The sequence below is a fragment of the Euleptes europaea genome, chromosome 4, assembly GCF_029931775.1.
Source record: "Euleptes europaea isolate rEulEur1 chromosome 4, rEulEur1.hap1, whole genome shotgun sequence".
Taxonomy (NCBI): Eukaryota; Metazoa; Chordata; class Lepidosauria; order Squamata; family Sphaerodactylidae; genus Euleptes; species Euleptes europaea.
Window position 1 is genome coordinate 121,691,008 of NC_079315.1, and position 72,089 is coordinate 121,763,096.

A 72,089-nucleotide genomic window follows, 5' to 3' on the forward strand; every position below is an offset into this window, starting at 1 on the left:
CTCTTGTTGGGTCTTCCTCTTTTCCTGCTGCCCTCAACTTTTCCTAGCATGATGGTCTTCTCCAGTGACTCTTGTCTTCTCATAATGTGACCAAAATATGATAGCCTCAGTTTAGTCATTTTAGCTTCTAATGTCAGTTCAGGCTTGATTTGATCTAGAACCCACTGATTTGTTTTTTTTGGCAGTCCATGATATCTACACTCTCCTCCAACACCACATTTCAAAGGAGTCTACTTTCTTCCTGCATTCATGGCTCATTACCAATGCTGATTTCTCCACACCCATCTCTCCCCTGGACATCACAGACTCTTCTGCATACCACACCTAATCCCATCATGCCTGCTATTCACATTTACATACTGTTAACATTTACATACTAATGCTTGTCTGAATTCACTCTCCTCTACTTAAAGACAGATGGATTCACATTCTTGCTGTATCTGAAGAGGTGAGCTGTGGCTCACGAAAGCTCATACCCTACCAGAAAATATTCTTGTTAGTCTTTAAGGTGCTACTGGACTCTTGCCCTTTTCTACTACTGCAGACAGAGTAACACGGCTACCCACTGTGAATTACTTTCTTTCTATCAGCTTTCTTCAATGTCCAGCTTTCACACTGGCCTTTGCAGATGGAAAATATGGCCTTTACAGATGGAAATTAAGAGCCTAACTATTTGGGAAAGATAATCTTGCCTCCTGAATAACAACTGAACAGACCCCTTGAAACATTTGGGGTGCTGACCAATGTGAGTGGTGTACAGTCGCTTAGGTAACATGCTGCCTTTCTTTCCAAGCCCTCAAACCACAGTTCCCAAGTAGCAGTGCAAGAAATGATTTCGTGCAGTTAAGTGATCCTTTTTAGAACCCTCAATAAAGAGTCAGCTGCCTTCTTCCACTGTTCACTGTTCCCAGTTGGTCAGCCAATTGCGAATTGAGCGGAGGAGAATTACACCATCACACAACAGCTACCTGACAAATATAATCAAGGAGGATTGACAGGGAGATATTCAAAGCAGCCATGTAATCAAAAAGCCCCTGAGAAAACAGAAAATGCAAGATAAAAATGAGTAAGAATACAAATTTGGACCAAGGCATAAAGCAAAGAGGGAAGATTCTCGGCATTCTTGCACCTGACTCTAATCATGCTGGAAAGAAGAGGGGTTTGTGTACGTAAAATGTATTTTGGGTGTGGGGTGGTGGTGGAAAAAGCAGTCAAGTCGCAGCTGACTTATGGCAACCTCGTAGGGTTTTCAAGGCAAGAGATGCTCAGAGGAGGTTGGCCTAGGTTTGCCAACCTCCAAGCGGGGCCCAGAAATCTCCTGGAATTACAACCAATCTCCACACTACAGAAATAAGTTCCCTGGAAGAAAATGGCTGCACTGGTGGGAGGTTTTGGGGGCGGAGCCTGAGGAGGGCGGGGTTTGGGGAGGGGAGGGATTTCAATGCCATGGAGTCCAATTGCAAAAGCAGCCATTTTCTCCAGGGGAACTGATCTCCGTCGCCTGGAGATCAGTCGTAATAGTGGGAGATCGCCAGCCACCACCTGGAGGTTTAGAAAAACAGTACAGGAAACTGTATATATACAAAGTGCAAATATTTATAAGCTACTGAGGTGAAACATGGACCATATACGTGACATATACACAACACAATTATATACAATATGTACAGTTCACACAAAAAGTGTAGAGAAATTTCCAAAGGTCTCAACTGAGTACCAAAAATATATAGAGGAAGTTCCAAAGGTCTCAATTGAGTACCAAATGAATGCTAATATTGTAATCCTTGTGTAAAGTTCATATAGAGCCACAATCATTGATGGATACGGCCGTTTCAGATCCACAGCAGTGGAAATCTTTCTTCAGACCTTAATACAAAAGTGCTGTTACATATTCATCATTCCTTCCCACACAGGGTAAGTATAAGCAATTACAATCAGACGTCAGTAAAGTACATCACATAGTGCAGCTCTACACTTTTTGTGTGAACTGTACATATTGTATATAATTGTGTTGTGTATATGTCACGTATATGGTCCATGTTTCACCTCAGTAGCTTATAAATATTTGCACTTTGTATATATACAGTTTCCTGTACTGTTTTTCTAAACCTTTTGGTACGAGTACAGAGGTGCCGTTTTTCTCCCCACCACCTGGAGGTTGGCAACCCTACCTGCTGACCTCTGGAACAAGATCCATAGAGAGGCAGCTCTTCTAGCATTGGCATCAGGTGTGGAGGGAGCTGCCTGGGTATCTTTGAAAACAGACTGTCCCTCCCGCCGCTCTAGGCTGCTTTACTTGTCATTTATCTTTCTTCCCTACCAAGAATAATAGCACTGGAGGACTGACATTTTGTATTAGAGAAATCAGTATGCGTGTACCTAAAGTGCCATCAAATGATGGCCGATTTATGGTAACCCCATAAGGTTTTCAAGGCAAGTGAGATGCAGAGGTGGTTTGCCATTATCTTTCTCTGAAGAGCCTTCCTTGGTGGTCTCCCTTTCAAGTACAGACTCTGCTTAGCTTCCTTATCCTTGAGAAATAACATAGCTCTTTTTAAAAACACTGAGAGATCTCAAAAATTTAGTCCTCACATAAAGATAGAGAGGGGAGAGGAGGGGCTGTGGCTCAGTTTGTAGAGCATCTGCTTGGCAAGCAGAACGAAGGTCCCAGGTTCAATCCCCAGCAGCTCCAGTTAAAGGGACTAGGAAGGTAGGTGATGTGAAAGACCCATAGCAGTAGGGTTGCCAGGTCCCTCTTCACCACCGGCAGGAGGTTTTTGGGACAGAGTCTGAGGAGGTTGGGGTTTGGGGAGGGGAGGGACTTCAATGCCATAGAGTCCAATGGCCAAAGCGGCCATTTTCTCCAGGTGCTGATCTCTATCGGCTGGAGATCAGTTGTAATAGCAGGAGATCTCCAGCTGCTACCTGGAGGTTGGCAACCCTACCTGCCAGAGACCCTGGACAGCCACTGCCAGTCTGAGTAGCCACTACTGACTCTGATGGACTAAGGGTCACATTCAGTATATGGCAGCTTCATGTGTTCAGAGGGTGGGGGGGAGGGACTCTTTTATTCTTCCTTAAGTGGATAATATACTTCTGTTGATGCAGCCCAAAATCACATTTCAGAATGCCATCCCCAAGCTAGTGGGGGAAAGGCAATCTGTAGTGGAAAGTGGGAATGCTGTGCATAGAAATGCCTGTGCTCCTCTTTGGTGGGAATACCTGCCTCTTCTTACAGTTGGAGGTTACCTCTGTCAGTTACAGTGAATTATTGTCTCTCCTTGATGCCTCTCCTATTGCTACCTTGTGTGACTGAAAAAAGCCAGCAACAAAGAACAGAAGTTACACACAATATTTCCACCAGTTTCTAGGTGTTACTGATCCTCAATTTTTTTTAGTGTTGGCTGTGGAATATTAAGTATATTAAAGTGAAGAGATCCAGTTACTATACCAGTGACATCCTTCTGAGCTTGTCAACGGGTACCTATCTTGCCATTCCAGCTTACATTTTATAAAGTCTGGCTGGGCTTTTTATCACTTTAACAGCATTAAAACCGACCTGCCTATCCTAGGAGAACTCTCCCTTTCATTCACTTAATGGCTTCTAATAGTCTCGTTCTGAATGCAACGTTTTCTTCAAATGTTATCCCTGACATCTACGCTGCCGTGCCATTTATGCTCACCGCAAGCCAAATGAAAATGGAACAAAACTCGTCGCATCGGGGGCCCGTCAGTTCTGGAAGGGTTCATTTGGTACCGTACAATATTGTTTTATAGGACTTTAAAGCAGGGAGGGATCCAAAGGCTGTCAAATCCAACCCCAGGAAGGTAACACAACTAAGGGTTGTGCCCAAGTACTTCTGCCTTCAAGTCTGGGACTGGCTTGGAGTGTCGGTCCTCTGAATTGTGATGAGAGTAGAAGAGGAGAATTGAGACCATGTGTAAGAGGGACCTGGGCTCTCTTATCACATCAGAGAAGCCGATGCCACAGCTTCTTCCCATACCACTGCTGACCAATAAAGAATACAGTGGTAGTATTACTTCCCTTGATCTAGACATAATACTCCTATTGATGCAGCCCAGAATTGCATTGGCCTTCTTAGCAGCCATATCACACTGTTGACTCATGTTCAGTTTGTGGTCCACTAAGACTCCCAGATCTCTTTCACATGTACTGTTGTCAAGCCAGCTATCTCCCATCCTGTACCTGTGCCTTATGTTGTTTCTGCCTAGGTGAAGTACCTTACACTTCTCCCTATTGAAATCTATTTTATTGCTTATGGCCCAGCTCTCCAGTCTATCGAGGTCATTCTGAACTCTGACCCTACCCTCCGGGGTATTAACTACCCCTCCTAACTTGGTGTCATCTGCAAATTTGATTTGTTTGCTCTCTATTCCATCATCCAAGTCATTTATAAAAATATTAAATAGTACCAGTCCCAGGACAGACCCTTGTGGTACCCCACTGGTCACTCCTCTCCAGGATGAAATTGTGCCATTAATGAGCACCCTTTGGGTTCGGTTGGTCAACCAATTACCAATCCACCTAACAGTAGCAGTGTCCAGCCCACATTTTACTAGCTTTGTTTCAAGAAGATCATGGGGGACTTTATCAAAGGCTTCACTGAAATCAAGGTACACTACATCTACAGCATTCCCTTCATCTACCATACTTGTCACTCTTTCAAAAAAAGATATGAGATTAGTTTGGCATGACCTGTTTTTGCGAAACCCATGTTGACTGTCAGTGATCACGGCATTTCTTTCTAAGTGCTTACAGACTGTCTGTTTAATTATCTGCACTAGTATTTTACCTGGTATTGATGTCAGGCTGACTGGGCAATAATTGTTTGGAACTTCTTTCCCCCACTTTTTAAAGATGGGGACCACATTTGCCCTCCTCCAGTCTGCTGGAAATTCTCCTGTTCTCCATGAATTCTCAAAGATTATTGCCAGTGGTTCTGAAATCACTTCAGCCAGTTCTTTTAACACCCTTGGATGCAGTTCGTCCAGCCCTGGAGACTTGAATTCATTAAGAGTAGCCAGGTATTCCTGTACTATCTCAGTGTCTATACTATGCTGTAATTCCCCTATTCCTATTGCATCCTCTGCTCCATTATTCCCAGGTTGAGCACTGTTCCCCTTTTGGGAGAAGACAGATACAAAAAAGGAGTTAAGTAATTCTGCCTTTTCTGCCTCCCCTGTTAATAACTCACCATCCTCTCCATGCAATGACCCGATCATTAACTTGATCTTCCTTTTGTTATGGACATAACCAACCAACCCCTTTTTTTTTAACTTCCCTGACTAGTAGGAGCTCATTCTGCACTTTAGCCTTCCTGACTTTCTCCCTACATGTGCCGGCTACTTGTTTGAATTCCTCTTTGTTGATTTCTCCCTTTTTCCATTTCTTGTACATGCCCTTCTTAAATCCTATTTTAACCAAAAGTTCTTTAGTCATCCACCCTGGTTTCTTCAAACCTCTACCTTTTTTTCTCCTCGTGGGAATTGATTGCAATTGCGCCTTCAATATCTCCCTTTTAAGGATTTCCCATCCTTTATGTACTCCCTTCTCATTCAATATTCTCACCCACGGGATCACACCCAGTAGTTCCCTAAATTTATTTAAATCAGCTTTCTTAGTCTAGAGTACATGTTTGACTATTTCTTGCTTCTCCTTTCTGCTGTATAACAAACTCCAGGAGAACATGGTCACTCCCACCTAAAGATCCCACTCCTTCTACCCCATAAGATAGATCCAAAATGGCTGTTCCCCTTGTCACTTATTCCACTTTTTGGACTATGAAGTTGTCTGCAAGGGAAGTGAGGAATTTGTCAGACCTAGTTGTTTTGGCAGAGTTAGCCTTCCAACAGTTGTCAGGATAATTGAAATCTCCCATTACTACTACATTTTTCTTTTTTGAATGTTTGGACATCTGTTCCAGGAAAGCATCATCTAACTCTTCAGTTTGGCTTGGGGGTCTATAATATACCCCCACAATGACATCACTATTTTTCTCGCCCACCACCTCCCGAGGAAGCCTTTTCCACTGAGGAACCACTCTAACTGTTAGAAAGTTCTTCTTAATGTCTAGACGGAAACTCTTTTGATTTAATTTCAACCCACTGGCTCTGGTCCAACCTTCTGGAGAACAGAAAACAACTCAGCACCATCCTCAATATGACAGCCCTTCAAGCACTTGAAGATGGTTATCATATCACCTCTCAGTCTTCTCCTCTTCATGCTAAACATACCCAGCTCCTTCAGCCTTTCCTCATAGGACTTGGTCTCCAGACCCCTCACCATCTTTGTTGCCCTCTGGACATGTTCCAGCTTGTCTACATCTTTCTTAAATTGTGGCACCCAAAACTAAACACAGTACTCTAGGTGAGGTCTAACCAGAGCAGAGTAAAGTGATACCATCACTTCGAGTAATTTGGACACTATACTTCTGTTGATACAGTCCAAGATCTCATTTGCCTTTTTAGCTACCACATCACACTGCTGACTCATATTCAATGTTTGGTCTACTAAGACCCCAAGATCCTTTTCGCACAAAGTCAACAAAGAGGAAGCGTGCCCTGTCTGAAGAGTGTGAATGAGAGCTGCTGGGTCTTGCTGATGGAAGAGTCCAGCCTGGAGGTCAGAAGTTGCCATCTTCTTCAGTCCGAGCAACGTGCCTGTGAAATGGACCATCTGTTTTGTGGATTCTGGTTCTTGACACCGGATGCTTTGCTCTCGTACCTTTCCTCTGCCCTGGACTACCTCATGGGTTGTTGACCTCATACCTCACTTCTGCCCGGTCTTGGACTTCTATCCCATGGAACTGGCCTGACCCCAGTATTCTTTTGCTGGGACCCATGAATGAGTTCCCTAGTTCTGACCTTCTGACTACCAGACCCTGGCTCGCTACAGACGCTTCCCTTCCACCTGCACTGCCACACACCTCAATGCCTGACAGCAGGATGGGGACCAGGTCCACTACAGCAGGTCTCATCCTGATAAAATCAACCTTGGAAGAGCCCAAAGGTGAGCAGAGAGCAGTCCTTCCTGGAAGCCTCTGCGGGTGGTGGTGAAAAGTGCCATCAAGTCACAACTGACTTATGGTGCCCCTGTAGGGGTTGCAAGGCAAGAGACGTTCAGAGATGGTTTGCCATTGCCTGCCTCTGCATAGCAACCCTGGACTTCCTTGGTGGTCTCCCATCCAAGTACTAACCAGGGCTGACCCTACTTAGCTTCCGAGATCTGATGAGATCAAGCTAGCCTTGGCCATCCAGGACGGGGCAAGTGATGAACAGAGGTGGTTTGCCATTGCCTGCCTTTGCACAACAACCCTGGACTTCCTTGGTGGCCTCCATTCCAAGGACTAATCAGGGCCGACCTTGCTTTGCATCCGAGATCTGACAACATCAGGCTACCCTGGGCCATCCAGGTCAGGGTGGAAACCTCTAGTCTCTTCTTACCTCTCTCTTATCCTGTTACCTGAACTCAACAAAACATCCCCATTGTTCGTTGTCAGTTCCAAATCTCTCTCTTGTTACTTTGTTCCATATTCTGTACAGCACCCAACACAGAATTGGTGCTGAATTAATGCAAACGCAAGCATGGAACTTCATGAAAATAACACTAAAAAACACCCCATAGCCCATGAATACATAGCATAATTATATAATATGCACGAGCGCTATTTTTTTGTTTATCTAGATATCTTTAATCCCCTTATCCTAAAGGCTTGGGGCTGAGAATCAACACTGAAAAACAATAAGAAAGCATTTAGAATATAAATGTAAGGTATACTGTACCAAATAAACAACATTTGTTCACTAGTTCATGGGGTTCTAGTTTTCCAAACCCACCCACCTCCAATTTTCCTGCAATCTGAACTATCTTAATCAAGTTGACATTCAAACAAGCACATCTTGCATCCTACAGGCAGTTCCAGTCTTGTGTGTATTAATTCTCCCTACTAGGGAGTAATTTCCTTCCCTCAAACTGCCAGTTCTTTCCTCACACATCTTTCTCTGGCCTACAATTCAGCTTCCTGAAGTAATTTGCTTGGCTTCAAAACTGCTACTCCGTTTTTCTTCTTCTTCCAATTTGCTTGAAATTCCTCTGGTAGCAATTAGAACACTTTGTTTAAAGACAAATAAGATTTAGTGCAATCTTCTCCTTTCTCTGGCAGCCTCCTGAACAGGAGATGCTTTTAGACACCTCGCAGCCAACTGCGCCAAACGTGATTTCCTGACTTGATAGAATCGAGGCACGGCTGCTGACACTGCCAAGTTACCTGGGTCAGTGGTGAGCCAAAGCGAGTTTAATGCACAACTGATCTTTGTAATCTCCCTCAAGGACTTGGGAGAATCTATAAATTAATATTGGGCTTCATATCAAAAAGTTAGCAGAGCAGGTTTTAGAACAAAGCTTGGGGGAAACATCATCAGGAGAGCCTCCGGTTTGGGATAGCTGATCCCTAAGGAATGATGCAGTCAATGCCCAGTGGGCTGTGAATTTGAGAATGGGAGCCATTTGTTGGCACCAAAGAGCTGCTGGGGGAAAGGATGTTGCAGAGCTTGAGAAGGTGTAGAAAAGAGCAACCAAAATGATCAGGGGGCTAGAGCAACTGGCCCATGAGGAGCGGTTAAAAGGCTTAGGGCTGTTTAGCTTGGAAAGAAGGCGGTTAAGGGGAGACATGATAGAGGTCTATAAAAGGTTTTTAGAGGTTTTTATATGCTGATTTTCTCTACCTTTTAAAGGAGAATCAAACCAGTTTACAATCTCCTTCCCTTCCTCTCCCCACAACAGACACCTTGTGAGGTTGGTGGGGCTGAGAGAGCTCTAAGAGAACTGTGACTAGCCCAAGGTCACCCAGCTGGCTTCATGTGTAGGAGTGGGGAATCAAACCCGGTTCTCCAGATTAGACTATGCCACTCTTAACCACTACGCCATGCTGGCTCTACAGGATCGCCACAAGTTGGCTATGACTTTATGGTAAAAAAAAAAAAAAAATCAACACCTTCCTTGACTGGGAATGTTGTTTTAAAATTTTTAGTGTTGAAGAATATACAAAGTGTCTTAAGTGCAGTATCAATTAAGAAAATTGTATCTGATTCTTCCCTTTGCCAAAAGAGAATTCCTTTATGTTCCACCTCTGATTTTCTTATCTATCTTTCAATTTTGTCTGACAAAGAAGCTGCCACCCCCTTTGGCCCAGAGAGATCCGTCCAATTATGCAAATGGATCACTGTGATTGTCTTGTATGAAGGCTTCCAAGTTCCCATCTTGATAACAGTCACAGACTCAGTTTGTTCTGACAGGTATGCACAGGTCTCTTTCATGTGTCAGGATGCTGCTTGCTCTATCTGTTCTTCTTGCAGATAAAATGAGATGTCCTGAGTTTCCCTCCCTTCCTCCCCAGCTAAAAGCCCTAAATTCTTATGCCAGCCATCAAAACGGAACACATCCTGGCTGGAAATTCAATCCGGTAGAGCAAAAACATATGCCATCCACTAAACCTGAGTTTTCTTGGCAGAACACAGAATAAATTTAATTCTCACTTTTAAAAGCAACTTTTGAGGGGCAACAGCTCCCAGCTTCCCATGTATATATGCAGCCCAAATCTGCTCTCTCTTACCACCAGGGAATCCACATTGTCAAATATTTTTCTATCTTTCAGAACCTTTTGACATTTCAGCTCAGAATACTCCTGTAAGTTTTGTTATTCCGTGACATGCGGCCTTAGCGGCATGGATTTCCTCGGCTGCTCTGATGGACAGCTCTGAACTACCGAAGCAGAAAGAAGGCCCTGTGGAAAGCACAGGGATGAGCAGAAGACATGGCAAATGCACTGCCAAAGAGGTCCAGATAATCTCCAATGAGGAATAAGAGCTGCCGAGCTCAAACGGGCTGTCTGGTGCCCCCGGGGGCAGCCACACACTGTGAGGGGCAGAGGTTTCCGTCAAACAAAACCCGGAGGAATAGCTTTTGCTGGTAGGAAAGGTGATGCCTGTCCTCGGTGGGGGTAGTCAAAGCTAACTGGAGCCGTCATCAGCTGGAGCAAAGTGCCAAGCCAACAGGAATGCCTACCAAAGGCAGAAGCAGACTTTATCTAATTCTAACAGAGGTTGAGCAAATGCACATCCTTGGGTTTCAAACAGGGGATGCGGATTCAGTTTTCATCTCAAAAGTAGCAGTTTTGACAGGCTAGAAACATCAATTTATTTGTTTATTTAAAGCATTTATTAGCCACCTTTCTTCCTTATGGAGCTCAAGGCAGATTAAAGGTAGCCCCCCTGTGCAAGCACCGGGTCATTACTGACTCATGGGGTGACATCACATCCCAACGTTTCCTAGGCAGACTTTGTTTACAGGGTGGTTTGCCATTGCCTTCCCCAGTAATCCACACTTTACCCCCAGCAAGCCGGGAACTCATTTTACCAACCTCAGAAGGATGGGAGGCTGAGTCAGCCTTGAGCCGGCTACCTGAAACCAACTTCGGTTGGGATCGAACTCAGGTCCTGAGCAGAGCTTTGACTGCAGCACTGCAGCTTACCACTCTGCGCCACGGGGCTCAGTCCAAGGCAGTTTACAACACAGATAAAATACAAAACAAACAAAAAACACACATAAAAACCAAAATTTAAAAGCACAGCTCAAAACTGTTAGTAAGCTTAACCATATGCGGCCCTAAATAAAACCACCATCAACTGCCTCCTAAATACTGAAAGTAAGGGGGCCCATTGCACCTCCCTGAGGAGGCTGTTCCATAATCACGGGGCTGCCACCAAAAAGGCCCCCTCTTCTCTACCCATCAGACGAGCTTCTTTGATTGATGGGACAGTCAAGAGGGCTGTGATCTTAATTCCTGAGCAGGAAAGTATGGGAGAAGATGGTCCTTCAGTTATCTTGGTTCTGAGCCATGTACTGCTTTATCAAAAAACATTGATTGTAAGAATCTTTACCTATTTTGGATCCTGTCCATTCCCATTTTCCCCTGGTTTCTGTCACTTCCTCCTTCCTGAATTAATCACATGGGTGGATCCAGTCTGTCAGGGATCCTGTAGTTAACAAGATGAGGCATGAAGCTCTCTATCCCTGGCTGATGTGGAAAGGGTCCATAGGTAGAATTGCCAACCTCCAGGTACTAGCTGCAGATCTCTTGCTATTGCAACTGATCTCCAGCAGATAGAGATCAGTTCACCTGGAGAAAATGGTCGCTTTGGCAATTGGTCTCTATGGCATTAAAGTTCCTTCCCTCCCCAAACCCCCCTCCTCAAACTGCACCCCCAAAACCTCCCACCAGTGGCGAAGAGGAACCTGGCAACCCTATCTCACCCAGACGAATTACCATCTCACAAGAGCAAACTGTTGGACTTGCCAGAAGTATTAATTATTTTCTACTGGGAGGCATTGAAATAAGCTTCTGTACGAGGCAGGCTGTGTTGGAGCAGGGGAGGAGCTTTGGCTGAGGGAGATCTTGGCAATTGCAGGTCTGTTTCCAACTTTCTGTTTTTTGTTCACAGAACAACTCCAGGCATTCCTAGAATAATAGAATCATAGAGTTGGAAGGGACCATCAGGGTTATCTAGTCCAACCCCTGCACAATGCAGGAAATTCACAACTACCTCCCCCACACACCCCTAGTGACCCCTACTCCATGCCCAGAAGATGGCCAAGATGCCCTCCCTCTTATCATCTGCTTAAGGTCATAGAATCAGCATTGCTGACAGATGGCCATCTAACCTCTTCTTAAAAACCTCCAGGGAAGGAGAGCTTACCACCTCCTGAGGAAGCCTGTTCCACTGAGGAACCGCTCTAACTCTTAGAAAATCCTTCCTGATGTTTAGATGGAAACTCTTTTGATTTAATTTCAACCCGTTGGTTCTGGCCCGAACTTCTGGGGCAACAGAAAAAAACTCGGCACCATCCTGTATATATATGACAGCACTTCAAGTACTTGAAGATGGTTATCATAACCCCTCTCAGCCTTCTCCTCTTCAGGCTGGATGATTAATCTGCCCTTGGTCCATTTCAGTCTGGTTTCAGATGAGGATGGAGACAGTTTTGGTTGGTCTGGAGGAGGGTGACCAATTTCCAAATGGACAGTAGCAATGCCTCTCTGCTAGTCTTGTTGGAATAGTCAGTGGTTTTTGGCACCACGGACCATCCAATATTATTGGAGCATTTTGAGAGAGAAGAATAAATTAAAGGTGTTACCCTATGAGGATTTCACTCTTTTTGTGTGAAAATGTGTATACAGAGTTTTTTTTAAAATATTAAGAGAAGAAAGTAAGATATAGTGAATATAAAAAAATAATATAATTAAATACATTTCATAAATCGTAAAACAAGGTAAATTAGAGATAATAGAGTACCTAGCTAACAAATAAGAAAACAAGTATCAATATTACATCTAGGATCACAATACCTAAAAAGCAGGAACCAGCGTAAACTCAAACTTAATAACCTGTGTATTCACCTTAACATTCAGTATATTATATAATGAACATAACATATATCTATATAATAATAACAAAGAGTTTCTATGGAAAGGTGGAATCATCGGTATAGGACTTAAGATATGGTGTCCCTCGGAGCTCCAACTTTTAGCCTGTGTTCTTCAATATCTATATTTAATATAGGAATTAGATCATTTATAGCATTGCAGTTGAGTGCTACCAATATGTCAATGACACCTGTCATTCAAAAAAAAACACCCCAAAATTATATATATGCTCAGGTTGCCAAGCATACACGCTCTATTCTTGGATCACCATTCCCAAGATCCTATAATTAATAAACAGGGTCTAAAACTTTTAGGGTTATTGTCCTCATTTGATTTGATTGTCTTACACGGTACTAAGTTTGATAAGTCAGGTGGCCCTTTTACTTTTCTATCATCCTTGTGTGCTAGGGCAATTGACCATATAGCAGTCTCCTCAACCTTATTGATACGGGTAAGCTACTTTGAGGTAGGGGGCTGCTCAGTAAGCGATCTTTGTGCCCTAGGGCTCGTATTTAAGTTTGATAGCAGTATTTTTATGATTCCAACTACTGAAAGTGCAGCCGAGTTCTCTCCTGGCCTCAGGAGACGCAGGTGGATGGAACAGCTACAGAACACCGTAGCAGAAGCCCTGAATAGCAGGGATTTTTTGAAGTAAGATAAGCAAATGTACTCCTATCAGATCCAAACATAATAGAACTATATGAAGAGATAGTCAAATCTCTCAAATCCCTACTTACCTATAACAGACCACAAAAACAACAAATATATAGGAATTAGATCATTTATAGCTCTGTAGTTGAGTGCTGCCAGTATGCCAATGACACATGTCATTAAAAAAAAAAAAAAAGCTTGATCAATAGCTGTGTCCGTTTTGGGCCACCATTTGAATGCGTGGTCAGGTGGGTGAGGGAGCACGAGCTGAAATTTAATCCAGACAAAATGGTGATGATGTTGCTTGGGAAAGGTGAAGTTCTGGATGCGATGATCAATTTTAGATGAGACTCGGTTGTGTTTAATCTGTGAGATGATGAATGAGAGATTCTTCTGGGTCCAGTCACACGAATGAAACAGTCACTAGGAACACTGTCTTATTTGTAAATTGTCTTTCCTGCCCTATACTTTGGGTTGTCAACCTCCAGGTAGTAGCTGGAGATCTCCCGCTATAACATCTGATCTCCAGGCGAAGATCTGGAGAAAATGGCTGCCTGGGAAGGTGGACTCTATGGCATCAGACCCCACTGAAGTCCCTCCCTTCCCCAAACTCTGCCCTCCTCAGGCTCCACCCCCCAAATATCCAGATATTTCCCAACCCAGAGCTGGCAACCCTACTTATACTGCTGGCTTTGCTACACTGATCCCGGCTTCTGTAACTTCCGTAGTTAAATTGTGGAACTCCCTGCCTTAGGATGTGGTGATGGCTGCCAACTTGGAAGGCTTGAAGAGGGGAGTGGACATGTTCATGGAGGAGAGGGCTATTCATGGCTACTAGTTAAAATGGGTACTAGTCATGATGCATATACCTGTTCTCTCTAGTATCAGAGGAGCATGCCTATTATATGAGGTGTTATGGAACACAGGCAGGATGGTGCTGCTGCAGTCGTCTTGTTTGTGGCTTCCTAGAGGCACCTGGTTGGCTACTGTGTGAACAGACTGCTGGACTCAATGGGTCTTGGTTTGATCCAGCAGGGCTTTTCTTATGTTCTTTATTCAGGGCGGCCCTTGAAAATGAATCAGAAATGGCAGCTGGTAACAGAACATGGCAGCCCATTTGTTGGCTGGGACCAGTTGCTATCTTCATGTAACTCTTCCAGTCTCAGCTCAAAGGGCTGGTTCTCAAATGCAAAGCCTGACATCGCCTGGGTCCCACATGTCTGACCTATCACCTCTTCTTTATTTTTATTTTTTTATAATTTTTTATTAATTTTATAACACGAAACAAAACAAACACATACAATAAAAATACAATAAAAGAAAAAATACAAGAGTATCTTTATACACTAATTATTACATTCATGTTTACTAAATTATAAAATCCAAAAACACACCCCTTCAGCCTCCACCCACCTTAAAAAAAGTGACCCTTCACCCGACTTCCGAAGAAGTGTCTAAACAGTTTTTATAATACTTATCAACAATATAATATAAAGTTATTAAAACTAGTTTCTATAATTCGCTAAATAATATTGTAAAATCCATTTTTGCCAATTTATCCCAATATGAGGCGGACTTAAGCCATGTTTTTTTTAATTCTTCCATGTCCTTTCCATGTAGGAATTCCGTTAATTTGGCCATCCTCATATACATCCATAATTTCTCTCTCCAGTCAGGAATTGAAGGTTTATTCACTTGCTTCCAAACTTTATCTATCACAATTCTTGCAGCAGCAAAACTATATTGGCAAATAACCCTATCATTATTACTCATATTTTTTTGTGGAATTCCCAACAGACGAAATACCGGCTTCCTTTTTACTCTACCATTAATCAAATTATTAGTTTCCCTAAGTACTTTTTTCCAAAAACTTTTAATTTTTTTACATAACCACCATACATATATGTATGTGCATGTACATATGTATGTACATATATGTGTGTACATATGCATATATGTACCTCTTTCCTTTCCACATTTCCAACATAATTCTGTACCTCCTCTATTCATTTTGGATATCATCACAGGGGTTATATGCCATCTATAAAACATTTTATATAGGTTTTCTCTGATTTAATTGGTTATTGTAAATTTAAATTCTCTCTTCCATAAATTTTCCCATGTTTCCAATTCAATATTAAACCCTAACTCCTTCATCCACTTTATCATAACTGGTTTGATTCTTTCTTGTTCTAAGTTAGTTTTAATTAATAATTTATACATTCTTCCTATCAGTCCCTTATTTCCTTTTATTAATATTTTTCTAATTCAGATTTATTTTTATTAAATCCAAACTGATTATCTTTATTAAATATATCTTTTAATCTATAATAAAAAGCATCCTTTATATCAAGTTCTTCTCTACTTCTTAAAACCCATTTTCCCTCTTTCCATTCAATAATTTTTCTATACATGTCCATATCTAAATTTAAATGTATCCCACTTCTCATATGAGCCTCTACTGGATTAGCCCATCCCGGGGTCTTATTTTCCAAAATCCTTCTATATTTTTTCCAAATTTGAAATAACCCTTCTCTAACAATATGAATATTAAACTGTTTGTTTCTCCTTTCCTTGTCATACCATAGGTATGCATGCCATCCGAAACGTAAATTATAACCCTCTAATTCTAATATTTTAGTATTCTCCAACATAATCCAAGCCTTTAACCAAACAAAACAAGATGCCTCATAATACATTTTAAAATCTGGTAACCCTAAACCTCCTGTTTCCCTTAGTTGAATCAAATTTTTATATGCTATTCTAAGTTTTTCTTTTCCCCATAAAAAATTTAAAATATCTTTTTGCCAACTTTTAAATATTTTGGTTCCTTTTATAATTGGTAAATTTTGAAATAAAAAAAGCATCTTGGGTAAAACCATCGTTTTAATTACCGAAATTCTGCCCCATAATGATAAAGGTGTTTTTTCCCAATTCTTTAAGTCTATAGTAATTTGCTGCCATATCTTAGTATAATTGTTTTTAAACAAATTAAAATTATTCAAGGTTAGCCAGATACCCAGATATTTTATTTTGTGTTCAATAGAAAAACCTATAGATTTTGATAGCTCTTGCTGCTGCAAAAGTGTCATATTCTTAACCAATATTTTCATTTTATTTTTGTTTATTTTAAAACCTGCAAGCTTTCCATAAACCTCAACCATTTTGTTCCATTCTACAATTTGACTAACAGGGTTAGTTAAAAAACAAACTAAATCATCCGCATACACTTTAACCTTAAAATGATTTCTCCCAATCTTACATCCTATAATATCTATATTATTTCTAATCTTTCTCAATAAAACTTCTAACGTTATAATAAACAGTAAAGGTGAAAGAAGACAGCCTTGTCTAGCCCACTTTTGAATTTCAACTTGTGATGTTAAATTTCCATTAATCAACAACCTGGACGTTTGATAAGTATAAATATTTCCAATAGCTAGTTGAAATTTTTTTCCAAAATCCATATACTCTAATACTTTTTTCATACATTTCCAATTTACATTATCAAACGCTTTTTCTGCATCCAAAATTATCATTGCAAAAGGTGTAGTACTGAATTCTGCATATTCTATAAGATCTAATACTACTCTAACATTTTGACTTATCAATCTTCCTGGAAGAAAACCTGCCTGATCTTCATGTATAACCTGATTCAATACAACTTTCAATCTATTTGCTAAAATAGCTACAAAAAGTTTATAATCATTATTCAATAATGAAATTGGTCTGTAATTTTTAACATCCAATAAATCTGAATTTGGTTTAGGAATTAATACTATATTTGCTTGTTTCCAGGTATTTGGGATGGATCCATTCTGCAAACAACAATTCATTACTTTTAATAAATATGGTGATAGTTGTTCTATGAAGTTTTATAATAAAATGCTGTGAATTCATCTTCACCTGGTTTATTTAGCTTACTTTTACCTATAACTGCTTTTAATTCCTCCATAGTTTTATTAGAATCTAATAAATCTTTATATTCTTGTGAAATTCCTTCCCATTCAAATTGATTTAAATACACCTCTATTTCCTTCTCTGAAACAACTCTTTGTCTGTAAAGATTTGAATAATAATCTATAAAAGTTTCCATAATTTTTTGCTTATCTGTTGTTACTTTACCATCCCTCTTTATTTTTAATATAGGTAATTTCTTTTCTTTATATTTAAGTTGCCAAGCTAATAATTTACCCGGTTTATTTGCATGTTCAAAATTTTTTTGCCTATTAAACATTATTATTATTTTCTAATTCTGAAGTTATTAAAAATTCATATTGGTATTGTAAAGTTTTTATCCTATCCATCTGTTCTTGTTTAAGTGGTTTACTTTGTGCTTTCCTTAGCTGTCTCTCTCCCTGTTTAATTTCCTCTAAAATCTTCTTTTTCGACTCCCTCTTTCTAAACCATCTCAAATTTTGTTGTATTAATAAACCTCTTATTACTGTTTTACCTGCATCCCATACGATCTCGTCCGGAGTCCCTTTATCAACATTTTCCAAAAAGTAATTCTGTATATCTATTTTCAACTTATCTACTATCTTCTTATTTTTCAATAAATATTCATTTATAAACCAAGGTTTATTTCTCTTATTCCCCCTATTAATCTTAATCAAAATTGCATTATGATCAGATAACACCTTAGGTAAAATTTCAGTACCGGCCAACAAACCTGTAATATCTTTAGACACCCAAAACATATCTATTCTTGAATGAGAACAATGTCTCAATGAATAAAAAGTATATCCCTTTTTGTTACCATTTACCAGTCTCCATAAATCAAACATTTCCCACTGTTCTATAATATGATTAAAAATACCTAGTAATTTACCCTCACATTTACCCTTTTTCTTCTTTGCTGATCTATCCAACCTTGGGTCCATTACACTGTTAAAATCCCCCATCCAAATCATTTTTTCTTTAGCATATTCAGCTAATATCGATGCTAAATTAGTATAAAACAATTTCTGATTAGTATTAGGTGCATAGATACCAACTAAAATTATTTTTTGGAAACCACTTAAAATTTCTACCATCAAAATCCTCCCATCTTTATCTTTGTACAAAATCTTGGGTTCTAATGTTAAAGGGATATACATAGCTATTCCGTTAATTTTTTTCTTTTCATTGTATGATGTAAATAATTTACCCAATTTTGTTTGCTCCAACCTTATAACATCCTTTGTTAACATATGTGTCTCCTGTAAACAAAAAATGTTAGCTTTAGATTTTTGTAAATGATAAAATATTTTCTTCCTCTTATTAGAGAATTCAAACCATTAATGTTAATGTTAATGGCATGAAATATTGTCACCTCTTCTTTATTGAACAGGCCACTCTTCGCTCTTGGCCCAGCATGGAGTTCAGTGAGTGGCTTCACGGCAGTTGGCCAGCACCACTGTGCCTATATGACAACTGTTCCAGTCATAGCTCCCACCCAATCAGATTTGGAAACATGGTGGTGTCGCTGAGGGCAAATGAGGACAATTAAGCATGAAGGCAGTGCTTCCTGGATCAGTCACATGGGTAATACTAGCCAATCAGGGATCATGTCATAAACAGGATGACATAATACGTATGTAGCTATCCAGATCTGGCTCCTTGATAGCCAGGGGTGGAGTGGGAGGCGAAAATGGCCCTGAAAAGGCTCCTTCTCTTGGCCCCTCCCCCATAGAGGGGGAGGAGAGGAAGGAGAGCATCCAATCCTAGCCCCTCCCTGACAGAAGGGGCAGGGAAGAGGTAGGTTCTCTGTGGCTCCCACCCGTCCATCTTGTGCAATTGTTGGCAAAAGGAGGTCTTTTGACCAAAAGAGAGAGAGAGAGAGAGAGAGAGAGAGAGAGTAATTAAGAGACATTCAGAAGTCACTACGCTGGGAAGGAGAGCAATTCCTGTCCAAACGAAGAAGGAATTTTAGGCTGCTGATTTGATTGACTACTTTGGTTGATTCTCAGACAAGTGCAGATAGATTCAGACACACTTGCATATCATTGGATCAGCTATAACCTGATGCCTCTCGATTGAATTTCTGAAACTGTCTCTCTATCATGAAGCTGTCTTTGTGTTTCAGTTGACACCTGTTAGTATAAAACTCCTGTCTGTGCTGGTGAATCAGTTTTGGTTCGTGTGCAGCTAGAAACTGTCACCTTATTGCATTCCAGGAGTGACAGACATTCATGTGTCAATCAGGCCCGGGTTCCTCCAGGGAACGGCAATCCATTGCACTTGCCAGCGATAACAACCTTGCTAGCCTTTGCCCAAGCACTTTATCTCAGAGAGGAGGAGGAAGTCAGGACTCTCTGATCTTGGCAGAGGTTTGCTGACTTCTTTCCAGTTCTCTGCAGCCTCTGAATCAGCTCCTTATCCTAGGGATGCTAGCCTGCAGTTGGGACCTGGGGATCCCCCGGAATTACAGCTCATCTCCAGACTACAGAGATCAGTTCCCCTGGAGAAAATGGTTGCTTTGCAGGGTGGACTCTATGACATTGTACCCCACTGAGGTCCCTGTCCTCCGCAGGCTCCAACCCCAAATCTCCAGGACTTTCCCAACCTGAATTTGTCAACCCTACCCATCCCCAGCCACGTCTGGTGGCTGGAGTGTGTGTGTGTGTGTGTTTTCTGGCAACCCCACCTTGACTTCATAAACAAACAGACCTTACAAAGAGGTCAGGAGCTGTTAGACCTGAAAAACCAATCATGTGAGCAAGCCCTAATGGTGTCAAGAGAGGCTGAAAGACGGGTGGTGGTGGTGAGGAAAGGAATGGAGTTGAACTGCTACTTTCTTGGGGAAGGGCCATCGCTCAGTGATAGAGCATCTGCTTGGCATGCAGAAGGTCCCAGGTGAGGTCCAATCCCTGGCATCTCCAGTTAAACGGATCAGGCAAGTAGATGATGTGAAAGACCTCAGCCTGAGACCCTGGAGAGCAGCTGCCAGTCTGAGTACACAATACTGACTGATGGACCAAGGGTCTGATTTAGTATAAGGCAGCTTCATGTGTTCTTTAGATCTAGCATTATTAGCATAAGTAACTGTTACAGAATATGAAGCCTGATTTGATTCAATAACTTCTAGATTACTCTTCTATTTAAAAACAAAATCAAAAAATTTCAAGGCAGCTTACAATATAATGCTACTCTGTAAAATGCTACACGCATTGATAACATTCTGACAATACTGATCGATAACCCATCCTCCAAATACATCAGTGGCATCGTTGTACATCTGAGGATTGGAGGTAAAGACATGCAAAACCCAGATTTCAAAATGTCAAAACTATTTCGGGAGACTTGATCGCCCAGTTCTCCTTGCGGAGGTCATAGCCAATCAATCCTCGCTCAAAACCTCAGAGATGAATCATTCCAGCCACCTTCAGTAGCAAAGAAAGAAATGAAACATGGAAATCCAAAGCCCAGAAAGTTTCAAAGGGGAAATATGGATGTCGCCTCATCAGAGGCAGCTCAAGGCAGGTCAGCCGAAGGTTTCAACTCAGTTATTTGTGACTGCGTAATTGCTACTGCCAATAAATAAATACCAAAACAGGTAACCACGACAGCACACAGAGACACTTGTAAAAAATGCAAGGTAAATCAGAAAAAAGGAAAAAGACACTGGGTGCCTGTTCTGATACTCTTGCATGATATGTTACCTGGCTAATTGCCGGCTGGATATGAAATACAGGCTAATTAGTTGAGAACTACCCCTTGAGTGCAAATTTACTCCTGACCCAGTTCTTGAGAAGAATAATTCCAGCTTGATCTGGGACAAATCAACTATATCAGAGAAAAACAATAGATTATAATAAACCGAGTATAATTTGGAAGCGGGGGAACCTAAGCCTGATGCTTTGTTGGCCATTGCAAAACCATTCACACATTATACTTAGACAGACAGACAGACAGACAGACAGACAGAGAAGCACTATAAAAAGAATAAACCCAGCCTTGGAAACAAAACATGTCTGGCAATTCAACACAGTTCATATATCACAATATTTGCTGCAGGTATCTGTTCAAATATCTTGAAGCAGAATTTACACCCAAAATCAAACCCTCCCTTTAAGGGGGTGCACCTTGTTTCTTTCCCCTAGGGAGCTAATAGCACAGGGGTGTGGGGCAATTTAGATTGGGGGGTGGAAGTGAGGGAAGAATAAGCACCTTCTTTCTCGCTGCCACTTTCTTGATCAAATTAGCACAATTACAGTCATTTCCACACCGGTGTTTTGATCTGGTGCTGGAAATGCTAAAGCAGGGTTGGGGAACCATTTTTCTGCCAAGGGCCATTTGGATATTTATAACATCATTCGCGGGCCATTACAAAATTATCAACTTAAAAATTAGCCTACTATATTTGGTCAAACATTTAGCCAAGAGACACGGCCAGAGACGGCTCCGAGTGTCTGCCACGTAGAGCTACTCGCTTTTGAACTCTGCCGTCCCCAGCTGGGCCCAAGAGATTCAGGCAGGGCAGCATCCTTCTGAGCTAGAGATCTGCCAGGACTCATGAAGGGCCAGATCAAATGATTTCGCAGGCCTTATATGGCCCCCGGGCCTGACGTTCCCCACCCCTGTGCTAAAGTGAAGCATTCCCCCCTCCCTCCTTACTTCCACACATGCATTTTTCCAGTTTTTCCAAGGCTTTACTGCAACCTTCCATAAGCCAGTTTTACAAATATGTTTTTAGAAAGATCACAGCACAGCTGGCGCTTGCATTCTGTGTGGATGGGAAAGTACAGATCTTTCTCAATCCCACCCATGTTGGTTCAATTTCTCTGGCCTCAACCCCTCACTGCTATAGTTCTTCCCCCTGAACACCACCCTGTGGGGTAGTTTATGCATGGGGTACTTTCACTCACGTTTGCCCCCAGTCTGTCTCGGTTATTCCATGGAGTTATGCATGAGTTTTCTTTCCATTAGAGATGACCTCACTGCCAGCCCTCACAAATCCCAGGACTTCCCATTCCTCTATTAACCCAATTCTTCCATCTCCCCTGAGCACAGCTTGGGTGAAATCCCCATGCATGAGGCAAATCACTGGACACAGAAGCTAGCTTTCTCTCACAGAAATTACAAAGCAGGGTGTAAAGAAGCAGGGATTCAAATGTTTCCTGCTTCCCCTGATTCTTCCATCTCCCCTGAGCACAGCTGTGGGACAGGAAACCTTGCTTTCTCTCACAACCAATTACAAAGCAGTGTGTAAAGAGGCAGGGATTCAAATGCTTCCTTGGAACTCTTTCTGAGCAGAAGAAAGGCTTTTTGAAACCGAGACTAGGATTTCTCCCCCTCCCTCCTTTCAGATTGCTCAGAGTTTGTTTGTTTTTTTAATCTTAAAATGCTTTTTTAATGCAGCAATTAGGTTTTGGGGGGATTTTCTCTCACAGTAAGCTCTACAAAGTAAGCCAATTACAAAGCAGCATTTAAAAGGGCGGGGAATTGGTTTAAGCTTGGAGTCTATTGGAACATAGATTCCCAACAGGAAAGTGTGGGTCCAGCCAGCAACGAACCTCAGGTAAAATCCCATGCATAAATGACCTAACACTACAGTAGTCTGTCAGCTACTGATTAATGGGGGGTGGAGGAATCAGATGTTCTCCAGTTTCACAAGGAGGCATGTGAAATGGCATCTGGGGAAAACTAAGTGTGATGAAACAAAATATTTGTTGTTGCTGTGCAAAATTGGCAGAGAATCGTCACTATGTGGAAGTCCTTTGATAGAAAATGCCATCAAGTCCCAACTGACTCTTGGCAACCCCATAGTGTTTTCAAGGCAAAAGATGAACAGAGGTGGATGGCCATTGCCTGCCTCTGCATAGCAACCCCAGACTTCTTTGGTGGTCTCCATCCAGTACCAACCAGGGCCAATCCTACATAGCTTCTGAGATATGACAAGATCAGGCTAGCCTGGGCCATCCAGGTAAGAGCAAAAGATGTACAGAGGTGTCTTGCCATTGCCTGCCTCTGCGTTGTGACCCTGGACTTCCTAGGTGGTCTTCCATCCAAGTACTAACAGGGCTGCCCCCTGCATAGCTTCTGAGATCTGATGAGATCAGGCTAGCCTGGGCCATCCAGGTCTGGGCAGGAAACATTATTTTGGGAGGGAGGGCATCTTGGCCATCTTCTGAGCATGATGGAGTAGGGGTCAATGGGGGTGGGGGTGGTTGGAGGTAGTTGTGAGTTTCCTGCATTGTGCAGGGGGTTGGACCCTGGCGGTCCCTTCCAACGCTATGATTCTATTGAAATATTAATGAAAAAGCCCCCATCAGCTTCTATTTAGTTGTTAGGAGAAAACAAGTCTGTGCTTTATTAATAGGGTTGCCAGGTCCCCCTTCACTACTGGTGGGAGGTTTTTGGGGCAAAGCCTGAGGAGGGCGGGGTTTGGGGAGGGGAGGGACTTCAATGCCATAGAGTCCAATGGCCAAAGTTGCCATTTTCTCCAGGTGAACTGATCTCTATCTGCTGGGATCAGTTGTGATTTCAGCTGGTGATTGTAAGCTGATTTGAGTCTTCCATAAGTGGTAGAGAAAGTCAGCATATAAAAACTAACTCTTCTTCTTATTGAGGCATCCTGCACATTTGTAAACAAACTCTTTAATGGAGGCACCGAAGATGCCCTTTCCTCAATCGAGAACAGACTCTGGCTAGAGTCACTTTGAATTTCCACTGATCCAGGAAGGGAAGCCAAAAACATTTCTTTCAAGGCTGTTGGAGAGGAACTTTCTCTTCTCAGCATGGTGAGAAGTTCAGTTGTGGCAACCTTACACCAACCCAGCAGTTATGGTTGCCCGTGCCCTAAAGGGAGTTCTCCTTCGATCTCTCTCCTGCCCATCTCATACAGCACTCCAGTGTCAATTAGTCCAGCTACCCAGCGGTTGAAAGGCAAAGGAGAGAGGAGCTGTTGTTCAAGCTCATGAAGGATGCTCATTAGGCCCGTTCCCGCTGCAGAATTCCCATACGGAACACAACCAACCTCTGTCCAGCTCAAGCTTCTGCCTGTCTTTGCTCACACCTTGAAGAAGGTTTTCTAAAGCCCAAGTGGTACAACTGACTCAAGCATGGTTTCTTTTCATGTACGTCTGTGTTTTTTCCCCTCGCAATCCAAGGAAAAAGCTGCCTCCTTTGGGCATGCCCGGGCTTGCCGTAATTGCCTCTGCACAGTTTGCCCAGGCCATTCTTCTAGACCCTGAGCATTCTCTCTGGCCAGTAGCCCAATGAAGACATGTCAAGACAGCACCTCCACCCCACCCCCACCCCCACTGCCAGAGAGCTTGGCTTTCACTCTGCCTCAAAAAGCACCCTTTCAGTGGCAAAGCTGGCGTCAGAAACTGCCTAAAAGAAGGAAAATTATTCTAGTTAATTGCACTTGATTTAATTAGGCTTTGTGCTTCCTCTAATCCCTTCCCTTTTCAATTTCTCTAGTTTTATTTTCCCTCTCGTAAGCATCAGTCTCATTTTAGAGTGGGCAAAGATACTCTTCCTTGACCCCTTGAACAGTGGATTGTATTACTGTCAGTAATAATACACCTAAAAAAGGATATTGCAGAGCTTGAGAAGGTGCAGAAAAGAGCAACCAAAATGATCAGGGGACTAGAACAACTGCCCTATGAGGAGCGGTTAAAGCGCTTAGGGCTGTTTAGCTTGAAAAGAAGGCGGTTAAGGGGTGACATGATAGAGGTCTATACAATTATGCATGGTATGGAGAGAGTGGACAGGGAGAAGCTTTTCATAGAATCATAGAATCATAGAATTGGAAGGGACCACCAGGGTCATCTAGTCCAGTTCCTTGTACAATGCAGGAAATTCACAACTACCTCCCACACACACACCCAGTGGCCCCTACTCCATGCCCAGAAGATGGCCAAGATGCCTTCCCTCTCATTAACTGCCTAAGGTCATAGAATCAGCACTGCTGACAGATGGCCTCTTCCTCTCGCATAATACCTGAATGCGTGGTCATCTGCTGAAGCGGGAGGGTGAGAGATTCAAAACAGATAAAAGGAAGTATTTCTTAACACAACATATTGTTAAATTGTGGAACTCCCTGCTCCAGGATATGGAGATGGCTGCCAACTTGGAAGGCTTTAAGAGGGGCGTGGACATGTTCTTGGAGGATAGGGCTATCCATGGCTACAAGTCCAGATGGATAGTAGTCAAGATGCATACCTATCCTCTCCAGGATCAGAGGAGCAGGCCTATTATATTAGGTGCTGTGGAGCTAGGGTTGCCAGGTCCCTCTTCACCACCGGCGGGAGGTTTTTGGAGCGGAGCCTGAGGAGGGAGAGGTTTAGGGAGGGGAGGGACTTCAATGCCATAGAGTCCCATTGCCAAAGCGGCCATTTTCTCAAGGTGAACTGATCTCTATTGGCTGGAGATCAGTTGTAATAGCAGGAGATTACCAGCTAGTACCTGGAGGTTGGCAACCCTATGTGGAACGCAGGCATGATAAATGCTGCTGCAGTCGTCTTGCTTGTGGGCTTCCTAGAGGCACTTGGCTGGCCACTGTATGAACAGATTGCTGGACTTGATGGGCCTTGGTCTGATCCAGCAGGGGCTTTCTTATGTTCTTATAGTAGCGCCACCACTGAAATTAGAAAGCTGCACTGGCTGATGAATTTGAATCAATATGTGTTCTCTCTGACCCCATCAAAGTCAGTATTGTCTACCCAGACTGGCAGCGGCTCTCCAGGGTCTCAGGCAGAGGTCTTTCACGTCACCTACTCGCCTAGTCCCTTTAACTGGAGATGCTGGGGATTGAACCTGGGACCTCTTGCATGCCAAGCAGATGCTCTGCCACTGAGCCACAGCCTCCCCACAAGGTCCTTCAAGGATGGTCCTACATGTCACATTATCCAGGTCCCTCCTTCCTTCAGCTCCCTGGTTTCTGTACTCCTTCGGTCCTTGGTGCTTTCTACCCATTCTTCTCTCAGATCATGACTTCTGCAGTCTCATCAATGGATGCCACATGCTTCCCAGCAACCATATTCAATAGGCAAAGTTACCTTATTCGACAACCACAATCACCCCTGGACTGAATGTCTGCTCTGTTTTCCTGTCTGCCTTCCACCTCAACTGGCCCCCAAATAGGGTTGCCAACCTCCAGGTGGTGGCTGGAGATCTCTCGCTATTACAACTGATCTCCAGCTGATAGAGATCAGTTCACCTGGAGAAAATGGCCGCTTTGGCTATTGGGCTCTACTCCCCACCAAGGCAATGAAAGGGAACTCCACCACAACAAGGAAACACAACTCCTCCACCACCATTCCTGTAAATCTGCAAAACCATTTGGGGGTAAGGTTGCAAGCTCTGGGTTGGGAAATACCTGGAGATTTGTGGGGTGCAGCCTGAGGAGGGCGGAGAGGGGAGGGACTTCAATGCCAGGTTTGATTCCCCACTCCTACACATGAAGCCAACTGGGTGACCTGGGGCTAGTCACAGCTCTCTTAGAGCTCTCTCAGTCCCACCTACCTCACAGGGTGTCTGTGGTGGGGAGGGGAAGGTGATTGTAAGCCGGTTTGATTCTTCAAGTGGTAGAGAAAGTCAGCATATAAAAACCAACTCGTCTTCTACTACTATAATTGAAGTAAATAAGTAAGTAAGAATATCCTTGGGGGCAATCTTTGGCTCTGTGTTCCATTTGGTTTCTATCAAATTTCTTGGCCTCTAATCAATTCCACTCCATAATGAAGCCAGTGCAAAGAGATTAATCAGCCGCATCACTGAGATTAAACAAACCCTTCTGGTTAATTTAATATATTTTTTTTGCAATGGGGAAAAAAATAATTGCCAGAAATTACTTTCCCAAAATGTGCAGTGATAAAGACCTAAGCTACACGTTGCCAAATAATCTCCCAGGCCCACTTCTGTTGAGAGTGATAAAGCGCGAAGCACCCAACAACCTGTCTCTGGCGTCGCACCAGCCGGCATAGATAGGAGCGTAATTATTTCCCGTCATTTCATAGGGGGCTTCCGAATATAAAGGGCAGCCATTTCAAGACACCCCTTGTTGTATGGGAAATAAAAATGCATTCAGATGATTGTCTGCCTCCTTCAAGAGGAATAGCAGCACATGGAAATGAAGGAGGGAGGGGGAGAACATTTCAAGCAAATAAGAGAATGAAAGCAGAGAGATTCTGGAAAAGCGCTCGGTTGGAAGCAAAGGGCTCAACCCGCCAGGAAGGTCCCCTGTGCAGGGCTCTTTGAAAGGAATGGGATTTCATTTCAGCTCCAGCTGCTACCTTGTGCAATGCAGGGAGCCACATCTCCATGGCGGAGCGCACGCTTTGCATGCAGAAGGGCCTGGCTGCCTTTCCCAGCGTCTCTAGTTACAAAGATTTCTGGCCGAAAGGGTACAAAAAACCCATCTCGGTCTGAGGCATTCGAGAGCCAGTGTAGTGTAGTGGTTAGAGAGTTGGACTACGATCTGGGAGAACCAGATTCGAATCCCCATGCTGACTTGGAAGCTCTCTGGGTGACCTTGGGCCAGTCACATGGTCTTAGCCTAACCTAATTCACAGAGTTGTTGTGAGGACAGAATGGAGGAGAGGCAAACGATGTAAGCCACCTTGGGTCCCCACTGGGGAGAAAGGTGGGGTTGAAATAAATAAATAACACAGAGAAATAGAGAGAGATGTCAGAATGTATTAGAGGACCATTTCTAAACTCCAGAAGAAGAAGAGTTGGTTTTTATACCCCGCTTTTCTCTACCTTAAGAAGTCTCAAAGTGGCTTACAATTGCCTTCCCTGCCCTGCCCTGCAACAAACACCTTGAGAGGTAGGTGGGGCTAAGAGAGTTCAGAGAGAACTGTGACTAGCCTAAGGTGACCCTGTAGGCTTCATGTGTAAGAGTGGGGGAAACAACCCGGTTCTCCAGATTAGAGTCTGCTGTTCATGTGGAGGAGTGGGGAATCAAACCCAGTTCACCATAATAGAGTCCATGGCTCATGTAGAGGAGAGGGGAATCAAACCCGGTTCTCCCGATCAGAGTCTACCACTCCAAACCACCACTCTTAACCACTACACCACACTGACTCCAGCCCCATAAACACACACACACACACATGTCTACTTCCTCCTTTTAAAGTAGAGCAAGTTACTCTCCAGTGTCTCGCCATCCCAAGTTGTCACCTGACACGGGGTCTCCAAGCACCTGAGCTACCGCCCCTACCATCTGGATGGAAAAGGGCAGCGATCCCTCTGTGGCTGCCTGTGATAAGCAGCCTGCAGGAGCTGGAAGAGGGGGTCTCTCTTCTCACTTGCCACATGGAAGGAGAAAGAGGTCAGTCAGCCTTTCTTGTCCAAGGAGAGAGAACTCAGTGGCTGGAGACCAGAGAGCACAAGAGAGAGCTTTGCTCTTCAAGAATGCCACCTGGCTCTTTTGGCTCAAGAAGGCAGGCAAAACCTCCACAATAGGAAAAGAATAAAGCAGCTTTAGTCCAAATCCAAGTTGCTGCACGTGAAATTAAGAAAGTGCAAGTTTAGCAACTTGGCTCCTGAGATTTCCTTGTTCAGCCAACGGCTTGCTTTGATCCTTTCTTTTCTCCCTCACACCTTCCTCTTATAGGGTGTCATTCCAATATATGTACTGTTAAAGAAATCCTCCTGCTCATCCACAGCCAACAGGTGTCTGTCCTTTCCTGGCATGCCCCAGGAAGTGTGCTTGAACATAAGAACATAAGAACATAAGAAAGGCCCTGCTGGATCAGACCAAGGCCCATCAAGTCCAGCAGTCTGTTCACACAGTGGCCAACCAGGTGCTTCTAGGAAGCCCCCAAACAAGACGACTGCAGCAGCACCATCCTGCCTGTGTTCCACCGCACCCAAAATAATAGGCATGCTCCTCTGATACTAGAGAGAATAGGTATGTAGCATGACTAATATCCATTCTAACTAACAGCCATGAATACCCCTCTCCTCCATGAATATGTCCACTCCCCTCTTAAAGCCCTCCAAGCTGGCAGCCATCACCACATCCTGGGGCAGGGAGTTCCACAATTTAACTATGCATTGTGTGAAAAAATACTTCCTTTTATCTGTTTTGAATCTCTCACCCTCCAGCTTTAGCAGATGACTCAGTGTTCTAGTATTATGGGAGAGGGAGAAAAACTTCTCCCTGTCCACTCTCTCCAAACCATGCATAATTTTATAGACCTCTATCATGTTTCCCCTCAGCCGCCTTCTTTCCAAGCTAAACAGCCCTAAGCGTCTTAACCGCTCCCCATAGGACAGTTGCTCTAGTCCCCTAATCATTTTGGTTGCTCTTTTCTGCACCTTCTCAAGCTCTGCAACATCCTATTTTAGGTGTGGTGACCAGAACTGTATGCCCAGTTGCATGCCCAGCCAGAAGTGTGGGACTCTCCCAAGTGGGGATATTGAAAGGCACGTGGCTTGAGAAGCAGAATTCCTTCTATAAATGAGTATTATTCTATGTTAGATCATCTCAAGATGGGTGAACTTTTTCCCTTCTCCATTTTTTTCCCTGTGAACTGAATGGGAAATTTAACAAGGGGCTTTCTTAGTTCCCTAGTCTCCGTATTACATCTTCCAGTAGCAGAGACCAAGTTTATTTTCATTATGTTTCGAGAGATTAGTAAAGCAATGTTAACAAATAACTGTGCTGGGTACCTGCTGCTATTATAGAGGAAGTCTGGGGAGGTAGAATAGGAATTGGCGGTAATTTCTATTGCTTTCCCCCTCCCCTTCTCCTGGAGTGATTCGAAACCAACATCTTCTCACAACACAAAAAATAAGTTTATTGTTTCTTTTGTAGAAGCCTTCAATTCTTAGTGGTTTGGTGGAAAAGGCAAGGAAAGTAACGGGTTATTGATTATTTACAGCAAGGGACAGAAGAATTCTGCTTTAAAACAGTTACAATTTTACATATCCACAGTTTTCATAGAATCGTAGAGTTGGAAGGGACCACCAGGGTCATCTAGTCCAACCCCCTGCACAACGCAGGAATTTCACAACTACGTCCTGCCCCGACACCCCCAGTGACCCATACTTCATGCCCAGAAGATGGCCAAGACACCCTCCCTCTCATGAACTGCCTAAAGTTATAGAATCGGCATTGCTGTCAGATGGCCATCTAGCCTCTTCTTAAAAATCTTCCTCGGAAGGAGAGCCCACCACCTCCCGAGGAAGCCTGTTCCACTGAGGAACGGCTCTGACTGTTAGAAAATACTTCCTCGTGTTTAGACGTGAACTCTTTTGATCTAATTTCAACTTTATGTATTTACTGACTGACTTAGTGACTGCATTTCTACCCCACCTCTCTCCCCAGTGGGGGCCCCAAGGGGGCTGACATTCTTCTCCTCTCCTCCATTTCATCCTCACACCAGTCCTGTGAGGTAGGGTTAGGCTGAGAGCATGTCACTGCCCAAAGGGTGCCCAGCTAGCTTCCTTGGCAGAGTAGGGATTCAAATTTTGGTCTCTCGGATCCTAGTCCTCCAGTCTAACCACTACACTATGCTGTCTCTCCTGAAATGACAGGCTGGTCCTATCACAGAGAGACAGAGGGAGAGAATAGTTTCATTTGCAACTTCTCCTTAAACCCAAGAATCTCAGCCTACTGAAACAGGATTAATTTGTCACTTGGGATATTTCCACTCAGAAGTCCCTAATCTATTATTTCCCTAAGGCAACACAGGATCCGTGCTCTCTATTCCTACCTTTCTATCGGCCAAAAAGTACAAATCAGTGGGTTATAGATCAAATCAAGCCTGAACTGACCCAATAATGCCTCCCAACAAAGCCCTGCCCAGATGCATCTCTCCTTAGCTCCACATGGTTGCCAGCTATGGCTGGGGGCCATAAGTTCTGTTTAGCAGTATGCCCAGGACAGAAAATTGCAATCCTGCCGTGGGGCTCACTTTCCTGTGTGGCTCTGCTGGAACATGTGGGAAGAAGAAGAAGAGTTGGTTTTTATATGCTGACTTTCTCTACTTTTTAAGGAGTCTCAGAGTGGCTTACTTCCCTTCCTCTCCCCACAACAGACACCTTGTGAGGTAGGTGGGGCTGAGAGAGTTTGGAGAGAACTGTGACTAGCCCAAGGTCACCCAGCAAGCTTCATGTGGAGGAGTGGGGAAACCAACCCAGTTCAGCAGATTAGAGTTCTCCACTCTTAACCACTACACCACACTCTTAACCACCATGCCACGGTACACCTTTGCTAGCATCCCATCTGCCTGGAAACCAGTTGCCAACTCTGGGCTGGGAAATTCCTGGATATTTTTGGGTGGAGCCTGAAGAGGGAGGGACCTCAGTTGGGTGTAATGCCATAGAGTCCATCCTCCCAAGCAACCATTTTCTCCAGGGGAACTCATCTCTGTCATGTGGAGATCAGTTGTAATTCCAGAAGATCTCCAGGCTTCATCTCTCAGGCCCTTTGGATAATGACTTCTCTGATAATAACACAAAGCCAGGATCATTGGCCCTAGAAGTCTCATAGACCTCAGAATACCAAAAGTCTGAGGATGGGAACCCACCCTTAAAGTCCTCCTGAAAGATGACTAAAATGATGAGGGACCAGGATCCAAACCTGGGACTTGTAGCTGCTGAAGAGTTTGCTTTGGCCCCTCCACCACCAGTGATGCTTGAGTACCTCTCTGTCGAGATCACAATTCAGTTGTGACTCACAATTGGCACCCTCAAACAAACTGATCTTTCGTAACTGGGCAATTCTGGATAATAAATGCTTCTCTCAAGTCTTCGCTTCACCACCCCACATAAATCGTCTTTGTTAGAAGTTGATGCTTTGGTTCGGCGGGGGTGTGAGGATCCGCATAGCTTGCCTCTCTTTCCTTGACTGGATACTCTCTTGTAACTACTACAGCAAAAATGTTAAACCAATTCTTTGACTCTAATTGTTTAAAGACATAGTGGGTGTTTGTAACTGGAAGCTTTGAGGACTACTCAGCCTGCATGCTGATCAAGATTCCCTCACAAGTCCTGTGTTGATAGAAGAAGCTGAACTGAATACAGCCTTATTCTTTGTGCAAGAAGAGAAAAAGCCACGTGTGACATTAGACAGAAGCTTCCTCTTGGCTTCCAAAACAGGTCTTTCTTAGAGAGAATAACCAGACACTTCCACGTGGAGGAACTTCCATCACATGGAGGAACTTCCGGCCCCTGCAGGTAAGATACAGCCTGATGAACGCCTCTGGCCAAAGAATGATGCCAGTTGTGAAGATGCACAAACAGCACATGCCCTTTTGTACAGTTGATGTGAAGTGAGGCATGGCCTGTCCCTGATGACCACCTAGGGCCATCTATTGTCCAAACAAACCCAGAGCATGCTTCAGCATCATCGAAGAAGAAGAGTTGTTTTTATATGCCGACTTTCTCTACCACTTAAGGGAGACTCAAACCAGCTTACAATTGCCTTCCCTTCCCCTCCCCACAACAGACCCTGTGCGGTAGGTGGGGCTGAGAGAGCTCTAAGAGCTGTAACTTGCCCAAGGTCACCCAGATGGCTTTGTGTGTAGGAGTGGGGAAACAAATCCAGTTCACCAGATTAGCCTCCGCCGCTCATGTGGAGGAGTGGGGAATCAAACCTGCTTCTCCAGATCAGAGTCCACCTCTCCAAACCACTGCTTTTAACCACTACACCACACTGGCTCTCTAACTGGCCAGTAACAGTGTCCATGCAAAGCTACTGGGGATCCTGCTGTTTTTGTATAGTTAGCAAAATGGTGAAATGATCTCATACAATTGACTTGGCAGTGAACGGCATTGTGAAAGAGCTAAGTGTCATTCTTGAACAGCTGTGTTGAACACACACCTGAACACATCTGAAGCTGCATTACCCTGAATCAGACCATCAGTTCATCAAGGTCAGTGCTGTCTACTCAGACTGGCAGCAGCTCTCCAGGGTCTCAGGAAGAGGTCTCAGGTAAAGAGCCAGCATGGTGTAGTTGTTAAGAGTGGAGGACTCTTATCTGGAGAACCAGGTTGGATTCCCCACTCCTCCACATGAGCGGTGGACTCTAATCTGATGAACCAGGTTGATTTCCCTGTTCCTCCATATGAAGCCTGCTGGGTGATCTGGGACTAGTCACAGTTCTCTTTGAGCTCTCAGCCTCACCTTTCTCACAAGGTGTCTGTTGTGGGGAGAGGAAGGGAAGGAGATTGTAAGTCGGTTTGATTCTCCTTAAAAGGTAGAGAAAGCCGACATATAAAAACCAACTATTCTTCTTCTTTCATATCACCTACTGCCTGATCCTTTTTGGAGTGGAGATTGAACCTGGGACTTTTTGCATGCCGAGCGGAGATTCTGCCACTAAGCCATAGCTCCTCCCACCATTGGTCCATCAAGGTCAGTATTGTCTATTCAGACAGACAGTGGCTCTCTATGGTCTTAGGCAGAGGTATTTCACATTACCTACTACCTGCCTTTCAACTGGAGGTGCGTGGATTGAATCTGTGCATGCAAAGTAGAGGCTCTTCAACTGAGCCACAACCTCTCCCCTGTTTTGAGACCATCAAATTATCCCTGTCCACTATTCTAGGCTGTTGGCTTTCATGGCATTCCCCAATGGTGGAGGCAAAGGGCACAGTTCATAGACATTCAATGCCACAGTACCAGACATTTAAATTCCCTACTTTCCTTTCCTTCTTTGCTCCTATGACCCATAGGTCCTGAGCAGTTATTTCTTAGAGGGAAATATGATGGAGAGGTATTTGATTCTATGGCCATGGCCGATGTTGTATTTGGATCTCTATCAGCAAAAAAGGGACTGTTTTGTCTCTTTTTATGGGGGCAGGAATTCTCACCAATATGGGGGTAATCCATTTATCTTGGTGGTGTTTAAAGAGGGGGCATTCCATCATCTTATGAGATAATGTGTCAATTTTCTTTGAATTGCATGGGCAAAGTCTGTCAGAACATGGTAGATTTCTATATCTTCCGTTTAATACTGCTGAGGGTGCAGCATTTAATCGGGCGAGCGTAAAGGCTCTTCGGAAGGAAGGGACTGTCAGGTTGTAAAAGTATAGTGGAGATATCAAAGGGGGAGAAATGCCAAAGAATTGAGTTGAACATACTCTCCGGGCACGCATTGTGGAACTATGGTGGTCTAATTCTTTTATCCCCTACACAACTTTCCCTTTGTGGAAACCTTGTGTTCGTAGCTGCTTTTCTTCCTTGGGAGCTCTCCAGGGTCCTGCAGGCACTGACCTCTCTCTGGCTCCCTGCAATCTGAACCTTGTCCCTGCAACCTGCTAACTGCTCTGTTTATCCTGCTGGACTCTACCTGCTGAAACCCCCTCCAGGTGTTTGCACTGTGCCTCACAGGCTCACTGCCTAGCCAGGATGTTTACACCCCATGCTGGCTGGCTAGACTCATCTGGGAAAGGGATTTAAACGCTTGTGCTTCTGTGTTGAGCATGAACACGCCACATGCAGCTGCTTCACTAGCAGTGTTTACATCAGGATTTTTCCCTGTGAAGCGCTTCCTACATGTCACATTTTGTAGGGGATGACAAGCAGACTGATGAAGGAAAAAATTATGTGATAAGAGGGCATTCTTGTTTTGTTCAAGGCGTTTCATTACTATGTTGCGTCAGGTTCTTTTTTTCTCGGAATGACCTCAAGATCTGGTAGACTTTGGAAGGCCAGTTGGGAAGACAGACTGTTGGCTGATGTCTTCTTTTCAGTTGCAAAACTAGCAAGTGAGCAGGTTTGAACAGAATGCAGTCAAGCAGGGCCCAGAAACCTCAGCTCAGTACCCCTGAACTTCTCGCTACTTCCTTAAGCACAAAAAGGGACAGAGTATTCCCATTGCTCTGATTCTTTGTAACTGCTGATACGTGTCTCACACCATCCTTTTCCAGGGATGTGCACCAACCTGGAAAAGCCCTCTGTGCATTACAGTTGTCTTGCAAAAAGGAGCATTTATGAACTTCAGCTGAAGAGGGGTTCAGCCAAACACTGTTTTTGTTATTTATTGATAGTTAAAATCATTATCACTTGGGAATTATGGGAATATCCTGTTTCTATTTCTGAACTTGGCCCCCATGCGGATGGATAAACCCAGAGAATGGGGCAATGTTCAGATAGCAGGCACTCTTCTGCAGACCTGGGTGCCTCCCCCAGGGGTGCAGAAAAATGAGAGAACTAAAAATGGAGGGGGATGAAATCTGACAGGCAAGATGCCCGGCTCTGGGGGCACCTCCCACTCAGCCAGAACACCCTCCCATGGCAACAGTGCTGCTACACAAAAGCATACAGCAGGAGCTGGCAAGGCTGCCAGCATTGCCTCTGAGCCCAGGTAGATGGCAGAGAGACCCTCTGCACCCTTTGCACCCACCCTCTGCACTATGGCAGCTCCACGCAGGCAAAGGAGTGGGGAATTGAACCCAATTCTCCAGATTAGAGTCCGCCACTCATGTGGAGGAGTGGGGAATCAAACCTGGTTGTCCAGATTAGAGTCCACTGCTCCTAACCACTATACCACACTGGCTCTCTGGAATATAACTTTTCATGTGAGAAGGCACATTCTCCACTGTCCGTACTGTAAAATTGTCGGCCCAGCAGATCAATTCTGGGATTCCACCTCCAGTCAGCAGAGAAAAGGCTTCTGGCTTCCTATCGCCACAGCATCCCTTCCTTCCCAGCCTCCAGACCTTTACCGGTCTCCTCCTGCAAGGTGTTTATTTTCCACCCGGAAAAAACCACCTTGATGGAAAGCGAGGCGAGAGACTAATGATTATGCCCAATGAGGTGACCCTGGGTGGTTATAATTATTTTGCTTCATTCATGGAGGAGAGGGGTGGGTTGGTGGAGAAGAGAAGCAAGAATGAAAAGAAGCCATTAAATCTCTTTGGTGTTTATTCCGTGTCTGACTGCCTGAGCCAGCAGTTCCGTCTCTCCCTCATCTTGCTGTACCTGCAATTCAGGAAAATTGCCTTTCCAAATTACCATCTTTAGTCAGATATCCACACACAGCTTCGCTGTGAAATGAAATGGACGAAAACATTAATCTGGCCCGGAGTTCTGGGGGCTTTTTGAAAGGCCCAACGTCCAGCCGTCCCTCCTGCTTATTAAAATGTCGTGGAGGCTGGCGGATGGGGTGCGGAGGAAGTCTTGGGGGCAGCAGCCATTTTGAACAGGGAAGGTTATTGAGATGTCTTCGGCCTTTCAGTGGATGGAGGCTGTTATGCATGCCAGGAGAACACAGGACTGTAAGCAAATTAAGTGTGTTTCTTTGGTCTGTGATAATGTTAAATCTGGACAAATCATAGACAAATCATGTGTTGTTCAACATCTTTATAAATGATTTGGATGAAGAAATAGAGGGGGTGCTTAATAAATTTGCAGATGATACTGAATTGGGAGGGGTAGCAAATATGGTAGAAGACAGAGCCAGGATACAGGATGATCTTGACAGGCTGGAGAATTGGGCTAAAACTAATGAAATGCATTTCAACAAAGATAAATGTAAAGTTCTGCATTTAGGTAGGAAAAATCAAATGCATAATTATAGGATGGGGGAGACTTGTCTTAGCAGTAGTGTGTGCGAAAAGGATCTTGGGGTCTTAGTAGACCAAACACTGAAAATGAGTCAGCAGTGTGATGCGGTAGCTAAAAAGACAAATGCCATCTTGGGCTGCATCAACAGAGGTATAGTGTCCAGATCACGTGACGTGATGGTATCACTTTACTCTGCTCAGACCTCACCTAGACTAGAGTATTGTGTTCAGTATTGGGCACTGCAGTTTAAGAAAGATGTAGACAAGCTGGAACGTGTCCAGAGGAGGGCAACCAAGATGGTGAGGGGTCTGGACACCAAGTCCTATGAGCGAAGGTTGAAGGAGCTGGGTATGTTTAGCCTGAAGAGGAGAAGACTGAGAGGGGATATGATCACCATCTTCAAGTATTTGAAGGGCTATCATATAAAGGATGGTGCCGAGTTGTTTTCTCTTGCCCCAGAAGGTAGGACCAGAACCAACAGATTGAAATTAAATCAAAAGAGTTTCCGTCTAGACATTAGGAAGAATCTTCTAACAGTCAGAGCGGTTCCTCAGTGGAACAGGTTTCCTCAGGAGGTGAAAAGCTCTCCTTCCCTGGAGGTTTTTAAGCAGAGGCTAGATGGCCATCTGTCAGCAATGCTGATTCTATGACCTTAGGCAGATCATGAGAGGGAGGGCATCTTGGCCATCTTCTGGGCATGGAATAGGAGTCACTGGGGGTGTGGGGAGGAGGTACAGTAGTTGTGGATTTCCTGCATTGTGCAGGGGATTGGACTAATGACCTTGGTGGTCCCTTCCAACTCTATGGTTCTATGAAAAAACAGTGTTTTGTGCCCCCTTTTCCTGAGTGACAGAAAGGTTTGCAGGTAAAGCTGGGTTCCTCTGGAGATCTGCAGAAACAAATTCCGCAGGTTTATTCTGCACTCTGCAAAGTAACCCCCAGTCCCCCCTCCCATTCTTGGCAACACAGTTGCTGGCCTTGGTCCTTTTAGTGAATGATTAGGGAAGCTACCCCATTTGGTTGGGAGGCCACTGAATTTCACAAATCTGTCTTAAAAAACAACAACAACCAAATATGAATTTCAATCCACTTGGACCATTCCCATTTCAGCACAAAAACTCTTATTATGGTTTTCTTCCTTCGTTGTGTTAATTGAGCCTGAGGCTTTATTGTTGTGCTTGCCTTTGTTTCTCCCTGCCTGCTTTTTTCAAAGAAATGTCTACAGTCATTAGCACTGTGTTTTTATTTTCATTGATTTTCTACAAACAGCCTGGAAGAAAGCAGCACATCGAGAGCACAGCTATGAAGACGGACAGACATCAAGGCTTGCGATGACAACCTCTGAACACAAACAATCCCCTCCCCCTGGGACCTATTTCTACATCTCTTGGGATGACCACAGAGGGGTGAGGATTTAGAGATAGCAAATGCTAATTTCTGTGAGCAAAACAGTCCTGGCTGCGTAAAGTGTTCCTTCTTGAGGGCGACAAGCGAGGAGACTACAAGGTATCTTGGGAAGAGGGAACTGTTTGGCAATATCACACCCCAAATCTCCCCCTCAAACCTTTTGTGGGCTCTCAGTGCATGGGGAGGGCCAGTTGTTCCCCTCCACCCATTTTCCTTCCCCTGATCTCAACATTTCATGCCACCAAAGCCCCTGTAGACCTAAAAGAAGAAGAAGAGGAGGAAGAAGAAGAGGTGGTTTTTATTTGCTGACTATTTTTACCACTTAAGGGAGACTCAAACCGGCTTACAATCACCTTCCCTTCCCCTCCCCACATCAGACACCTTGTGAGGTATGTGAGGCTGAGAGAGCTGTAAGAGAGCTGTGACTATTTCAAGGTCACCCAGCTGGCTTCGTGTGAAGGAGTGGGGAAACCAACCTGGTTCACCAGATTAGCCTCCATGTGGAGGAGTGGGGAATTGAGCCCGGTTCTCCAGATCAGAGTCTACCACTCCAAACCACTGCTCAACCACTAAACTGCGCTGGCTCTCAATTGAGGCCACTACTGTGTTTTTACACAGTCATCTTCTCCTGAAGAACAGGCAAGCCCCCCCCCCCGAATAAATGGAGACCCACTACCTTGTCTGTGAATGGACTTTTTCTATGCTCACATAGGGGTTCAGCCCCTTCCAGAACCTGAGCAGAGCCCTGCTGGATCAGACCAGTCGTCCATTTAGTGCACCATCTTGTCTCACACAGAGGCCAACTAGTTAATCCAGCATAGGCCAAGGCCTTCCCTTGATGGTGCCTGGTCTTCAGAGGTTGACTGCCTTTGAACGTAGAGGTTCCCTTTATTCACCAGGGCCAGTAGCCACTGATAGCCCTGAACTCCTTTACCTGTGGACAGAGTGGTGATGCTTTGTTCTTCTCAAGATCATCTGGACAAGCTCACCATGGTGTTCTCTCTGGCACTGCAATACAGTTTCTGAGAAGGGGGACCTCAGGACTTGCCTGTAATGGGGATGGAAGCTTATTACCACCTCAGCATGCGGAACGGATGGCATCGTTTCTTTATCTGTTTAGAACACTGGTATGCAGCCTCTTCAGAGACCCACTCTGGATGGCTCACAAAACAAAATGAGATAAAATGATAAAACATAAAAAGCATTAAAACTAACGGACATTAAAAAAAAACAGCCAATAAAAACCTATAAGCGTAAAAATGAGATAAACCCAGACTATAAAACATTTGGTGCCCTAAATCATTGTTGTAACAATTCTCAGGCTACAAGCAGAGGGGAGGGGCCATGGCTCAGAGGTAGAGCATCTGCTTGGCACTCAGAAGGTCCCAGGTTCAATCCCTGGCATCTCCAGTTGAAAGGACCAGGCAGTAGGTGATGGGAAAGACCTCAGCCTGAGACCTTGGAGAGCTGCTGCCAGTCAGAGTAGACAATACTGACCTTGACGGACCAAGGGTCTGATTCAGTATAAGGCAGCTTCATGAGTTCGTGTGTAAAAGCAATTTAAAGGAGGTCTATCAACAGTTATTATCTCTGACACCAAAATGGAACTTCCATGTTCAGAAGCAGTGTACCTTTCAACACCACTGCCAGGGAGCATCAATAGGGAGCAGCTTTGGCCTCCAGCATGATGTAGTGGTTAAGAGCAGTGGACTCTAATCTGGAGAACCGGGTTGGATTCCCCACTCCATGTGAAGCCAGTTGGGTGACCTTGGGCCAGTCACAGTTCTCTATGAACTCTCTCAGCCCCACCCCCCTCACAAGGTGACTGTTGTGGGGAGAGGAAGGGAAGGAGATTGTAAGCCACTCTGAGACCCCTCAAAGGTAGAGAAAAGTAGAGTATAAGAGCCAACTCTTCTTCTTCTGCTGCTGCTGCTGCTGCTTGTTGGCCTTCAAGGGGCATGTAGCTTGCCATGGTAGAACACTGGATGCTTTATTAGATGGACCCCTGGGGCCTGATCCAGTAGGGGTCTCCTTATTTTCTTAAAATAGTTTTCCCTCCCCTGGTTCCTCTCCCTATCATGGGAGAAACATGCAGAAACCCACAGGGTCCCATTTTGGGAGGGGTGTGGGAAAACGTTGTGGGAGGCAGGAGACGCTGCACTGCAACAGCAGATCCCCCACCCCCAGAAAAGGCTGAAGCTCCCCCCTGCCTCCTTGCAACCTCTGCAGTCAAATCTGATTCTTCCCCAGCCTACATTTCCTTACAAAGCCCAGCTGGGAGGATGATTCTGGACTCCCTGATTTCCTCTACGCTGAAGCCTTTCCTACCGTGGGCAACATGAAGAGCAAAATTCTGAACATGCTTTCGAGCTGAGAGCCATGGCGAGGGGGGGTGGATGGGAGGGAGATCATTTGAATTAGCTTTGTGTTTCCTTTTTCTTGCAGCGTGTGTTTGCCTGCCTCTGCGCGCACCTACTGCTGTGCGGGGATTGTGCCGGCTGAGAGAGGCTGGCTCGGGGCAACTCTCAAAACATCGTCTCTGGCTGAGCTTGAGATGAGTCAGAAATAAACTCGAAGCATCGGCAGATGGTTCCATGCATCTTACGGTCCTGTTAATGCATTTGTTTGGGAGTCTGGGGGTGTCACATGATGCTGCCATCTACTGAGTCACACCCTTGGTCTAGCAAGGTCAGTATGGTTTACTCTGGCTGGCAGCAGCTCTCCGGTGTTACCAGTAAAGGCCTTTCCCAATCACTTAGTACCTCCCTGATCCTTTTAACTGGAGATGCTGAATCAGGAACCTTCTGCCTGCCAAACAGACACTCTACCAGAGAACCACAACCCCTCCCCTAAAAGGGCACTGGGGTCTCCATTGTCCTCCAGGGATGGTGTAGAAACAGAGCCCCTGCTTCTTTCCTGGTAACGTAACTGAGCAGTTCAGGGTTTGGACCAGTAAAAAGTAAAGGTAGTCCCCTGTGCAAGCACCAGGTCATTACTGATCCATTGGGTGATGTCACATCCCGACGTTTACTAGGCAAACTATGTTTACGGGGTGGTTTGCCATGGCCTTCCCCAGTCATCTTCCCTTTACCCCCAGTAAGCTGGGTACTCATTTTACCTATCCCAGAAGGATGGAAGGCTGAGTCAACCTTGAGCCCGCTACCTGGAACCAATTTCTGTCGGGATCGAACTCCGGTCGTGAGCAGAGCTTTTGACTGCAGTACTGCAGCTTACCACTCTGCGCCACAGGGCTCTTAGTTTAGACCAGTAATTCATCAATAGTAGCAAAAAAGCTTTATTGAATATAAAATAAATAAGCAAAGAAGGTTTACAAAAACAAGTTACAATATCTGAGGCTGTACAAGAAAACAAGAAATAAGAAATCTGCCTAACTAAATAGTTACTTAAAGATGTTACATAATAAAGCTGGGAATTAAAGCATGAGGTCTGCTAGATAAAACATGAATCATAGAATCATGGAAGGGACCACCAGGGTCATTTAGTCCAACCCCCTGCACAATGCAGGAAATTCACAACTACCTCCCCCACACACACATCCCCAGTGACCCCTACTCCATGCCCAGAAGATGGCCAAGATGCCCTCCCTCTCACCATCTGCCTAAGGTCACAGAATCAGCATTGCTGACAGATGGCCATCTAGCCTCTCCTTAAAAACCTCCAGGGAAGGAGAGCTCACCACCTCCCGAGGAAGCCTGTTCCACTGAGGAACCGCTCTAACTGTTAGAAGATTCTTCCTAATGGTTCTGAGCAACAGCATAACAGGAAGCAAAGATGGTGGATGTATTAGGCCCTCTTTTAGAGAAAAGCACAGGTTTTAACGAAATAGATAGAGTAAATCTTCTCGATGATGCTTCACCAGAGATAACAAAACAGGTGGCCGGGTTTTGCAGACTGGTGTGCATCACCAGAAAGGCCAAACTGAGTCATACTTTTACTCCAGAGCAGGACACGGATTTATGATTTTACTAGTAGGTCCTTTTTAGAACTGATATCTGTTTGTTATGCAGTGGGTGAATTTTAAATAATACTGGATTTGTACATTTTATGTGGGGAAAACTGAATGTTGTAGAGTTTTAAAGTCTTTTGACCGCAATAAATGATTGATATTGATATAAGATGGTGGGTGGATGGAATAAGCTAACTTCTGGATACTGAAACTTATGGAAAAGCTGACCAAAAGATGACACTTAACCACCAATCACAGGGGTGTCTCGCCGAAACCTTCTAGGTGCTTCAGTCTGTTTCATGCTAGATATCAGTTCCCACAGGAAGATGAGCAAAAAAACCCCTCCCATCTTCTTTACTCAGATGTTTCTCATGAATAACATGCCTGGTGTTTGTGAGAAGTGGCCCGAGAGTGGAAAATTACAGGCTGTCCAGCTTGAGAGAACAAAAATGGCTGTTAAAGAGACAAGATGGCTTTTCTGTCTCGACAGATGGTTCAAGAGGTTTTATTGCTCCCAAAAAAGTATACCTGGACAGTGGCAGAAGGGGCCCAGGAGGTGACACCAATAGTCTCTCGTCTTTCTGATGGCTGGGAGCGAGTGGAGGTCCTGCAGAACATCCGTGCGGCCTTTATTCCACTGCCCTCAATTGTGGCTTGGGTGGCTTGGCCCCAGAACCGTTTCCTCCATCTATGGAAGGCACAGCTGCCTGCCATTCATGCCCACAGCCTTCACCGTCTTTGGATTACCCTGCCCACTTTGTCTGGATCAAATAGACTCCCTAGCCCACTGTGAGCACTTGTCCCGTGATAAACAAACATCCACAGATGAGTAGTCCAAAAGAGAGTTGATTTATTGGAAGATCTACAGGTTTACAGCAGCTAAGAGTCAAGTTGGCACTAATGAAAACTAAAAGCTAAAACTAAAAGCATGGCAACCCCCCTCCCACTGAGGTAAGATTCCCACAGAGTCCTGAGTCAAAACAAATAGTTGGCAGTAGAGCTGACCTTGGCCAGCAGCTGGAGAAAGCACAACATCCTCTGTCAGACCATGCCTGGCATTCTCTGTACAATGCACAGGCTGGGCCTGACACCCACATTGTTTTAGCATGTCCACAGAATAATATTGCATGAAATAAATAGATCACTCCCTGAATAAAACAGTTAAAGACACTTTCTGAGAAGTGGATACTGCGTTATCTGCTGTCAAGCAGATCGGTCAATTGTGTGAGGGATGTGGCAACTTTTCTCCATATAGTATCAAGGAAACATTGAATTTCATTTCCCCTTTTTAAAGTGTGAAGTGGTTGGTGCATAGCCAGTGGCTTTTAAATCTAGGGAAAGGATTGTGTGTGTGTTAAGTGCCGTCAAGTTGCTTCCGACTCATGGCGACCCTATGAATGAAAGTCCTCCAAAATGTCCTATCTTTGACAGCCTTGCTCAGATCTTGCAAATTGAAGGCTGTGGCTTCCTTTATTGAGCCAATCCATCTCTTGTTGGGTCTTCCTCTTTTCCTGCTGCCCTTAACTTTTCCTAGCATGACTGTCTTTTCCAGTGACTCTTGACGTCTCATGATGTGACCAAAATACGATAGCCTCAGTTTAGTCATTTTAGCTTCTAGGGTCAGTTCAGGCTTGATTTGATCTATAACCCCCTGATTTGTTTTTTTGGCCGTCCACGGTATCCGTAACACTCTCCTCCAACACCACATTTCAAAGGAATCTATTTTCTTCCTATCAGCTTTCTTCACTGTCCAGCTTTCACATCCATACATAATAATAGGGAATACGATGGCATGAATTAATCTAGTCTTGGTGGCCAGTGACACATCCTTACACTTCAAAATCTTTTCTAGCTCCTTCATGGCTGCCCTTTCCAGTCTCAATCTCCTTCTGATTTCTTGGCTGCAGTCTCCCTTTTGGTTGATGGTGGAGCCGAAGAAAGTCTTGAACAATTTCAATTTCCTCATTGTCAACCTTAAAGTTGTGTAATTCTCCTGTAGTCATTACTTTTGATTTCTTGATGTTCAGCTGTAGTCCTGCTTTGGCACTTTCTCTTTTAACTTTCAGCAGTAGTCATTTCAAATCTTCACTATTTTCTGCCAATAATGTAGTGTCATCGGCATATCTCAAATTATTAATGTTCCTCCCTCCAATTTTCACTCCACCTTCATCTAAATCTAATCCAGCTTTCCTAATTATATGTTCTGCATATAGATTGAAGCGATAGGGAGATAAAATACATCCTTGTCTGACACCTTTGCCAAATGGAAACCATTCCGTTTCTCCATATTCTGTTCTAACTGTGGCCTCTTGTCCAGAGTACAGGTTGCGCATCAAAACGATCAGATGTAGTGGCACACCCATTTCCTTTAAAACCAGCCATAGCTTTTCATGATCCACACAGTCAAAAGCTTTGCTGTAATCTATGAAACACAAGCTGATTTTCTTCTGAAATTCTCTCGTACGCTCCAGTAACCAGCGTATGTTTGCAATATGATCTCTAGTGCCTCTTCCTTTTCTGAAACCAGCTTGAACATCAGGCATTTCTCGTTCCATATATGGTAACAGCCTTTGCTGTAAGATTTTGAGCATCTCTTTACTTGCATGAGAAATTAATGCAATGGTCCGATAGTTGCTGCAGTCTTTGATGTCTCCTTTCTTGGGAATTGGAATGTAAATGGATCGTTTCCAGTCTGTGGGCCATTGTTTTGTTTTCCATATCTGTTGGCATATTCTTGTCAACAGATATGGAAAACAATATTGATATCCCATCTGCTCCTGGTGATTTGTTTCTCCCGATTGCTCTCATTTCAGCTTTCACTTCACTTTCTAAAACTATAGGTTCTTCTTCAAAAGATTCTTCTTGGAAAGAATCTTTTATCCTTTCATCTCTTCTGTATAGTTCTTCAGTGTATTGTTCCCACCTTTTCTTTATTTTGTCCTGTTCAGTTAATGCATTTCCATGCTGATCTTTCAGCATGTCTAACCGTGCTTTAAATTTCCCTTTGATTTCTTGGATCTTGTGGAACAGATCTCTTGTTCTTCCTTTTTGGTTGTTCTCTTCTATTTCTTTACACTGGTTATTATAATAGGTCTCTTTGTCTCTACGTGTGAGTCACTGGAACGTTGCATTTAGACTTTTGATTCTATTTCTGTCACCTTCTACTTTAGTTTTTCATCTATCTCTGGCAATTTTAAGAGTTTCCTCAGCATCCATCGAGGTTTTTCTTTTCTTTTGGCTACAGGAATAGTCTTTGCACATTCTTCCTTGATAATATCTCTAGTTTCCACCCATAGTTCTTCAGGTTTACATTCACTTGAACTCAGTAATGCAAATCTGTTCCTTACGTGGTCTTTAAACTCTTCCGGAATATTGCTTAGATTGTATTTTGGTGCTATGAATGTTTTGGGTTTTTTCTTAAGCTTTATCTTGATTTTCGATATTAACAATTCATGATCTGTACCGCAGTCGGCTCCTGGTCTTGTTTTGGCCGAGAGAGTAGAGCTTCTCCATCTTCTGCTTCCAATTATATAATCTATTTGATTTCTATACTGGCCGTCTGGTGATGTCCATGTATACAATCGTCTGTTTGGTTGCCTGAAACATGCGTTTGCAATGAACAGATTGTTGTCTTCACAGAATTCTACGAGGCGTTCTCCTGCTTCATTCTGTGCTCTTAGCCCAAATCTGCCAGCAACATTTGATTCTGCTTTGTTTCCTACTTTTGTGTTCCAATCACCTATGATTATCAGCATATCTTGTTTAGGTGTGTGATCAATTTCTTCCTGAACACTGGCATAAAAACTTTCAATTTCTTCCTCATCAGCATCTGTAGTTGGGGCATAAACTTGAATGATGCTTATGTTGATAGGCTTTCCCTGAAGTCTGATTGATATTATTCAGTCAGACTTTGCATTATAGCTCCTGACTGCCTTTGCTACATCTCGCCTCACTATTAAAGCAACTCCGTTTCTTCTCTTTTTGTCATTCCCTGAATAAAACACTTTGTAATTTTCAGATTGAAAATGTCCTAATCCAGTCCACTTTAATTCATTTACCCCCAGGACTGAAATGTCCATATGTTCCATTTCCTGTTTAACAATTTCAAGCTTACCCTGATTCATGCTTCTCACATTCCATGTTCCTATTATATGCGTCGAACAGCTTCGGACTTTCCTTTTGCATCGATTCATGTCAACCACTGAACATCCTTTCAGCTTTAGTCCAATCACATAATTAAGAACAGTGCTACTCGTGCTTGTCCTCTGCTCTACCCCAGTAGCAGATTGAGTGCCATCCGACCTGGGGGTCCCATCTTCCAGCACTATATCTTTTTTCATTTTGGATTGTCTCATCATAGGGTTTTCAAGGTAAAGGTTGGTCAGAAGTGGTTTACCAGTGCCTTCTTCTGCGCAGTACTAACCAGGGTTAGCCATAGTGGCACTGCTGTTGTATACGAAAGATCCTCTGCCAGTGTCACCTTCCACTACTGCTGCTGCCCAGTAGCTAACCTTCAGGGGTTCCTCTGTCCCCATCCCCATTGGAACTGCCTGTTCTCTTCTGTGGATGTGGCCATTGATCCCTTAAGGGGGTGGATGCATCTTCGTCTGGTGTCTCGGCTGAGACCATTCCGTCTTGAGTGATTCTGCTAGGAGTTTAGTCTCTTGATAGAGTCTAGACCCCTTACGGTATTGCTCTCAGCTTTCCTGACACACACAAACCCCCTCACCTTGTTAAGGTGTGCATCCAGAAGGGAAAGGATTACCCTGCTGCTAAAGCCATGGGGGGTGGGGTGGCATGGCATAGCCCAATCTCATCATATGTTGGAAGCTAAGCAGGGTTGGTACTTGGATGGGAGACCACCCAGAAAGACTCTGCAAGGGCTGGCAACGGCTGATCACCTCTGCTTCTCACTTGCCTGGAAAGCCCCTTGTGGGGGTCACCGTCAGTCATAAACATGAATCAGACCACTGGTCCATCAAGGTCGGTACTGTCTGCTCAGACTGGCAGGGACTCTCCAGGATCTCAGGTGGAGGTCTATCTCATCGCCTACTTCCTTGTCCTTTTAGCTGGAGAGGCAAGGGATTGAACCTGGGGCCTTCTGCATGAACATAAGAACATCAGTAAAGCCCTGCTGGATCAGACCAAAGTCCATCAAGTCCAGCAGTCCATTCACACAGTGGCCAACCAGGTGCCCCTAGGAAGCCCCCAAACAAGACAATGCAAAACAAGGAACTCTTCCACTGAGCCACAGCCCCTTCCCCTAAAGTTGGCTGGATATTGATGGCACCTATGAACCCAGCCACAAGACCAGTTCAGGTCACCAGACAGCAACCCAGAGAAGAAGCCTTTTCCTAGAAATGCTCTCACCATGCTAAAGACAAGGCAACAGCCAAATCAATCACCAGCAAAAAAAAAAAAGTTACAAAATGTATAACCTATACCTGAAATTACAAATGACAAATGTATAATTGAATTTATAGAGACATCACACTATTTAACATAATCCCATTAACATTTCAAAATGGTAGTGTCAAGGAATTTAGATCGACAGGTAGAGTATTTCAATTAATCTTGTCCTAGCAGGGTACAACATACTTTAATAGCTGTGGCACAAAATTTGGCGGTCAGAAGTGAAAAAAGGCAACAGCCATTGGTTACCTCTGTAGCCTGCCAGGGCTTCTGACGTGCTCCCTTGCCTAGAGCAGTGAGTAGGAGTCCATGTATTCAGGCAGAATAACCCCTAGAGCAAGGGTCTCCAAACCCGTTGAGCCTGCAAACACCTTTGGAATTCTGTCCCACCATGGCGGGCAGAGCCCAAAAAAATGGCTGCCAGAAAACGGCTGCCGCAGCTCCCTTTCAGTCACACAGTGGAGGTCCTTGTACGGTGGGGGCAGCTGTGTACAACGCAATTAAAACAATATCTGTGCAGCCTGTCAAATCTCCAATGGTCTATCAGATCCCTTGCTGGGCAGAAGCCCCTCCCAGCCCCTCCCACTTTCAAAAGCATTTGGTAGGCTCCAGGAACAGGGTTTCCAGGTCCCTCTTTGCCACTGGTGGGAGATTTTTGGGGTGGAGCCTGAGGCGGGCAGGGTTTGGGGAGGGGAGGGACTTCAATGCCATAGAGTCCAATGGCCAAAGCGGCCATTTTCTCCTGGTCAACTGATCCCTATTGGCTGGAGATCAGTTGTAATAGCAGGAGATCTCCAGCTAGTACCTGGAGGTTGGCGACCCTACCAGCAGCGCTTCTGATTGGTAGGGTTGCCAGGTCCCTCTTGGCGACCAGTGTGAGTTTTTTTGGGGTGGAGCCTGAAGAGGGCGGGGTTTGGGGAGGGACTTCAATGCCATACAGTCCTTCTCTTCCACTTGATCACTGCAGGGAAAGGTAACTGTAGGAGAGGGACAAGTGGCAATCTTGTGGTTTGCCAGGTTTTTTAAAGGGCAGCTTCCAGATTACACGTGAGAATCCACAAAAAATCAGCCCAGCAGCTTTTCACAGAAGAGAATCCAAATGTTGTTGCCCTGGCAGAGTCCGCTGGGAAGCAGAAACAAAGAAAAGTGCCTTGAATTAGAGCTGTTTAAGGAACTTTTCCCAGTCTGAGCACTCATTAACAATGCAAATATTTCAAGCTGCGGCAGGTACAGAACCATCTTGACAAGTCGCCCCTTGCACTTCAAAGGCGTATTGACAATGGCTCAAACAGCAGGTGGGGGGACTGCATATGCCAACAATAGCCCAGAAACCAAAGTCAAGCCTTGATCTATTCTTTCAGCTTCCTGCCACAATTACAGGAAAAGTACAAATACGCCCAGAGTCTCATTTGAATGTTTTCTGCCGGCTTCTTCCCTTTCTCTGGCTTCCTTGTCATCTCCCGCAGGGCTCCACTTTCCTTCCTTCATTCCCCAGAGTCTTACGTGCCCCCCTCTCTGCCAGCTCTCCTCTCCCATCTTCACCCATCTCCACCGCTTTTGCCATGATGCTCTGGAGACCCCAAACACCCTCCTGCCCCATTCTTCAGGCATTCAGAATATTGCTATTCAAAATCTGATCCAAAGAACCTCATTTCTTCACCTCAAATGAAATCACCCACACTTTCAGCAAGTAACCAAACAGACCACATTGAACATTGTGTCGAAAGATTACATAATGTCTAGCCTTTCAGTTTCCAGCCCCTCGTGCAGCCTTTGACTTTCCCTTTCATTGGGGACAGTGAGGGGAGGGAGAGTGGAAGCAAAGGGTAGAAAGTGACTAAGCCGACGGGTGACTGACGAGCACCCTGTCCAACCAGAACTCTTAGCCCATGTTTGTGCCAACCAGGTTTGTCTACATTAGTGTTCCTGTCCCAATCAACATCCTTCCCCATAAACTGAGAGCCAGCGTGGTGTAGTGGTTAAGAGCAGAGGTCTCTAATCTGGAGAACCAGGTTTGATTCACCACTCCACGACATGAGTGGCAAACTCTAATAGGGCAAACCGGGTTGGTTTCCCCACTCCTACACATGAAGCCAGATGGGTGACCTTGGGCCAGTCAAAGTTCTCTCCGAACTCTCTCAGCCCCACTTACCTCACAAGGTGTCTGTTGTGGGGAGAGGTAGGAAAGGTGATTGTAAACTGGTTTGATACTTCTTAAAGATAGAGAAAATCAGGATATAAAAACCAACTCTTCTTCCTCCTCCTCCTCCTCCTCCTTGCATCCAGGTAATCTATAGTCTCTGCTATGAGAGTCAACCCCTCTTTGGTGTTGTTTCCATCTTCCTGCCTCAAGAGGAAGAAATTACTATCTACCATTTGACTTCTCAAGTTTGTCCCTGGAGATGTGACACTCTAATAAGATGTGAGATGGTAAACCTTTTGTTCTTACTTTGGCCAGAGCCATTTGCATTTTTAAGAATTAAGGTTGGAGCTTGATGGCTCCTCTCCCCGGCACCCTCCTTTCCCCCAGCTACAAGTTTGCATCTGGGTTTCAATGCACATACAGAGTGCAGTCCCAGTGTTTGAATTATTGGGATGAATTCTAGGGTGGGGGGGCATTTCTCTGCACTAACCACGACACCACACTAGTTCTCCATCTCATCTCATCTTGTCTCTATTGTTTCAGGATCTGTGATCTCTTAGGTCATTTATGCATGGAAGTTTTAGGTTCGTTGCTCGCTTGACCCACTCTTTCCTGTTGGGAGTCTATGCTCCAGCAGTCTCCAAGCTCAAATAAGGAAGCATTTGAATCCTCACCCCTTGAAATGCTGCTTTATAATTGGCTGTAGTGAGAGAAAAGTTCCTCCCCCCACAAAACCCAATTGCTGCATTAAAAAAATATTTTAAGAACAAAAATTGGAGCTATTCGAAAGGAACTGGGGCTGGGGGAACCTAATCTTCATTAGTAAAAGCCTTCTGCTCAGAAAGAACACCAAGGAAGCAAGAAGCATTTGAATCCCTGCCCCTTGACATACTGCTTTGTAATTTGGCTGTCTGCTTGCTGTGAGAGAAACCAAGCTTCTGTGTCCTTTGCTTTGCCGTATGCATGGGGATTTCACCTGGGCTGAGCTCAGGGAAGGTGGAAGAATTGGGTTTACAGAGGAATGAGAAGTTCTGGGATTTGTGAGGGCTGGCAGCAAGGTCATCTCCAATGGAGGGAAAACTCATGCATAACTTCAAGGAACAACTGAGACAGACAAAGGGGTGAACACGAGTGAAAGTAGCCATGCATAATTAACCTTAGACATCATTTTAAATTGTAGTTAAAACAAGCAGCAATTTGTGTTGGGGGGAGGAATCTGATTTATACATAAGTCTACCTATTCACACAGAAAGCAGAGATTCCCCCCTCCCACAAAAGCAGAGCATGCTAGCCAATTGAAAAATTTCAGCCTAATTGATAGTAGACCAAAAAAAATCACAGCAGGAACTCACAGCTGGTTGGAAAATGAATGATACTCAAAGTTTGCTCATTAGGGGCATTTCCCCACTCACTCAGGAGGTGTCCAGTCTGTTGGGGTGCTTCAGGGCTCTTTCCTGGGACTGTTAATCATCAATATTTTTTCCAGTGACTTGAATGAAGGGGTGGAGGAAATCTTCATCAGGTTTGCAGATGATCCATCACCAATTGGGATAGCTAGCTGCTTTGCAATAAAATAAAATAAAATGCTGAAGAGCCTTGCTAGGTTGGAAATCTGGGGGGAAATAAAAAAAAATACCATGAAACCCAACAGAGACAAATGCAAGGTGTTACTTTTAGGCAAAAAAGAAATTACACGCAAGAACCAGGCACGGCAGTAGGAAATAGGGAAAGGTTCTTGGTACTGTAGTCTATCGGAAGCGGAGCCCGAGGCAGCAGTATGATGGGCCCATGAGATTTTTGGCTGCAGTCATAGAAACGTCGTATCCACATGAGGAGGGTAGCCATGTACATCTGCAGTAGAGCAGCTAGATTCAAGTTTAGTAGCACCTTATAGCACCAACATAGGGTTGTCAGGTCCCTCTTTGCTACTGGTGAGAGGTTTTGGGAGTGGAGCCTAAGGAGGGCGGGGTTTGGGGAGGGGAGGGACTTCAATGCCAGAGAGTTCAATGGCCAAAGCGACCATTTTCTCCAGGGGAACTGATCTCTATCAGCTGGAGATCAGTTGTAATAGCAGGAGATCTCCAGCTAGTACATTGGCAACCCTACACCAATGAGATTTTCAGTGTATTCAGCTTTTGCAAGCCAAAGCTCCCTTCTTCAGATATGTGTCATCATGAGAAGGACTAGTTGTTTCACTCCACTCTGTGCTAATTAGACTTCATCCGGGGTACCTTTGTCCAGTTTTGGAGACCACACTTTAAGAAAGATACAGGCAAATTAGAATGGGTTCAGAGGTGGCCAACACAGATGGTTGGGGGTCTGGAAAGCAGGCCCTCTGAGGAAAGACTGAAAGAAGTATATTTACCTTGGAAGAGAGAAGACTAAGGGAAGACCTGGCAGTACTCCTCAACTACCTGAAGGACCACCACACAGAACAGGGCCAAGACTTGGTTTCTGCTGCTCTAGAAGGTCAGATGGGGGTCTAGTGGGCTTAAAGTGTGTGTGTGTGTGTGTGTGTGTGTGTGTGTGTGTGTGTGTAAAGTGCCGTCAAGTCACTGCTGATTTATGGTGACTCCTGTAGGGGTTTCAAGGCAAGAGATGTTCGGAAGTGGTTTGCTATTGCCTGCCTCTGCATGGGCTGATAGTGTTCCAAGAGAACTATGACTGGCCCAAGATCATCCAGCAGGCTTCATGCAGAGGATTGGAGAATCGAACCCAGTTCTCCATATTAGAATCTACCGCTCTTAACCACTACACCATGCTGGCTCTTGGGCCTAAATTACATTTTGGTTAAATAGTAGGAGAAACATGAACACATGAAGCTGCCTTCTATTGAATCAGACCTTTGGTCCATCAAAGTCCGTATTGTCTACTCAGACCGGCAGCAGCTCTCCAGGGTCTCAGGCAGAGGTCTTTCTCATCACCTACTTGCCTAGTCCCTTTAACTGGAGATGCCAGGGATTGAACCTGGGACCCAGCAGTAAGAGTGGTTTGGGAATGGAATCAGTTATTTCTGGGGGGCTCTCCCTCACTTGAGGTCACCGGACCGCCATTTGTTGGGGATGCTGTATTGGACAGGGAGGCCTTGAGGTCGCCTCCCACCTCTAGGGGCCCGAACATGCTCCACACTAAGACCAATGTAAGCATCGTTCAGAGGCAAGACGGGTTCCAAACTCATCTCATAAAAATGCGTAACAAACCAAATGAACCCAGTTCTCTGCAAAGCCTCCCCCCTCACTTTCATTGAGCTATGAGGAGGAGGAGATGAGCATGCATAATGAGAAGGCAAGTCCCTGGTTTCATCTCATGTCATCTCAGAATCCTTCAGCACTCTCGCCTGTTCTGCGGGGATAATAATGCACGCCTATCTTGCAAGGTTATTGTAAGGACCAGGCGTGCAAAAATGCTTTGGGACCTTGGAGGAAAGATCCCATAGCAGGTACTCAATCAGTGATGCCATTTGGTGATTTTAAACTCTTATGGGAGCCTCCCTTTAGGCAGTAATTTTTGTTTCTAACGTGAAGCACAGAATTAACATCCCATAAGCTTGTCTCATCTTATCCCTCTGTCTCCACAAGTAAATGTAGATGGTGTAACCTGATTCTGTCCTGTTTTTTGACACAGTGATTTTTTTTCTTGTGCTTATACCCTGGACATTTTTTGGGGGAGGGTTGTTTAAGGTGCTACTAGACTAGGGCTGGGGGTGCAGGATTCCCTGCCCTCTACTCCCATTGTCTACCACTGCTCTGAGCAGCTGCAGGAGAGAGAAATTAAACTGCAACACTAACTCCACCATCATGTCACTTCCAGTAAAAAAAAATGGAACTGACATAGGGTAGTTCTAAAAATTGCTGGGCTGTTAGGAATTGCTCTAGGAACTGCTAGTATTTGAAGGGCTGTCACTTAGAGGAGGGCAGAGAGCTGTTCCTGTTGGCAGCAGAAGGTAGGACTCACAATAATGGGTTTAAATTGTGGGCAGAAAGGTACCAGCTGGATATTGGATGTGTGTGGGGGGGTTACAGTAAGAGTAGTTCAGCCGGCTCAAGGTTGACTCAGCCTTCCATCCTTTTGAGGTAGTTAAAAGGAGTACCCAGCTTGCTGGGTGTAGACGACTGGGGAAGTGTAGACGACTGGGGAAGGCACTAGCAAACCACCCCGTAAACAAAGTCTGCCTAGGAAACGTCGGGATGTGACTTCACCCCATGGGTCAGGAATGACCCGGTGCTTGCACAGGGGACCTTTACCTTTACCTTTAGTTCAGCATTGGAATCGGCTACTTAGGAAGCTGGCGAGCAGTCTTCAAGCAGCAGTTGGGCAAGCATGTGTCAGGGATCCTCTAGGCTGATCCTGAATTAAGCAGGGGACTATAAGAAGAAGAGTGGGTTTTTATATGCCAACTTTCTCTACCACTTAAGGAAGAATCAAACCAGCTTACAATCACCTTCCCTTCCCCTCCACACAACAGACACTCTGTAAGGTAGGTGGGGCTGAGAGAGAGTGACTAGCCCAAGGTCACCCAGCTGGCTTCATGTGGAGGAGTGGGGAAACAAATCCGTTTCCTCAGTTTAGCCTCCACCACTCATGTGTAGGAGTGGGGAATCAAACCCGGGTTTGCAGATAAGAGTCCACCGCTCCAAACCACCGCCCTTAACCACTAAACCACTAAATGGCCTGTATGGCCCTTCCAGCTCTATGATTCCATGATTCTAAACTCTATGGCAAAACCATGAAGCCTGGAGCCTATGGTTTTTACCATAGAGTTTCCTGCAATTCTTAGAGCTATCTGTATCCAGAAGCATTGCACCCCATAACTCTGTCCGCAGCCCTCCCAGCCTGGCAACCCTGTGGATTCACATTTTGCTCTTCTAGTACAAACACAGCTACCCACCTGAAACTATCATGATTCTATGCATTCTTATGCAGTGGGACTTCACTGCATGCAATAGGACTTGCTAGCTACAACCTGCATTTGGGACCCCTGCTGTACCAATGTTGCCAACTCTGGGTTGGGGAAGCTCCTGGAGATTTGGGATTGGAGCCTGGAGAGGGGAGGGACCCCAGTGGGTTACAATTAGGGCTGTTGAAAATTTTTTTTGGTAAACTTCGGCTTCAGCAAAATTCGGCCCTTTTAAATTCAGGCCGTGCTGAAATCCGAACTTCCCCGCTTTGGATCCCCGAAATTCGGCGGGAGATCCAGAGTTCAGGCAAAAATTCGGCCGGGTCTTTGAAGTGCTGGGCGCCGCCTGCCCAGGCGGCGCTCACCACTTCAAAGAGTCTGGAAGGGGGTGGGGGGTCTTTAAAGAGCCCCCCGCTGGCCTTCACGGGGCTTCCATGAAGGCGCGCGGGGGGCTCTTTAAACAGATCTGTTTAAAGAGCCCCCCCGCACGCCTTCAGGGAAGCTCCGTGAAGGCACACGGGGGGGGGGGGAACAGATCTGCGCCTCCCGGATGGGAGGCACAAATCTATTTAAAGGGCCCCCCACGCGCCTTCAGGGGAGTCCCCTGAAGGCGTGCAGGGGGGCTTGGAATAGATGTGTGCCTCCTGCCTGGGAGGCACAGATCTACTTAAAGGGACTCCCCGGAAGAGGGGCGGTGGATTGTCAAGCCCCTCTGCGCTATCTGCGCAGGCAGGGCAGAGGGGTTTAAATACCCCCCGTGGGCCTTCACGGGACTCCCCTGAAGGCGCACGGGGGGCCCTTTAGGATCTGTTTAAAGAGCCCCCCGTGTGCCTTCATGGAAGCCCTATGAAGGCCCACGGGGGGGCTCTTTAAAGACCCCCGCCCCCTTCCCGACTCTTTGAAGTGGTGAGCGCCGCCTGAGCAGGTGGCGCCCAGCACTTCAAAGACCCGGCTGAATTTTTCCCCGAACTCCGGATCTCCCGCCGAATTTCGGGGATCCGAAGCGGGGGAGTTCCGACTTCGGCACGGCCCGAATTTAAAAGGGCCGAATTTTGCCGAAGCCGAACTTTACCAATTTTTTTTTTCAACAGCCCTAGTTACAATGTCATAGTGCCCACACTCCAGAACAGCCATTGTCTCCAGGGGAACTGATCTCTGTTGTCTGGAGATCAGCTGTAATTTTGGGAGATCTCCAGACCCCAGCTGGAGGTTGGCCACCTGACCCTACTGCGAGCTGAGGTCCTGGACGTCTGCCCAGGTGGTACCCATATATCCCATCCCTTCTTCAACCTCATTTCTTCAGCAAAGCCTTTCTGGAAACCCCCCCCCCCAAGCCTTGGCTTTCTTCTCTCTCCAGTGCCACCTGGCTCTCCATTTCCCCCTCCCCACTGCTCCCTGTTGCAAAGAGATGTGATGCAATTAGATTTGCTGCTCCCCTTGAGTTTCATGCTGTCATTACAGCTGTATGTTGGCCTTATGAAGAGAGAGAGAGAGACAGAGAGAGAGAGAGCTGAAGGAAAAGGGGAACAAAAAAACTCAACCTAAAAGTCAGGGGAAACCCAAGGGATTGAGCTGAACACTTATGTAATATAACAACCAATAAATCTATTTTTATTATATATTTTGCCCAATTGTATTTAAAAACACAGGGCCCAAAATACAGGCTTCCTAAAAAGCACAAATGAGTACCAAGTTTGCTGGGGGTAAAATGTAGATGACTGGGGAAGGCACTGGCAAACCACTCCCTAAACCTAGTCTGCCTAGTAAACTATGGGATGTGATTGGTTCTTGTAAGTTATCCGGGCTGTGTGACCATGGTCTTGGTATTTTCTTTCCTGACGTTTCGCCAGCAGCTGTGGCCGGCATCTTCAGAGGAGTAACACTGAAGGACAGTGTCTCTCAGTGTCAAGTGTGTAGGAAGAGTAATATATAGTCAGAAAGGGGTTGGGTTTGAGCTGAATCATGTCCTGCAAAAAGTATCAAAGGTAATGTGCTAATCATTGTCCTGTAAGTATCAAGATAATGTGCTAATGAGGGTATGGTATGTTAATATGGAACTATTGTATCCTGAAGTGATCTGTTAATGTGTGAAATCCAAAGCTAATCCGCATGGCTATTATGGACTGTAGTAACATACCACACCCTCATTAGCACATTATCTTGATACTTACAGGACAATGAGTGGACATTACCTTTGATACTTTTTGCAGGACAATGATTCAGCTCAAACCCAACCCCTTTCTGATTATATATTACTCTTCCTGTACACTTGACACTGAGAGACACTGTCCTTCAGTGTTACTCCTCTGAAGATGCCGGTCACAGCTGCTGGCGAAATGTCAGGAAAGAAAATACCAAGACCACGGTCACACAGCCTGGATAACCTATAAGAACCAATGAACTCTGACCGTGAAAGCCTTCGACAATATGGGATGTGATGTCACCCCATGGGTCAGGAATGACCCGGTGCTTGCACGGGGAACTACCTTTACCTTTTAAAAAGCACAAACATAGTTACAAATTTTACCAACACATAAAACCTGAATTATCAGTGATAATTCTGGGAGATCTCCAGGCCCATCCACTCCAAACCTACCCAGAAGCTGCCAGAAGCTGCCACGCCAATTATTTTCAGGGCTGTGAGGAATAATAACTTTTTAAAAGCAAGCTAAAATGTATTTTTATGCCATAATTAATTTCCCCCCTCACCAAAGGATTTAAGAATCTCTCTCCATTTCACATGAACACATGAAGCTGCTTTCTACTGAATCAGACCCCCCACCCTTGGTCATCAAAGTCAGTATTGTCTACTCATACCGGCAGCGGCTCTCCAGGGTCTCAGGCAGAGGTCTTTACATCACCTACTTGCCTGGTCCCTTTAACTGGAGATGCCAGGGATTGAACCTGGGATTTTCTGCATGCCAAGCAGATGCTCTACCATTAGAGTTGCCATCCTTCAGGTAGTAGCTCCCTTCTTCATTTTTTGGCATCATCTCATGGCAACATCAGTAACACCATTTAAAGCTTGAAGAGGAACCAAAGACTTCCTTGTGAATATAGCCTAAGGACTGTACCTATACTTTGAATTTTCAAGTCTGGTTTGTTCCAACTTGATTGTTGTAATAAACATTGTACATAATAGGATAGATAATTTAGGTTGTTTGTTCAATAAGTATATAGTTGTGACTCTATGTTATATATTGTAGCAATTTATATAAATATTTGCACTTTGTTATATTCATTCGCTCCTGTGCTGATTTCCAAACCCTTCAGGTATATGCACAGTGGTGTCTTTTTTCTTTCCATCCTCCAGGTAGTAGCTGGCGAGCTCCTGCTATTACAACTGATCTCCAGCCGAAAGAGATCACCTGGAGAAAATGGCCACCTTGACAATTGGACTCTATGGCATTGAAGTCCCTCCCCTCCCCAAACCCCGCCCTCCTCAGGCTCCACCCCCAAAACCTCCCACCAGAGGCAAAGGGACCTGGCAACCCTATCTACCATTGAGCCACAGTCCCTCCACAGCCCCTTCATTTTAACGTCTCCCCCCCCTCCAAAAAATAAGCCCAATTATTTAAAGCATTGGTTGAATTTCTAGTTTTGCTTATTGCTTTTCCTTGGGACATCAGCGACTGTCCTAAGTATGATGTGTGGCAAGTTGTGCAGCTTCTACACAACATTTCCTCTTCTGACTGCTGACCCTCCAGGGCAGACCCCAAGCAAATTAATTCAGCCGTAAAGAAAATGCTGTCAACCCCATGGTGAAATTGGTGTGTGTGTGATATTGTTGCAAACAATGGATACATTTTGATTTGACTTGACCCCATATCTGTGATCAGGAAATTTCCTCCCTCCTTCCCAGAACTGACTTTCCACCTCATGCAAAGTAAGCTTGGCTTACTTGGACAAGTCACTCACACAAGGCATATTTGGGGAACACCTGCTTTTTTCTTTTCCTCTGAGTACCCTCCCATGTGATTTGCATAGTTTGGTCAAGGATAGTCATGGAGAAGAAGAAGAAGAAGGTTAGGTTTTTACATGCCAACTTTCTCTACCACTTAAGGAAGAATCAAACCAGCTTACAATCACCTTCCCTCCCCCTTTCCACAATAGACACCTTGTGAGGTAGGTGGGACTGAGAGAGTTCAGAGAGAATTGTGACTAGCCCAAGGTTACCCAGCTGGTTTCATGTGGAGGAGTGGGAAAACAAATCCAGTTCACCAAATTAGCCTCCGCCGCTCATGTGGAGGAGTGGGGAATCAAACCCAGTTCTCCAGATCAAAGTCCACTGCTCCAAACCACCACTTTTTACTACTATACCACTCTGGCTCCTGGAGAGGTTGTGGCTTGGGGAAGAAACACTGCTTGGCATGCAGAAGGTCTTGTTTGTGGGCTTCCTAGGGACACCTGGTTGGCCGCTGTGTGAACAGACTGTTGGACTTGATGGGCCTTGGTCTGATCCAGTATGGCCTTTCTTATGTCCTTATGTCCTTAAGGTCTCAGGTTCAATCCTCTGTATCTCCAGCAGAAAGGATCAAGTAGCAGGTGATGTGAAAGACCCCTGCCTGAGACCCTGGAGAGCCACTGCCAGTCTGAGTAGACAATACTGACCTTGATGGACCAATGGTCTGATTCCTAGAGCTATCTATGCTACACACATGTTCATGTGTGTTCAAGGGATGGGTGAGTGGTGACTAGCCCTGTTGTGCAGAGTGTGATGCTAAAGGGACACATGCAACCTTGGTAGGGGACCTCCCAGACCCTTCTGGGGAGAAAACTGGCCCAGTGAACACACATGAAGTTTCCGTCTACTGAATGAAACCTTTGATACATTAAGGTCAATATTATCTACTCAGACTGGCAGCGGCTCTCCAGGGTTTCAGGTGGAGGTCTTTTACATCACCTCCTACCTGATTTATAACTGGAGATGCTGGTGGTTAAAACAAGGACCTTCTGCAAGCCAAGCAGATGCTCTACCCCTGAGGCACAGCCCCATTCTATATGCATACTTAAACACATGAAGCTGCCTTCTACTGAATCAGACCCCCCTTGGTCCATCAAAGTCAGTATTGTCTACTCAGACTGGTAGTGGCTCTCTGGGGTCTCGGGTAAAGAGGTCTTTCACATCACCTACTGCCCGAGCCTTTTAACTGGAGATGCTGGGGATTGAACCTGGGACCTTCTGCATGCCAAGCAGGTGCTTTGCCACTGAGCCACAGCCTCTCTGTTTGCTTTGTGTTGCTGCACGACCTGCCACCACCTTATGGGAGCAAGTGCCGGGGATGCAGAAACAGTAGGGTTGCCAGGTCTCTCTTCTCCACAGGGAGGAGGTTTTTGGTGTGGAGCCTGAGGAGGGCGGGGTTTGGGGAGGGGAGGGACTTCAGTGCCATAGAGTCCACCTTTCAAAGCGGCCATTTTCTCCACGTGAATTGATCTCTATCAGCTGGAGATCAGTTGTAATAGCGGGAGATCTCCAGCTAGTACCTGGTGGTTAGCAACCCTAAGAAACAGCCAGCAGAGTGTCAAGAGGCTCTTTCCTCCGGCCGCCTCCATCCACCCTGCCCTGCCTCCAGCTGAATATTTCATCCTACCCCTTTTTCGAGAGGAAGTGCGCCATAAATATTCATCCAGCCAGCACTTACGGGTCTATTAAAAGCCGCCTCTCCTCTCCCCGAGGTGGCTTCATCCATTCTGATTATGCTAACGGCCTCCCCGCTAAATATGCCTTAGCCCCGGTGATAAATGCAGCCCGCAGAGAGGGTCCATCCTGGCATTAATCGAAGGCCTTAATGAAGTCGGCATGGTGCTTGCGCACATTCGCAAGATGCTCCGGAGCGGGCCCGAGCTGCCTTGTGGCGGCAGCAGGGGGGGGCTCTCTGGGTGTGCACCAGGGGTAAAGGAAGCACTTAAGGACTCCCGCTTGGGGGGACGACATGTAATGGATTTTTTATTGCTAGTCAGCCTTTTAGACTCGGGCTTCTCCCCCCACCCTCCACTCCAGGTATTAATGGCCTCGTGCTCCCCTCTGCCTTTCCCTTCAAGATGTTGTGGCTAAAATATCTTCTGTTGTTTTGCTTCCTTTTATCTCTGAAACATTCAACAGCTTGCTTGGTTGGCTTCGTTCCCGTCCTCCTTCATTCCTGTCCTTCATTCTGTCCCCCCACACGCACACCACCTTCCGATTCCCACGCTGGATTTGCTTCATTTCCTAGGGCAGGCATCTTTCCAAGCCAAGGCGGGTGTGGGGTTCATGTGGGGAAAGGAGAAACAAGAGTGGCTAGGATGTGTTTGCTAGGGTTGCCAACTCCAGCTGGGAAAATTCCTGGAGATTTGGGGGAGGAGACGGGAAGGGCACAGTCTGGGGATGGAGCTCAACAGGGGTGTGATTCCATAAAGACTGCCCTCCAAAGATATCTGATGAAGGGAGCTTTGACTCTCAAAAGCTTAGACCCTGGAAATCTTGTGGGTCTCTACAGTGCTACTTAGAGTTGTCAACTTCCAGGGTGTGGCTGGAGATCTCCCGCTATTACAACTGATCTCCAGGTGACAGAGATCAGTTCCCCTGGAGAAAATGGTCTTTTTGGCAATTGAACTCTATGGTATTGTTAGGGTTGCCAGCCTCCAGGTGGTGGCTGGAGATCATCTGCTATTACAACTATTATCCAGCGGATAGAAATCTGTTTACCTGGAGAAAATGGCTGCTTTGGCAATTGGCATTGAAGCCCCTGCCCTCTACAAACCCAGCCCTCCTCAGACTCCACCCCCCAAATCTCAAATTATTTCCCAACCCGGAGTTGGCAACCCTAGTGCTACTGAACTTGAATCTTATAAGAGGTAGACTCTGTGCATTTTTTATTATGGTAAATTCACCCTTCTAGTTTGATCCCTGAGGAAGAGCCATGGTTGCTCAAAGTTCAAAGTAAGAAAATGGAAAATGATACACAGCAGTGTGGTTGTATGGATCTTAACTTTGCGTATGTGCCGAAGGGGCCTGAACAGGCTTGAATGGGCTATAAATATCCATAAATATCCAAGAGGAAAACTGAGGGGTCGTGGTAGACAGCTCAGAGAAAATGTCAATGAAGTGCAACAACAGTGTGTGTGTTGTGCTAGGAATCATTAGGGAAGGAATGAAAAGGAAACGGTTAGTGCCATTATATAAATCTGTGATCTGTAATACTGAATATAATTGATGGCTCCCCCACCCCATCTTTAAAGTGAGTCCAAGGAGACATGGCAGGATAGACATGTTTTAAATACATGAATAAAATAAATCAGTAATAGAACTGGAAAGAACAAAGAAAAAGGCAACCCAAATGATCCAGGGATCAGAGCACTTTTTCTACAAGAAAAAAACACCATGAGAGTTTTGAACTTTTTAGTTTGGCTAGGGGGGTGGGATAATCAATAAGGAGGACATGATATTTGTTTTCTTTATTTTCTTTAAAATATTTATGCCTACATATTGTAAGGCAGCTTACAACACAGATAAAACACATCCAATAAAATGCATTAAAAACATAAAACCAAAATTGTAAAGTCACAATTCAGGACTGCTAGTAAACTTAATCAAACCCCGGCCTAAATAAAACCATCTTCAACTGCCTGCTAAAGATCAAAAGTGAGGGGGCCAAGTGTACCTCCCTGATAAAGGTTGATAAAGTTCAGCTGAAATGGAGAAAATGCACCGGGGGAAAAATATTTTCCTCTCTCATAATACTGCTACTGGGGGTGGGTTGTGGGGGTCACTCAATGAAAAGGATCAGCATTCTGTCCGGAAGAGACAAAAGATAGTACTGCTTCATACACAAACACAACACAATACAGGTTAAAGTGGTCTGCCTGCAAAAACTTACGGATACGGTTGCCAACCTCCAGGTACTAGCTGGAAATCTCCGCTATTACAACTGATCTCCAACCGATCAGTTCCCCTGGAGAAAATGGACACTTTGGCAATTGGGCTCTATGGCATCAAAGTCCCTCCCCTCCCCAACAATGCCCTCATAAGAACAAAACATAAGAACATAAGAAAAGCCCTGCTGGATCAGACCAAGGCCCTGGCCCATCAAAACCAGCAGCCTGTTCACACAATGGCCAACCAGGTGCCTCGAGGAAGCCCACAAGCAAGATGACTACAGCAGCATTCTCCTACCTGTGTTCCACAGCACCTAAGATAGTAGGCATGCTCCCCTGATCCTGGAGAGAATAGGTATGCATCATGACTAGTATCCATTTTGACTAGTAGCCATGAATACCCCTTTCCTCCATGAACTTGTCCACTCCCCTCTTAAAGCCTTCCAAGTTAGCAGCCATCACCACATCCTGGGGCAGGGAGTTCCACAATTTAACTGTGTGTTGTGTAAAGAAATACTTCCTTTTATCAGTTTTGAGTCTCTCACCCTCCAGCGTCAGCAGGTGACCCCGTGTTCTAGTATTATGGGAGAGGGAGAAAAGCTTCTCTCTGTCCACTCTCTCCAAACCATGCATAATTTTATAGACCTCTATCATGTCTCCCCTTAACTGCCTTCTTGCTAAGCTAAACAGCCCTAAGCGTTTTAACCGCTCCTCATAGGGTAGTTGCTCTAGTCCCCCGATCATTTTGGTTGCTCTTTTCTGCACCTTCCTAGGGCTCCGCCCCAAAAACCTCTTACCGATGGCAAAGAGGAACCTGGCAACCCTACTTATGGATCTGTGGAGGAGGGGGGAATCAAACCCGGTTCTCCAGATCAGAGTCCACCGCTCCAAACCACCGCTCTTAACCAATATGCCACGCTACTCATCTCCGGGTCTCTAATCTTCATGGATCTGTCCTTGAAGTTGTTTTGGAAACTTTGGTTGGTACAGAATCCTGCAGCTCATGCCCCTTGGCTACAAATCAGTTATTGGAGGAGGTCAGGAAGGCTCTCACCTTTCCATCATTCTGCAGAATGTGCAAAACAGAAGCAGTCAGAAGGGCACCTTCATAATGAAACAGGACTGTAATCTACTGCAATGATTAGTCTAGGTCCTGTCCGGTTTAGGGCATTGCATTCTACCTTTGTAATCTACTCTCTACTCTCTTTTAAACACAACAAGGGCCACAAAATGGAGATTCCGCAAAAGGTGAATAGCCGAAACGCCGAAACCTGAAAAGCCTATTTGGTTTCAGGCAGATTCCCAGGTTTTGGTCGACCCGAAACCCGAATATTGCTGAAACAGCTAGTTTTGGGTTTATTTTCGGTTTATCTTGGGTTTATTTTCGGTTCGGGTATATCGATATGCACAACCCAACTCTGTGGCATCACATCCCAACTCCCCTCCCCAAACTCCACCCTCACTAGGCACTGCCCCCTAATCACCTGGCATTTCCAGTTGGCAACCCCACCTGGAAAAGTGAGCCTAATATGGCCCGTGTCCTCTTTTTCGAGTGGAAAAGCCAGCGACTGCCCTGGGTTTTGTTCTCTCTCCTTGCTTGACTTTCTGGCTCTGTTTGACGGGAAGGGCTCCCAAGAGGCTGGCTTTCCCCTGCACTTGGTCCTTTCAAAGGAAAGGTATAACCTAGAGGGAGTTCTTGTTATGGTCCCAGCTGCTGTTAGAAGCCTCTTTCTAAAGCAAAGGCAGCCCTCCCTGGCTGAAGAGTGAGGAAACAGGAGAATAAGCTTACCAAAGGGTTCAGTCCCCCCCCCCCCATATGGAAGAGCACAGCTTCCAATCCACCTGCCCTCGCTCTCATTTGTTCTTTCGTTTTCCTGTCCTTGCGGGCTCCATGAACTTTCATCTAACATTTTCACCAGCACGGGCTATTTTTCCTGGTGGGAACACCGGCAGGTACTTGACTGCCGTCCCCTCTGGAGAGGATCCAGCAGCATTTCTTCACCCAGGGCTGTTTCCCAGCATTTGCCGGCAGAGGAGTGCATTGAGAGAGAGAAAAGTGTTATAACTTTGGAACCAGGGTTTTATGGGGGGGGGGTGTTTTACCATGATTTATTATTTTTGGCAGGACATTACGGGTTTGGGATTCAAAAGTGTGGTTTTGGAGTTTGGCACCATTATTTTCAAAGGGAATTTTCAAAGGGTCTGGTGCAGCTGTTTCTAAAGATAAGGGCACCACATTTGCACAGAAATGTCCTCCGCCCTCTAATCTATCCCCCCCCAAGCTTTAAATGACCAAGATCCTTGAAGTAGACGCCTCTCGGCACAGACTCTGTTCTTTCCACTGATTCCTAAAATGATGGTCAAGCAGCAGCCAAGCGGGAAAGTTCCAGCCAGCCACGGCATTAAAAGGGAGGGGGGGAGGTTTCTGCATTTTCCTGCATAGTTAAATTGTGGAACTCCCTGCCCCAGGATGTGGTGATGGCTGCCAACTGGAAGAGTGAGCGTGTTCATGGAGGAAAGGGCTATTGAGGAGGGGGGTATTCATGGCTACTAGTAAAGATGGATAGTAGTCATGATGCATACCTATTCTCTCCAGTATCAGAGGAGCATGCCTATTATATGAGGTGCTGTGGAACACAGGCAGGATAATGATGCTGCAGCCGACTAGTTTGTGGGCTTCCTAAAGGCATCTGGTTGGCCACTGTGTGAACAGACTGCTGGACGTGATGGGCTTTGGTCTGATCCAGCAGGGCTTTTCTGATGTTCTTATGTTCTTACTCTTACCGTGACTGACAGACAATTAAAATTTTCTTATGTTTCCACTGCAAACTCTGCATTTGTCACCCTTCCTTCTTGTGACCTGCTGGTTTCCTTTCACAAACTAAAAGTGGCTTCCTTTCCAACCCCCCCCCCATCCTTTTCTATGGGTCTTCCATCATGAGGATGTACTGATACAAATGACAAGAATACCTATTGGTAACATTGGGAGAAGCCGGAAGGCCTATTGGATATAATGGGAGCCAGGAATGCCAGTTGGCTTGCATTGGCTCCATTGAAATACGCTGCTGCACATGAAAGTTGCAATGAAAATGCAAAACAGATTACATGAAACCTGCCCTGGGCCTGGAATGACAGCCTCCAGAGTGAAATGACGGTCTCTGGGAGTAGAATGATGGTCCCTGGGCCCAGAGAAAATGTTCTGGGGTTGGAATGACAGCCCCTGGGATTGGAAGAAGTGCTTCGGGATGGGGGCTGTCATTCCAGCCGCAGAGCAGTTTGTATGGTCCCAGAGACCATCATTCCATTTTGGGGGATGTCATTCCAGTTCCCGTGCATAGATTCCAGTCCCAGGGGCTGTCATTCTGCTCTGGGGGCTGTCATGCCAGTCCCAGAGCATTTTATCTGGGCCCAGGGACCATCATTCAATAAAGAGATTGTTTCTACTAATCAACTGCTTTTTGGGCATTCATGCTTAGTAATTAGCAGCACATTCCAGACTGAAGTGCCCCGCATATTTTTTGATTTCTTCATGCTGAAGAGCCCCTTTAACACGACCTTTTGTATTTGCTCCACCCCCACATCAAAGCATTTACTGAAGGAACCATGAAAAATCACAGCCATGGCATAGCAAACGACCATTGATAATGGCAATGCAAACAAAGGAACGAAGGAGCAGGTGAGTGTGGGGGGTGGAATTTGTTTGACTTTCTCCTCTTGCATCGAGACTGTGAATGTGTGTGTGTGTTAAGTGCCGTCAAGTCGCTTCCGACTCATGGCGACCCTATGAATGAAAGTCCTCCAAAATGTCCTAACTTTGACAGCCTTGCTCAGATCTTGCAAATTGAAGGCTGTGGCTTCCTTTATTGAGTCAATCCATCTCTTGTTGGGTCTTCCTCTTTTCCTGCTGCCCTTAACTTTTCCTAGCATGACTGTCTTTTCCAGTGACTCTTGTTGTCTCATGACGTGACCAAAATACGATAGCCTCAGTTTAGTCATTTTAGCTTCTAGGGTCAGTTCAGGCTTGATTTGATCTATAACCCACTGACTTGTTTTTTTGGCCGTCCACGGTATCCGTAACACTCTCCTCCAACACCACATTTCAAAGGAATCTATTTTCTTCCTATCAGCTTTCTTCACTGTCCAGCTTTCACACCCATACATAATAATAGGGAATACGATGGCATGAATTAATCTAGTCTTGGTGGCCAGTGACACATCCTTACACTTCAAAATCTTTTCTAGCTCCTTCATGGCTGCCCTTCCCAGTCTCAATCTCCTTCTGATTTCTCGGCTGCAGTCTCCCTTTTGGTTGATGGTGGAGCCAAGGAAGAAAGTCTTGAACAATTTCAATTTCCTCATTGTCAACCTTAAAGTTGTGTAATTCTCCTGTAGTCATTACTTTTGTTTTCTTGATGTTCAGCTGTAGTCCTGCTTTGGCACTTTCTCTTTTAACTTTCAGCAGCAGTCGTTTCAAATCTTCACTATTTTCTGCCAATAATGTAGTGTCATCGGCATATCTCAAATTATTAATGTTCCTCCCTCCAATTTTCACTCCACCTTCATCTAAATCTAATCCAGCTTTCCTAATTATATGTTCTGCATATAGATTGAAGCGATAGGGAGAGAAAATACATCCTTGTCTGACACCTTTGCCAAATAGAAACCATTCCGTTTCTCCATATTCTGTTCTAACTGTGGCCTTTTGTCCAGAGTACAGGTTGCGCATCAAAACGATCAGATGTAGTGGCACACCCATTTCCTTTAAAACCAGCCATAGCTTTTCATGATCCACACAGTCAAAAGCTTTGCTGTAATCTATGAAACACAAGCTGATTTTCTTCTGAAATTCTCTAGTATGCTCCAGTAACTAGCATATGTTTGCAATATGATCTCTAGTGCCTCTTCCTTTTCTGAAACCAGCTTGAACATCAGGCATTTCTCGTTCCATATATGGTAACAGCCTTTGCTGTAAGATTTTGAGCATCACTTTACTTGCATGAGAAATTAATGTGATGGTCCGATAGTTGCTGCAATCTTTGATGTCTCCTTTCTTGGGAATTGGAATGTAAATGGATCGTTTCCAGTCTGTGGGCCTTTGTTTTGTTTTTCATATCTGTTGGCATATTTTTGTCAAGATTTTGATGAACTCTGTTTTTGTGGCTTGCAACAGCTCTATTGATATCCCATCCGTTCCTGGTGATTTGTTTATCCCGATTGCTCTCAATGCAGTTCTCACTTCACTTTCTAAAACTGTAGGTTCTTCTTCAAAAGGTTCTTCTTCAAATGTGACTGTGAATACTCATTTTAAAAGGTGGATTTTAAAAAGCAGGTTTGAGTGAGCATCAAAATTGACCCTGCATAAATGGCCTTTGATTTGGACCCCTTCATTTGAACCCAGTTAAATTTAATTTCCTCATCACAAGTCACAGCTGACTTATGGTGACCACTCAAGAGGTTTTCAAGGCAGGAGACGAACAGAGGTGATTTGCCATTGTCTGCCTCTGCGTGGTGACCCTGGACTTTCTTGGTGGTCTTCTGTCCAAGTACTAACCAGGGCCAGCCCTGCTTAGCTTCTGTGATCTGACGAGATCTTGCTAGCCTGGGCCATCCATACGAGGGCCCAGTTTATCTACTTCATTTGATCCTGTTCTTCTTCCAAGGAGTTCAGTGTGGACTGTACTTAAGGATCTAAAATATTTCTGTCCCGTTTTTCTCTTGCAAAGCAGGACATAAAGTGGCTGACAAATCTAAAACCATAAACATCTGAAATCCCACTACAGCAATAAGACAAAAACAGGCACTCTTCTATTGCGTCTGTTATATTATCTAGTCAAATGCAGGATGATCTTGACAGGCTGGAGAAATGGGCTAGAACTAATAAAGTGTACTTCAACAAAGACAAATGTAAAGTTCTGCATTTAGGTAGGAAAAATCAAATGCATAATTATAGGATGGGGGAGACTTGTTTGAGCAGTAGTGTGTGCGAAAAGGATCTTGGGGTCTTAGTAGACCAAACACTGAACATGAGTCAGCAGTGTGATGCTGTAACTAAAAAGGCAAACACAGTCTTGGGCTGCATCAACAGAAGTATAGTGTCCAGATCATGCGAAGTGATGGTATCGCTTGACTCTGCTCTGGTTAGACTTCAACTAGAGTACTGTGTTCAGTTTTGGGCACCACAATTTAAGAAAGATGTAGACAATCTGGAACGTGTCCAGAGGAGGGCAATGAAGATGGAGAGGGGTCTGGAGACCAAGTCCTATGAAGAAAGGTTGAAGGAGCTGGGTATGTTTAGCCTGAAGAGGAGAAGACTGAGAGGGGATATGATAACCATCTTCAAGAATGTGAAGGACTGTCATATAGAGGAGGGTGCCGAGTTGTTTTCTGTTGCTCAAGAAGGTCAGACCAGAACCAATGGGTTGAAATTAAATCAAAAGAGTTTCCGTCTAGACATTAGGAAGAATTTTCTAAGAGAGCGGTTCCTCAGTGGAGCAGGCTTCCTCGAGAGGTGGTAAGCTCTCCTTCCCTGGAGGTTTTTAAGAAGATGTTAGATGGCCATCTGTCAGCAATGCTGATTCTGTGACCTGAGGCAGATGATAAGAGGGAGGGCATCTTGGCCATCTTCTGGTCACTAAGGGTGTGGAGGGAGGAGGTAGTTGTGAATTTCCTGCATTGTGCAGGGGGTTGGACTTGATGGCCCTGGTGGTCCCTTCCAACTCTATGATTCTATGATTCTAATATATCAGATCAGGAAAATTCTACCATTTGTAGACATTCAGACTTTGCTATATTTCTGGATTTTACACAGCTCCCCAAGGCTTTGGATAAGGTACACAGCACCAGGTAGCAGCCCCTTTTCAAGCTTCAGTGGCCAGGAGGTGGGACAGAGTAAGTGGGAAAGCTCTGTGGCAGAATACTTATTTATTTGTTTGTTTGTTTGTTTCTTCATTCTTGTAGCCTGCCTTCCCCAGCAAAACCGGAATCTGGGCAGCTCACACAGTACCTCTAGGTACTAGCTGGAGATCTCCTGCTATTACAACTGATCTCCAGCTGATAGACATCAGTTCACCTGTAGAAAATGGCCACTTTGGCGATTGGACTCTATGGCATTGAAGCCCCCCCTCCCCAAACCCCCCCTCCTCAGACTCCATTCCAAAAACCTCCCACCGGTGGCAAAGAGGGACCTGGCAACCCTACCTGCAAGTAAGATGGAAGACTCAGGCATGGTGGAGTAAGGTAGGGAAGCCAGCATTCATGAGACAGGGTGGCACAACAGGATTCTCTCTTCTTCTACATCATCTTCACAACAGCCCTGTGCAGCAGGTCAGGAGAAAGTGAGTGGCCCAAGGTCACCCAGTAAGCTTCAAGGCCAAATAAGGGTCTGAGCCTGGATCTCCCCACACCTATTACCAGCCCCCTAATCACTCCACCCCTCTGCCTTCTTCTTCCCTCCCTCACTTTCAGCAGAAGTGGATTAAAGAACGCCTCTCCTTGGATTGCTGCCTGCAAGGAGCTTCCTCCAATAATGATCATTTTGGTTTCTAAAAACGTGCTCAGGGTCCCAAGGGCCTTTGGGTACACATACATAATTAAGGAGGAATTCATGAGGAAGATAACTTTGAAAATATGTGTAAATTCATTGCCCACATTTTACTGAAGCTTGACCTTCTAGATACGTGTCTAGTGTGTAGCCAAGTGACAAACTTTGGTGCTCAAATGTTTGATATTATTTTTTGCTTCTTACGGCACTGGGAAGCTTCAACTTAAAATGTAAGGCTGAAATGTTTCCTCAAAGTCCCGCTGAATTCAGCGGGACTTGGGGAGGGGCTGTGGCTCACTGGAAAAACCCCTGTTTTGCATGCAGAAGGTCCCAGGTTCAATACCCAGCATCTCTGATCAAAATGGACCAGGTAGTGGGTGATGTGATTGACGTCTGCCTGAGATCCTGGAGAGCTGCTGCCAGCCTGAGCAGACAATACTAACCTTGATGATCCGATGGTCTGATTTAATATAAAGGGAATATACATGGGATCAGACTACACAGAGGCTCCCTGTGAATGTACCCACCACCAGGTAAAAAAGATCCCCTTTCCTCCACTCCACAGATGGTCAACCTTAGCACTTCTGTCAATGGGTGTCATTTGCTAGAGAAAGAAGAGGCAGACTCATCTCTTCCCACAACAGCCAGTCAACACTTTCAGGGTTTACAGCACTGATAATCTGGAGGGGGGGCAGACTTTTGTGCACAGCTTCATATGTACTGCTCCTTCTGACCCATGGGGGAGGGGCCCTGGTTCAGTGGCAGAGCATCTGCTTGGCATGCAGAAGGTCCCAGGTTCAATCCCTGCCATTGCCACTTAAAAAGATCTGGCAGCAGGCAATGTGAAAGACCTCCGCCTGAGACCCTGGAGATCCACTGCCAGTCTGAGTAGACAGTGCTGGCCTTGATGGACCGATGGTCTGATTCAGTATAAGGCAGCTTCACGTGTTTCCCTCTCCCCTCACCACTGTAGCTTCCATTCACATAAGTGGAAGGAGAAATCCATAGTCAGATCCCCATGAACCAAAAGAAGTGATTGCTTTGAGAGCCAGTGTAGTATAACGGTTAAGAGCGGTGGTTTGGAGCGGTGGACTCTAATCTGGAGAACCGGGTTTGATTCCCCACTCCTCCACAAGAGTGGTGGAAGCTAATCTGGTGAACCAGGTTGGTTTCCCTACTCCTACACATGAAGCCAGCTGGGTGACCTTGGGATAGTCACAGCTCTCAGCCCCACCTACCTTTCTGCTGTGGGGAGGGGAAGGGAAGGTGATTGTAAGCTGGTTTGATTCTCCTTAAAAGGTAGAGAAAGTAGGCATATAAAAACCAACTCTTCTTCTTCTTCTTCTTCTTCTTCTTCTTCTTCTTCTTCTTCTTCTTCTTCTTCACGGCTTATGCTTTGCAAATGGACATATTTCTTATTGGACCTCCAGAGGTCACTATGACAGGATGCTGGGCTTAGGGCTGTTGATTCGGTTCGGCCCGAACTGAAAATCAGCCGAATTTCCCTTGATTCGGTGGTTTTTAGTTCGGGACGAACCGAACTCAAAAATGGCGGGCAACCGGGGAGCCGAATTCAGCGAGTTCGGGAGTTCGCGAATAAATCCGGCAAATTCGGCCATCAGTAAGCAGCATAACCTTCAGTAAGCAGCATTCTCCTCCCCCGGCCAATCGGTGGCCAAGCTGGGTCTTCTTCTAGCCAATCAGTCAGGATTGAGTACTGGAGGAATCAGCTGATGTGCGGCCCGGCCGGTGAGAGAGAGAGAGAGAGAGAGGGAAATCTTCGTGTGTGTGTGTGCGGGGGTGCTTGTGCACATTCGCTCCTTTCCGTGGCTGCAGGGGGCGCATTTTTGGGAGTACAAACCCCAAACTTTCAGGGGATATTCAGACAAGCCTTCTTAAGAGACCACCCAAGTTTTGTAAACATTGGGTCAGGGGGTCCCGAGATATGGGCTCCCCCCTTTTTCTTTCCATGGCTGCAGGGGGTGCATTTTTGGGTGTGCCAACCCCAAACTTTCAGTGGAGCATCAGTCAAGGCTTCTTAAGAGACCCCCCAGGTTTTGGAAACATTGGGTCAGGGAGTCCTGAGATATGGGCTCCACCCCTTTTTCCTCTCCCCCCTTTTCCATTTCCGTGGCTGCAGGGGGCACTTTTTGGGGGTGCAGCCCCCAAACTTTTATCATAGCTTCAGACAATCCTTCTTAAGAGACCACCCAAGTTTTGTAAAGATGGGTTCAGTGGGGGCAGAAATATCGCCTCC